Here is a 72,089-nt window from a genome sequence, read left to right as displayed (position 1 = left end):
AAAAAAGAAGTACAAAAATAATTACAAAATAATATCAAATATCGAACAATTATAAATTTGAAGGAGACATAAAATATTGAAATATTTGTATACAAAATAATTATAAATTATTTATTATAATATGTACCATAAAAAATAAAATAACCTTTAATGTTAACTTAAATAGTGAAAATTAAAGTAAATTAGAAGCTAAAACTCCTAGTTTAAGAAGTAACTTTGAGAGAATTTGATAAAAATGAGAGAGAACTTGAGAGAATTGGAAGGAATTTGAGAGTACAAGATAGGATTCCATTGAGGTGTGAAAAGTGAAAATAGAAGGATGGATATGTATAAGTGGTAAACAATAATAAAAAAAAAAAAAAAAAAAAAAAAACGAAATAGAAATCATACAACCAACAAGATTTCTTCCATAATCACAAATCTATTGACATGTTGTTTGATATTTTTGACATTTCGTTCAACATTTTTCAAAATATTGAAATCTCGAAGTTTTCATCGAAATAGAGGGAAAAATGAAATTCTCCAGGTTTGGTATGTCAACCTTGTTGACATCAAAATATCAAGTGATATTTCAAGATATTGCTCAAAATTTAACAATATGGTTGTATCCCAAGTTCAAACTATCAATTTCTATGGAAATATCAAGGTCTCGATTTTTTGTAAATATCATTGTCGATTGAAATTTCAGGAAATTCTATGAAAATTGATAGAAATTGTTATAATTAATTACTAAAATTTTGATTATGGCTAATTAGACTATACTTGAGCGTTTTTAATAATTATTTCTATAAAACAAGACAACATTTAGATGTATATTGTAAATATGTGTAAATGTCAATGCAAGAACAAAAATATAAAAAAGAAATGAAAAAGTAATTACAAAATAATATAAAGTTTATGAATAGTTTAAGGTAAAATGATGTGAAAATGAAAGTTTTGGATGGTAAACGAAACAAAAACTCACATCAATTAAATTTTGAGGTGAAATGATGTTAAAATTTAATGGAAAAAGTTTGAATAAGATTAAAAATAAATATAGACTCTTTTTCGTGGGTTTTTTTTTTTCAAATTCAATTTCATTAAAAATGAAAGTTTTGGATTGAAAATAAAGTTGAAATCAAGAAAAATTGGAAAATCGAAAAAGTAGCGCTTTTCGCACGAGGTTTCTAGAGAAACTTGTTTCGTGGAGTTGAACTTGTGTTTGTGTTGATTTGATGCGATGTGGTTCGATCTCTAACACTTGATTCCCTAATTCTCTCTTGGTTGAATGCCTACACTTGGAATTTGAATTCATCTTGACCTCTATAAATAGGGCTCACCACATACATCTTTTTTATTCTCTTCCCCTCCTACTCTATTCTCCTCATTTTCTTTCTTATTTTTCTTTCTTCTTTCTTCTCTCTTTTTTTTTTTCTTTTCTTTTTTTTTTTTTTACGTTTTTTCCTTTTTCCTTTTTTTCTTGTTCCACATTTTTCCCTTTTTCTTTTTTTTTCTTTTAATAATCTTTTTTTTCTCATATTTTTTTTTTTTAAGAATCATACTTTTTTGTATATCCCTTGTGGATATATCCTTGAATATTTGACTTGCTTGTCTCCTTGCAATGAGATCGCCATCAAAGTTGCTCATAACCGATTAAACTCTAGATACAACCTTATGTGGATGATTATGTGACTAGTTTCGCCAACAACAATTTGACTCTTTCTAAATACAATCCCTATGTGGGTGACTGTGTAGCCTGTGTAGGGGTAGTGGTCAGCTTTGCCAACAACAATCTGATTCCTGATAGATGCAGGCCCTATGCAGGTGATTATGTAGCCTATTGGGGTGATCACTAATTTCACCAACAACAATCTGATTCCTGCTTACAGGGGTGGTCACTAATTTCACCAACAACGATCTGACTTCTGCTAAACACAATCCCTATGTGAGTGACTATGTAGCCTGCAGGGGAGGTCGCCAACTCCGCCAACAATGATCTAACTCTTATTAGACACAGGCCCTATGTGGGTGATTGTGTAGCCTGTAAGGGTGATCGCCAATTTCGCCAAAAATGATTTAGTTCTTGCTAGACACAACCTCTATATGGGTGACTGTGTAGCTTGCAAAGGTAGTCGCCAGCTTTGTCAACAACGATCCGACTCCTGTTAGACACAGGCTCTATGTGGGTGACTGTGTAGCCTGCAGAGGTGGTCACTAGCTATACCACATTTATTATATATTTATTCACTTAGGCAATTTATTACTTTCCTACTTTTTTTTTTTCTTTAACATGGAAAGTGACCCTCTCCTTTTTTGTTTTTTGTTTTTTTTTTTTGGGGGGGGGGGGGGAGAGTGGGGAAAGAATAGAACGGTTGGTAGTTCGGGGCTTTGATTTTAGCATTCCTCTTGTAAGCATGATCTTAATCTGCTACTTGAGGATTTTGTCGGCTTTGGCTTGAGCGTTCCGTCGGTTTCAAGCTCAGTGCTCCACCGGCTTTGATCTCAACGTTCCATTGGCTTCGATTTTAGTGCGCGACCTAAGGATTCTGTTGGATTTGACTTGATTCCTTGACTTGAATGTTTTTCGGTTTCAAGTTTAGTGTTCTACTAGTTTCGATTTCAACATTTCGTTGGTTTTGATTTTAGTGCACGACCTGAGGATTCCATCAGATTTGGCTTAAGTTCTTGTCTTGAGCGATCTATCAGTTTCAAGCTCAATGCTCTACTGGCTTTGATTTTCGTGATGCATTTACTTCGATCTTATGGATGTGATGAAGCAAAGCAAACTAGACATGATCTTGCATATAAGGAAAAACTTGGCAGACCGGATGTAGAGTTAGGTAAATTAGACTTGATCGCGCAGTTGAAGCGAAGCAAGGCAAACTGGACTTGATTGTGCAGTTAAGGCAAAGTCAGGCAGACAAGACTTGATCTCATGGATGAGGTAGCATCTTGCAGATCAAACTTCACACTACTACAGAAATTGGATTACTTGACATTTTTCCAATGTCAAGTAAAGGGTATACTTAACACTTATAAAAGCGTCAAGTATTCGAATGTCAAGTGTAGTGTGATAACTTGACTCCGAAAAAATGTCAAGAAAAATTTTTCTTGATACAATTTTCGTATCAAGAAAGATAATACACTTGACATTGATGGTATGTCAAGTTTATTGATTCTTGACATTGATTACATATCATATATGATAACTCTTTGACGTTTTTTATGTGTCAAGTATATGTCTTTTTAAAAAAAAAATTAAATGCCCCAATCAATATTGTCATTTTATGCCTTGTATTCCAACAATACAATTACATCAACTAAATAAACATTATACATTTAAGATCTATCAACTCAATATATTCACTAAAAATCCATATGTTCAACTATGACCTTTCATATAAACACTTCTCACAAATTATAACAATATTTCTCTTTCTCATGTACATGCATAAAATAAAATCTCAACTATTGCTTTTGTATACAAAACTCAACTTTCAACAAACACAAAAGTGACAAATTTTTTAATAAGTAATCTCTCAACAAAGTACATTATTTAATCTATACATAACCTCCTTTACCAAGGCCCTTCTCCTCAAGCCAACCTTTGTAAACCTTGCCAAAACCTCCTTCACCAAGCATTGCTTCAGCTCTGAAGTTTTTGGTTGTAGCTTTGAGCTCTGCCAGGCTATACTCCCTCAATTTTGAAGATGGCAAAATCTGTTCATGTGGAAAAACTTCATCTCCACTTGCTACAGAGAATTGACTGTTCTTGGAGATGTTGCTGATAGTTGATGATGTTGTCTAACTGGTTGTCTGAGATACCATTGTCATAGCCACAAATTTTAGTCATATAAATAAGGGAAAATTTTCCAAATCATAAAAAATATAATCATTATCTACATTTAGCCCTTAGTCTCAGATAAAAATTTAATGGAAAAAACCAACCACACATACTTAAAAAGCTAGGAAACTCCAAACATGATGCAAACAATTACCCATATGGGAAGAATGGTAAAGAGTTTCGAAAAGTAATTCCTCCTCAAAGATTGACAAACAATACATATCATATATAACTTAAAATTCATGGAAAAACCAACCAAACACATTTAGAAAGATAGGAAACTCCAAACATGAAAAAAATAATTACCTATATGAGAATAAAGGAAAAGAGTTCCAGAAAGTAATTCCTCTTCAAAGATTGACAAACAATATACAACATAAATAACTCAGAATACAAATTAAAAGAAACCCATCAAAGAACTCCAAACTCTAAAGGGGAAAAATTATTTGGGCAAAACTTGCAGATGGTAAGCACAAATTTGAAATAGAATTGGATTCAAGTAAAACCTATTGAAATTACCTGAACTGAGATGTCTAGTGGTATTAGAGGTATGATTATCAACAGGAGAACCCCAACAAATCCCCATTTATCTTCTCTATCTCTCTCTTTTCCTGTTGGGAGCACAAAAAGGAAGACGAAGAAGATAGTTACGGAGAGCCCATGTAGATCCGGTGGAGGACTGACCAGATCTAGAATAGGGGCAGCGCGGCTATACGACTGACCAGATCAATTACTCGACAACTAAAATCACGTGAACGCGATATGCGATGCATGTTCTTAATGTATGCGTTGATTATCATGTATCGTGGTCATGCGTTGGAATGACTATGCATTAACAAATGTATGCGATGACCATGCATTCCTGTCACAAGTTTTCTCGCGCTCACGCTAAGTATAACGCGAACGCAAGTTTCTCGGGTGATCCGAGGTCGAACTCAGGGACTTGTAGCTAGATGAATGTGGTAATGTGCATGCGGCGGTTGAATAAAAGAATGATGGAGGGGTTTCTATGCTAACACTACTCCTACTCTTAACTAACAAACAACGCAATGAGAATATGAATGAGAGGTAGAGACACGGAAACTATTGACAGGGATTAAATGGATGGAAAAAATAGATAAAATGTGGGGATTTCTTCATTACAACCCATAAGAGTGACTGCAAGGGCAACCTTAGTCAACGCAAGTCATGCGATCATGCTACACACACTAAAAGCCTAAATCTAGGACGTATGCGGTGTGTATGCATAAGTGTCAAGATGACTGCATACAGCCACCATATCTTACTTCCTAGACGTAGCCATTGTCCTCTCCGTAGGTTGCATGCACTGTATAATAACAAACGAAGCTTATTCCTAAGTCTCCATTCTTGCTTATGCAAACCTAATCTAGCCCTCTCGAGCATCGATTCTAACCTAGCTCTTTCGAGTCTTAGGTTCTTTCTTTAGACTCTCTCTCGAGTAGATCTAAAGGTGTGATGGGCGTATACATAAGACAAGGTAACCACACAAACTTGGTTGACATAAGATTATTCCTATCTCTAGTGAACAATAGCTTACATTGCTTAATGCGACCAACCACTTACCCTTCCGGGCAGTTAGTTGTTTCTGACTTTACTCATAGACAAGCGTTGCGTCCGCCTATAGACAGGCGTTGCTACAGCTTCACACTAAGTAAATAAGGTTTTCTCACACACTCACGCAACGCACACCTCTCGGTGGTTTGCTACATGATTTATATCTCTAATCCACATGAGTAAGTATACGATACTCTAGCAATCTCACTAAGTGATGCAATGAAAGTTAAGGATGCTAAGTAAAGAAGATGGAGATGGAATCGAAGGAAACACAGAAATGCATTGAACACATAATGTATTAATTCCTTAATCACAAAATGTAATACAATGCATTATAAGAAAAGAAGAGAAAATGAAAGGACCAGCTGGAAGCAATGACTTGCTCCCAGTGGATGTGCATCAAAGTTGCCGGTGGTGCCATGGATGGACGGTGGAGCTAACTCTCTCGAGATCTAGTTCCGATCGAAGGCTCCGGTCGTCACTCAGAATGGATGAGGGGGATGAAGAATTCTAAAGCTTTCTTCTCACGCATTAGTCCAGATCGCAGGGAAAAACCCTGTATGAGTTGAAATTCTGCTCATCAGCTTCTTTATATAGAGCTTGGATCGTCGACAACTTTAATGGACTGCTCTGATTCTGACATTCGTGGCACGTTTAGTCCTTTCTGAATCTCTACTGCTAACGGCGTGGTAGGTGAGATGTCACATCAGTTTTTTATTTTTTCGAGATGTACGTTGATGCGTTCATTCCATCAACCTTGCGTTGATCCCACTATTATGCGTTATCGTGTAGCCGCAATCATACAGTGACCGCATTCGCTTAATACCGCAACTTCTACACGATGACCGCAATCGCTTGACGAGCGAAACTCCACGCGTTCGCCTTTGTGATGAAGAGCTTCTCCATATGCGGTCGTCTATACGGTAGTCCGGCTTCCATGTTTGCGTCCACTTCCTGCGTTAGCTACAAAAATAGACAATTGAACGCATAATAACGCATAATAAGGGTTAGCTGAGATTTTTAATGTTGAACGCTGCAAGCTAATTTTCTCATGAATTTCTAACATAATTGCTGCATAATCTGCTTAACAACCCTCATAATTCTAAATAAAAGAGATGGCATGCATTTCTGCATGTCATCACTAGGCGACTCCAAACAGGGGCGTCGCTATGGCTAGGGCACGAGCGACAACGTCTGGTCAGCGCGAACAACGGACGGTGAACGCTCCTTCTGGTTTGAGCAAAGAAGACGAGCGGCAACGTCTGGTCATGCAAATGGCTGGGCTCGACGGCGATGGACAGCTTCGGCTGGATGCTAGAGGGTGGTGGCTGAGGGAGGAGCTGGTCGGCTGTCGGCGATGGGAAGAGGGAGAGTCGGCTGGGGCTGATGGGTGTTGTGAATAGAGGGTTTTGGGAGGGAGGGGGTGTGAGAAAGAAAACAAGGAAGGGGGGAAGGTTTTTTTTTTTTTTTTACTAGGGCACATTTAACCCTTTTACTTGTTTAAAATAATAAGTTAATTATTTTTTATAGTTTATTTGATAATTTTGGTAGGAGGGAAACCAAATTTGAAAGGGAAATGAAAATGGGAGAGGGAGGGAAACAAAAAATAAAGATTAAAAAAATATTATTTTTTATATTCTGCTTGACACGAAAAATATGTCAAGGAAGAGCTTCTTATACTTGACACGAAAACGGTGTCAAGTAATAGTTTGCGTGAAAATATCCAAAATATTCCGTCAAACTCCGCTTTTTTAACCCTTTTACTTGATATTTTCTTTCTTAAAAGGTCATTACTTGACATTTTTTTTCCAAAGAAACGTCAAATTAAAAACTACAAGTGTTAAGTAATGTATATTTTGTAGTAGTGTGATCTCGCATAAAAGGTGGAGCCAGTTAGATCAAAATCAATCGTGTAGATGAGGCAAAGCCAGGAAGACAAGACCTGATCTCACATATGAGGCGGAGCTAGAAGGACCAGACTTAATCTCGCATTTGAGGCGAAGCTAGGACGACCGGACTTGATCTCCCATATGAGGCGTAACTAGGTGGACCAGACATGATCTTGCAGATGAGGTGAAGCTAGGCTGACCAGATTTAATTTGCATATGAGGCAAAGCTAGGAAAACCAGACTTGATCTCGCATATGAGATGAAGCCAGGCGGACCAAACTTGATCTCATATATAAGATAAAGTCAGACAAACCAAACATGATCTTGCATATAAGGTGGAGCCAGGTAAACCAAACGTGATCTTACAAATGGGGTGGAGCCAGGCAGATCGAAATTGATCTCATATATACGATAGAGCTAGGTAGACCGAACTTGATCTCACTTATGAGGCGTAACTAGGTGAATCAGAGTTGGTCTCATATGTAAGACAGAGCCAGGTAGACCAGACACGATCTTGTAGATCACACGGAGCCGGCTGATCGAAATTGATCTCACATAGTGACGAAGCCAGATGGACAGGAGTCAATCTTGCATATGAGGCGGAGTGAAGTAGACCAGAGTCAATCTGGCATATGAGGTGGAGCCAGGCGAACCTGAGTTGATCTCACATATGAGGTAGAGCCAGGCGAACCAAACTTGGTCTTTGGAGATTAGATAAAGTTACACCAACATTTTTGTAGAGGAGGCGGAGCTGCAACAATGCTTTTAAAGAGGAGGCTGACTTGTACCAACATTTTTTTTTGGAGAGGGAGTGAAACTTCACCAATATTTTTGAAGAAAGAACGAGGTTGTACCAACATTTTGGAGAGGGAGCGAAACTACACCAACATTTTAGAGAGGGAGCGAAACTACACCAACATTTTAGAGAGGGAGCGAAACTACACCAAACTTGAGCTTTGAAAAGGAGGCAACGAAGCCTCTAAACTTGACTTTGAAGAGGAAGCAAAACGCCATTCCAAGTGTGTGCTTTATTTTACTATGCTACCTCTTTATGAGGGATGAACAACTTCATTTTGTTATGTTGCTCCCAGTAGGGATGAACATCTTTAGATTTATGTTTTTTTTTCCTCAACAGAGATGACCATCTTCAATTTGAAGTTTCATTCTATAATGGGGATGAATAACATAAATCTTGTAGTGTCACACTTAGGTGGTTTTGGTACCCTTTCTGATGGACTGAACTAAATTTCTTTAAGTTACCTACACACCCTTGAAGAAAAGGATCAAGTCATGACATAGTTCAAGAGATTTTTTTATTGGATTGAAGTAAGCTACCTACGTAGCTTTTATAATAAATAGGGATCAAGTCATAACGTAGTTTGCTAGATTTTTTTTTTGGGTTGTTCACCTTTTAAGCTCATGCGAATCAAGAGCAACATGCAGTTTAGACTCTCGCGATAAAGAGCTTCTACATTTAAACTTCAGAAGCTCTTATTTCCTCATGACTTTGATAATCCTCTTCATTTGTAGAATTTGTCAATATAATGGGTTTTGGCTTCACTATTAAGGAACTTTCTGTATTTATATCAACAGACAACTTCCTCTTTATGCGTGAAGAGACACAACTATGAATCTTCTCGTCATTGTTTTCTTCATGAAATGATTTTGCCTTCAATATTTTCATCATTCCTTTATGTTGATTGCTTGTTATGTTGAGATGATAATAAACAGATATTGAAGGTCGATGTTTCTTTGATATGGAGATACATAGCCTTTTAAAGGCCGAAGTTCAAGTGGAAGTAGACGTTGGAGATTTGTTTTCTTCTTCCATCGTGGTCATACTAAATCTTTGGAAGACTAAAGATCGAGTAGTTGAAGGCTTGATACGATCGAAGACAAAATCTCTTTGTTTAGTTTCTTTTGAATCATCGACTTCTTCAACAGTTATATGATTATTGTTGACTTGCACTATGCCAACAACATAACATGCAATTGTTGGGATTGATGCCCTAAATCTCGTAGGGTTCTATAGTTTGTAAACCTTGTATGAACAAACTTGTATGTGATTAATAATATTTGATGTTTTATTCACTTTTTCTATGAAATATGTGATATTTTAGTTGCATTAACCACAATCCAATAAACTAAGATCCAAGTTATCATTGTAACTTAAACATGTATGTGGAGACATACAAGTGGATCATGTGTAAGTGATAACCTAAATGGTCTGTAGTATATGGATAAAGCTGGGTACCTTATCCTGGTGACACTATGAGTATGCCTCACTTTATAGGGTTACAAATGTTGTAAATTGCTACAAATGATCTGTCCTAATCATTCATGTATTTGACATGCGAGCGGGGATATTTTATACAAAGGGGTTTGTATAAGCCCGGACCACAAAATGCTTAGTCTCATTATATAACGCCGTTCATAATAGAAACTTTCATTTCACTAGGATGACCATAGGTAACATGACCTTAATCCTGAATGAGTTGTGAACTTCTTCCTATGAGGGCGGTCCTTTGATTTGTATAGGCGAGAGTGGCCAGATCGTCGATTCAACAAGCCTACCATTTTGGGGATTCGTCTGATTGGGGAGCTGGGAACTCAGCTACACAAGATGGAATTCACTTCTTCCCCGAAGCAGGGGTAAGTAGATAAATTGCTCCCTTGAGTGCTAATTCCAGGTCTTGAACAATGTGGCACCACACCCTCTCCTGGCCTGAGATGGTTTTGGTCATAGTAAGACTATGATCTATTGTTCCTTAGAGGGATCAGTGGTACTTAAGGAGTTAGATGTAATTATAGGGGCAAAATGGTAATTTGGCTAAGTTATACTTACGAGGAATTTGTGAAGGGTCATCCTACTGTTGATTGGTTATATCCAATGGACATAGAAATATATCTGTAGTATGAAGAGTGCAGCTGTCGGTCTTTAGTGGAGTGCCCGACAGTTAACGGATGATGGATAATGTAATGAAAGAGTTTAATTAATTATTCACATATCGTTGGAGCTTCAAGCTACAAGTCGATAAGGTTCCCTTGGTAGCTCAAAAGGATTTAGTTGAGAATCAATTTTTGGGTTAATTTAAATTGTTCAAATTAATAAGAGAGAATTTAATGATATATGATATAATTATATTGATTCAATTATATATATGATATAATTGACATAATGTATTTGATACATTATAGTTTAATTAGAGGAATAAATATTTGAATGTGATTCAAATATATTTTCTATGAATGAGATTCATAGTTGTTAAATTTAATATAAATATGATTTATATTAAATGCCATAAAATAGAGAAAAAGAACTATAGTTTATATTGTATATGATGTAATATTAAAACTATAGGTTATAAATATAATATGATAAGTTGTTATCATATTTATTTATATTATTTATTATTTTTAATAATAATCCTATTTTCTCTTTAAACCACTTTAGTGGGTGGTTAGTTGATTTTTTTTTTTTTTTTTTTTTGACAAAAGGAATAAAAAGAAAACAGTTTTCTTCTTCTTCCTCATTAATCTACACGAGAAATAGAGAGTCTATACGATAGACTAAACGATTGAAGCATAAACTATACGATAATGCTTCTTCCTCAATAGTCTTCCTCCTCCAAACTCATAAACTCCCTCCTAACCAAAATAGTCAGAGCCCACCACTCCTGGGTTCTCACCCTGAGAATACCGAGGATTCCAAATGGTAGTATCTTCAACCTTTTGGTTCGATTTTTCTTGAAGAGGGTCTTCAAGTTTGTTATTTGTTCGATGTTCGTGATAGTTCTAGGGATTTACTCGGAGAAGTGTTCTTCAAAGGTATAATCTCTGAACTTTTTTTCTTGTTTAAAAGCATATTGTAATTTTTTTAAGAATGCATAAACTTATGTTTACTTTAAATTTGTGTTTTTCATTCTAAATGAAATTTGAACAATTCGCTTTCGCTTATGGATCTCCTGTAAACGAGTTTCTTCAATTGGTATCAAAGTCAGGTTGTAGTTCTGATTCCAAATTCCATTTCAGTATTGAAATCGTTTATAGTTTTGGTGGGTTTTAAGTTCTGCATTGCGTGTAATTGTTAAATGTATGTGGGTGGTTGTTGATGGATGTTTATGGGAGAGTAATATCTGTTTTTGGCTTTCCTTTTAAATTACAAAAGTAAATTTGTAAGGGCCCCTACATTTTTGGGCATTAAACTTGCAATCGAGACTGTATTCGTTTTGGTTATTAGTCGTTTGTGAAGCTTCAAAAGTGAAGGTTTCAGTGTGCTTCGATGGAGAAGACGAAACGGTGGTCGCATCGTGTAGCTAAAGCTAAACAATCATTTATATTTTACTATGCGTTCGTGTAGAGTTTTCCTTTTTGAGAATAACAACTCTACTTAATTTAGGAAAACATTTTTCCTTTTATCTCACGGTTACCATAAAACCACAAATAACCTCCCCCTCATTTGGTTATTAGAGAAAAAGAGATAATTATCCAATAATTAATATTATAAATATATATGATAACTAACTTTCCATATTATATTTATAACCTATAATTTTAATATTTCATCTCATGAAACATATAAACCATAGTTCTTTTTCTATTTTAGGGTACTTAATGTAAACCTCATTTACATTAATTCTCCACTTCATGTATCTCATACATCACACTGATTATATCACATATAACCAAATTTTCTCTTGTCAATTTGAACATTTCAAATCAACACCAAGATTTGATTCTCAACTTGAATCCATTGAGCTACCAAGAGGACCTTATGGACTTGTAACTTGAAGCTCCAACAGTATGTGAATAACTGACTAAACTCTTTATTTATGGGACCATCCGTTAACTGCCAGGCACTCCACTAAAGACCCACAACTACACTCTCCTTATTACAGATGTATTTTATGTTCATATCAACCAATCAACAGTGTGATAACCCTTCGCAGATCGCTTGTAAGTACAACTGGGCCAATATACCGTTATGTCCTTGTAGTTACATCTAATTCCTTAAGTACCATTGATCTCTCTAATGAACATAAGTGAAAGAACTCTTATTCAAGAGTACCTACGAGCGGAAGCGAATCTTTCCAATTCATTGTGATAGAATATCCACATATACATTCAAACATACTAAAATGCATTCATAATGCTAAATTACAGTCATGCTTAAATGAACAATAAATAAGAGATCGAAAGATCATACCAGTTGAAGACTTATTCTTCACAGCAAATCTTGCTTTTGCTGAGACAGTAAGCTATTGCTTAGCAAAACCCAATCGTCTACATTGAATAGTTTCAACACGAATAGAAGAAAACGAGGATGACACCTCCACTCAGAGCCCTCAGTATTCTTGGAGTGAGAATCCAAAGGGTGGGCTTTGTTCAGATTTGGTAGAGGGAAGGAGGAAGGGAGATCCTATAAAACGATCAAGTAAGTGGGAGATAGGTTGTCTATCGTATATACAAAATGCTTGATCGTTTAGGTGAAGTATACGATCGTGTAGGAAAAAGGTAAGCGATTGTCTAAACGATCGTGTAAGAAAAACTAAGCGATCGTCTATAAGATTGTTTAGTAACTATCGAACATTAAACGATCGCTTAGGAAAAGGTAAACGATCGTTCTTAGGAAAAAGTAAACAATCGTTTAGTAAATAGCACGTGTGGGTGTAATCATTAAGCAATTGCTTAGCACTATCGTATAGGTAAGCGATCGTACAAGCACTATCGTATAGGCACAGTTTTTCTAAGGGATGACACTCTTCAACACAATGTTCGCGCTTCCATGCTTAACACACTGTGAGCCATTTACGTGGCTCAAAGTGATATTTCAACTTACTCATCCATTATGAAAACAGAAGAGACATCATCTTATTACCCATTTAACCGTGCAATTAATAGACAATGAATATGATCACATCATATTCATAATTTATGAATTAATATCATATATTAATCATAGTATTTTTCCTCCACTAGATATAAATCATATTTATATCCAATTTCTTTTAAATTAATGTATCTCATACATAAAGTTAATTATATCATATATAATTAACTAGTTCAATTATATTATATATAATCAAACTCCCTATTGTCAATTTAAATATTTCAAACTGACCCAAAAATTAACTCTCAACTTGTATCAAATCTACCAAGAGGACCTTATGGACCTATGGCTCGAATCTCTAACGGTACATGAATAGCTGCCTAAACTCTTTAGTCATGATATCTATCATCCGTTAATTGTCAGGTATTCCATTAAAGACCGACAGTTGAACTCTTCTTATCATAGATATATTTCTATGTTCATTGGATATAACCAATCATCAGTACGACGACCCTTCACAGATGCTCGTAATTACAATAGGTCAATTTACCGTTTTGCCCCTGTAGTTACATTTTACTCCTTAAGTATCACTGATCCCTCTAATAAACAATATAACATAGTCCTACTATGTGTGAACACCTCTCGGGCCACGAGAAGGTGTGTGGCGCCACATCGTTCAAGCCCCGAGATCAGGCCTTAAGAGAGCAATCTATCTACTTATCCCTGCTTCAGAGAAGGAGTGAACCCCATCTTATGAAACCGAGTTCTCAGCTTCTAAATCAGACGAATCCTCAAAGTGGTAAGTTTGAGTCGGCGCTCTGGCCACTCGCACCCATGCAAATCAAAGGACCGCCCTCAATGGCAGGAGTTCCCAACTCACTCAGGATTGAGGTCATATTACCTATGGTTATACTAGTGAAGTGAAGTCTCAGTCATGAATGGAGTTATTTGACAAGACGTTAACACTTTGAGGTCAAGTCTTATACAAACTCTTTCTATAGGATGCCCTTGCTCACATGTCCTCTACACGAATGATTAGGATCAAACCATCTGTGACAAGTCACAACACTTATAACAATTCCACAAAGCGGGCCACGTTCTTAGTGTTACCAGGATAAGGTTTCCCTCCTATATCCATATACTACAGACCATTTTGGTTGTCACTTAAAACATGATCCACTTGTATGTCACTATATACATGCTTAAGTTACATAAAGACAACTAGGGATATTAAGTTTATTGGTTTGTAGTAAAATAAAAAACATCTAAATGTGCAAAGTCAATAAGTGAAGTAAATATCATATATATTATACATCACAAGCTTTCTTACAAAGTTGTTTACAAACTACAGGACACGAGGGCACAAACCCCAACAATCTCCCACTAGTCCTAAAGCGAAGTGGGGAGTACAAACAAACAAGTACAAAACAATAAACTAGGGCATAAAAACCCAGTGCAACAAAATCTTCCACTTGCCCTAGTCTAGCTGCGAGCGGTCCCGTAGACCCATGCTCTGAAGGTGACCCTTAGACACTGTAGCCGTGAGAGCCTTCATAAACAGATCAACAACATTTTGCTTTGAGGCGATCTTCGTGTCGATCACATCTCCTCGATGCACTATCTCGTGGATTAGATGATACTTCCGCTCTATATGTTTGTCGCGCTTGTGACTCCTGGGATCTTTGGAGTTCGCCACTGCACCACTATTGTCACAATAGAGTGTGATGGGCCTAGACATATTTGGAACAACTTTCAGCTCTGTCAATAACTTTCTAAGCCAGACGATCTCTTTAACAACTTCACAAGCCGCTACATACTCGACCTCCATCGTGGAGTCGGCGATGCATTCCTGCTTAGTGCTCTGCCACACTACAACTGCTCCGTTAAGAGTAAATACTGACCCTGAAGTGGACTTTCAAGAGTCTTTATCAGTCTAAAAGTTAGAATCCGTGTATTCAGTAAGGATCAAATCCCTGGACCCATACACAAGCATGTAGTCCATCGTTCTCCGAAGATACTTGAGGATATTCTTAACTACGATCCAGTGACCCTGGCCTGGGTTAGACTGATACCTACTGACTATTCCTACAGCATAGTAGATGTCTAGCCTAGTGTAGAGCATCACATACATTAAACTACCAATGACAGATGCATATGGGACCCGTCTCATGTCCTCAACCTCTTAAGGCGTCTTAGGACATATGTCCTTAGACAAAGTGACTCCGTGCTTGAATGGAAGTAGGTCCCTTTTGGAGTTCTGCATCGAGTATTTGAGCAGGATTTTGTCAATATACGATGCTTGAGACAATGCTAGCACTTTGTTCTTATGATCCCGAAAGATCTGTTTACCCAGAACAAACTGAACTTCTCCTAAATCTTTCATTTGGAATTGGGTCGCTAGCCAGTTTTTAATTACAATCAGTAAACCTACATTATTCCCAATGAGTAGTATGTTGTCTACATACAACACTAAGAAAGTTACTGAGCTGTTGACTATCTTCTTGTAAACACAAGGTTCATCAACGTTTTGGTCAAAGTCATACGATTTGATCGCAACATCAAATTGAATATTCCAAGATCGAGACGCCTTCTTCAGCCCATAAATGGACCGATTCAGTTTGCAAACTTTTTTCTCTTTACCTTGGGCAATGAATCCTTCATGTTGCACTATGTAAATGGTCTCCTCAAGATTGCCATTCAGAAAAGCCATCTTGACGTACATTTTGCAGATCTCATATTTATAATAAGCGGCAATGGATAGGAGGATACAAATTGACTTTAACATGGAAACAGATGAGAAAATCTCCTCATAGTCGACTCCCTCCACCTGGGTATAACCCTTTGCCACAAGTCGAGCCTTGAAGGTTTGCATCTTTCCATCAGCACCCCATTTGAGCTTGTAGATCCATTTACAACCTATAGGTCTTACCCCATCAGGCTGATCTACAAGATCCCATACCGAGTTGAAGTACATCGACTTCATCTCGAGATTCATGGCTTTGACTCATTCATCCCGGTCAACATCCCCTATTGCCTTTTGATAGGACAACGGATCCTCAACGTCGCCACCTGCCACCATAGCTAGGATTTTCGTGAAACCTACATAGCAATCATGCGAGTTCGTAACCCTCCCACTGCGTCGAGGTTCCCTTAACTCTTGAGGTGAAACCGACCTACCAGATGAACTATCATCAACAACATTGGTTAATGATGCAGGTTCTTCAACAACTCTTGTTGAAGTTTCAGTAGTTTCTTTGGAAAGCTCACTTAACACGACTTTACTATGTGGACTGTACTCCCTGATATGATCCTCCTCCAGGAAAGTAGCGTTCGTGAAAAAAAAACACCTTATTTTTGGACGGATCATAAAAGTCACCCCCTCGTGTACATTTGGGGTAGCCTACAAAGAGGCACAACCTCGATCGTGATTCTAACTTCTTGGGATTTGCCTCAAGCACATGTGTTGGGCAACCCCATCTGCAGAAGTGACGTAAACTAGCTTTATGCCCGTTCCACAACTCCAGAGGTGTTCTCGCAACACTCTTAGAAGGAACACAGTTGAGAATGTATACCACAGTCTCCACTATGAAACCCTAAAATGAGTCCGGTTAAAATGAGTCCGGTAAGGAAGCATAACTCATCATCGAACGAATCATGTCCAACAAAGTTCTGTTTCTCCTTTCTGCTACACCATTTTGCTGAGGTGTACCCGGTGTCGAGAGTTGGGAAACGATTCCATGTTCTAATAAATAGTCCTAGAACTCATAATCAAAAAACTCTCCACCTCGATCTGATCGAAGTGTTTTAATTTATCTATCCAAAGCATTCTCAACTTCAGCCTTAAATAATTTGAACTTTTCAAAAGATTCAGACTTACGTTGCATAAGATAGACATACCCGTATCTCGAGTAATCATCAGTAAAACTGATAAAGTACTCATAGCCTCCTCGAGCTCGTATATTCATAGAACCGTAAAGGTCAGAATGTACTAATTCTAGAATCTCTTTGGCTCGCTAACCTTTTCCAGTAAAAGGTCTTTTATTCATCTTACCCTCAAGGTAAGATTCGCACATTGGTAAAGAATTTTCTTCTAACTCGCTTAGAAGGCCATTCTTCACTAATCTCTCAATCCTATTGAGATTGATGTGCTCTAATCGAAGGTGCCAAAGTTAGGCATTTTCTTCTGGTGAAACTCGTTGGCTTTTAGATTGAGTTACGATAGATTTAAACATCTCTATGTTATGAAGGGAACTTAAGGCTACCGGTCTTAGCACATACAAGTTATTTTCCAGTTTAGTTGTACAAATTTCAACATTATTCTTATGAATAAACATTTTATTCAATTTAAAAGAAAGGGTGTAATTGCATTGTAACAGACACTTTACAGAAATAAGGTTTCTTTTTAGTTCAGGAACTACAAAGACATCTTTAATACAAGAAACTTATTCTGTAAAGTTAACTGGATGCCTCCCACTGCCACAGCTGAGACGACGTGTTCGGTGCCTACTTGCAATGTCATCTCACTAGTCTCTAGTTGTCGCCAGGATCTAATCTCCTGAAAAGAAGAACAAACATATTTAGTGGTGCCTAAATCAATTATCCAAGCTGAATCATCATTCTCCACTAAACAAGTTTCTAACACAAGTAAATCACATTTACCTTTGTTTGCCTTGGCTGCCTTTTTTTCCTTTAGATAACGAGGACAATTCCTCTTCCAGTGTCCGTCCTGGTTATAATGAAAATATTTTCCTTTTTTAACTGGCAGTGGATGCTTTTTCTAGGCAATAGGTGGCAGGTTAGCAGGCGTATTCCCTTTCCCTTTACCACCATTCTTCTTCTTCCCCTTTCCAGGGTTAGAAGTTGAAGGTGCAGACTTTGTTCTTGAGGTTGAACCTCGATGGAACCTTTTAGAAGACGAGACAACATTTGCCTCACTGCCTTTTTTCTCCTTACTTTTCAGCACGGATTGGTAAGTCTGCAACTCGTTGAGGAGAGTAGTAAGGCGATAGTCCACTTTGTTAAGAATCGTATTGCTAACAAAGTGGAGAAAACTCTTTGGAAATGAATGCAAGATAATGCTAACCTGATTGCCCTCATCGATTTCAGACCCATTCATCCCCGCCATGTTAAAGTGGACCATCATATTCAGCAACGTGTTCAGGAACAGAGGTGCCTTCCTCCATTTTAGAGCTGAAGATGTGTTTCAGAGGCTCATGCTTGAGCTGTCCAGAAGACTGTCTGAAAATTCCCCGTAGAGACTCCATGATATAGGCTTGGGCCTTCTCGTTTGTCCGTGTCCAACGCTTATACCCGTCTGAACATTTCGAGTAGCGTCCTAAGGTGGAATAGGAGGACATTCCTCCGTAAGGACAAACTTCAAATCCTTGATGATGAGTATTGTCATGAGCATATGTTTGCAACTCGAATAGTTTTGGCCATTCAATTTTTCGGCACTAAGTAAACTGATAGTGGCTGTAGCCATTTAAAACCGTTGCTGAAAAAACGAATAAATTTTTATAAGACTTTGCAAAAACCATGTTTTTAACTAATTAGTTTTAGCAAAACAGATTCCAAGTACCCTAAGTGATAAGACTTCTATTTTGCAATGATGCACCAGCGAGGCAGGACAAACGTCACTGGTGGGGTGATCAGATGTCCCTTCAATGAGATGAGACATTCGCAACTATTAGGCAGAACCAACTCTTGGAACTGAACCTAACATCCACCATTTAATCAGTTCAGAACTTTTAATCCTTAACAATTCCGCGTAAGTGTAACCCCTCGTTTTCGACCCCAAAGTCCCGCCCTAATGCGCCCACCATAGGGAAAAGGTAGATTAGGACAAAAGACTAAGTAACCTTATCCTCTTATAGGAGATCAAATAAAGAAACACGCAAAACAACTATACTATAGGGGGACAAACCCAGGGTGCCTCGAGATGATGCACAAAAACTTTATTTAATCCAATAAAAGAGACCATGGCATATGTTGTCGCAGTTCTCACTCCCATTTACTATTAACATTCTCTCCATCCACCTTGATATTGACCTACCCAAACACCATCCTTTAGAGGGACACTCCCAGGGTATCACGAGGCCGAGGATAGATCTCACAATGTGGACAATGAGGGAGAAACGCGAGAGGTATAAATGAAGCATCAAATTCCCCAAGTACCTCCCACTGAATGTTCCACCTAGGGATTTATTAACCTAGACAATCTGGCTACTGATTATAATCTAAGTCATTTATTAAGTTTGCTCAAAAACAAATTTTGTCTTTGAAATAAAATAAGTCCAAGTGACTACATTAAACTCTTTAATGGACTATTCTTAACTTGCAAGCATGCATCAAATCTATCTAATTCTCCTTTCTAGGTAGGTTCCCAGGTAGGGGTATTCCTGTTGGATCGATATGGCAACCCTAGAGAGGGGGGGGAGGGGCGGTGAATAAGGTTTAATTAAACTTTTTTTCTTTCTAAATTAACCCAAATAAACTAATTAATACACTTTTTCTAAATGATAAGAAAAATTCAATTTATGCAACAAATAAGATGACAAAAATGTGATAATTTAATTCTATCAAATTTTAGCAAATAAATAAGAATAAACTAAAACATACAATAAATTTCTTAAATTAATTGCAAAAATAAAAAGAGAAGAGTTAGAGAAGAAGACCCTGTAATTTTTATAGTGGTTCGGTCAAACTTGACCTACTCCACTCCCCAAGTGTCTCTTGGAAATTTGAATAAAATCTTTCCGACTCTTTCCACGGATTAGAGCCCAACCGTTACACCACCGCTCCTTTTACGGGTTCAAGAGCAAACCCTATCATTTCCACGGTTTAGGATCAAACCGTTACAAATGTTGGAATTTTTGAAGAACACAATACAACTCTCACTAGAGTGGATTTATAAGTTTAAGCACTCAACAAATTTATCCTCACAATACAATAACACTCTCTCAAGAATAAGATGAAAAAAAATTGAAAACTTAGAGAGAGCAACAATGGAACTTTTGAGTTTTGGAGGAATATGAAATGTAAAATTTGTTGGTTAAAATTTGGAGAGGAAGATGGTTTATATAGAGATGGAAAATTTTTTTAGAAACCACAATTAATTTGGACCATTGGATTTTGTAAAAGAAAAATCAATGGTGGAGATTTTAAACTAAATTAATCGTTAGATACAAACAAAATATAATATTAAATTCATTTTCTTTTGAAATTCATTTTCTTTTTAAAATTAATCCAAAAAATAAAAAAAAAACATACCATGTGTCAAAAAATAGCCGTTAGATACAAACATAAAATAATATTAAATTCATTTTTCTTTTAATTAATTTTCTTTTTAAATTCATTCTCTTTAAAGTCAATCCAAAAATAAAAGACATACAATGTGTAAAAAACTAGCCGTTAGACACAAACATAAAATAATATTAAATTTATTTTCCTTTTAAATTTCTTTTAAATTTCAATTTTTTTTATTTTAAACAATCCAAAAATCAAAAGTCCATCATATGTTAATCTCTTAATGATTCACCATTCAACCAATATGTTGCCACATGTCTACATACAAATGGTCTGATTATGCCACGTCATCCACCACGGTATTTTCTCTATAGACTTGTTTCGGTCATATCGTATTCGTTTTAGCTCCGATTTGAGTGATTCAAGAGGTATTGGAATCGTTGTTCCGAGCTCTATGCTATGGACATATTCAAACACTAAGATTTTCAGTAATTAAAAATTGAGTTTGTTATCATCAAAATATTGATTAATTAATTTATTAAAATTAATTAATTTGAGATTAAGGGCCAAAAAGCCAACAATCTCCCCATTTTTTATGATGACATACCATTCAAGAAAAATATCTTGAAATATATGTAAACCATAGGTAGCACATAATAAAATTCAACATATCACCATAAAGATCATTCTTGAAATTCACTAAAAAAAAAAAAAAATTCTCCCCCTAATTAATACAATCAAAATCATACCAAATTTATAGTATATTTTTCTTAAACTTCTCCCCGTTTGGAATTATAAAAAAGAAAAATTAAGAAAAATTTAGAACTACATAAATGTTTTCCTTAAAAACATGAACATAAATTTAGCACAACTCTCCCTAAGAATATTAACATGTGCTTTCCATATCTTCCCCTATCAAAATGTCTTCTAAAAGATTTAACAAGTAAAATTATAAAATCAAGAGGCATCATAACAAATAATACCGAGCTCAAGCCTATTTTTGCAAAGAATTTCTTCATTCAAAGGCTTGGTAAAAATATCCGCTAATTGATTATTAGAGCCTACAAATTCAAGAGTAATATTATCATTTTGCACATGCTCTCTAATAAAGTGATGCCTAATATCAATATGCTTAGTCCTAGAATGATGTATAGGATTTTTAGTCAAATTAATAGAACTAGTATTATCACAAAATATAGGCACATTATCAAACTTGAATCCAAAATCACAAAGAATTTGTTTCATCCAAAGAATTTGAGTACAACAATTAGCAACTGCAATATATTCCGCTGCGGTAGTGGATAAGGCAACTGAATTTTGCTTTTTACTAAACCAAGAAACTAAGGAACTACCAAGAAATTGACAAGTCCCACTAGTACTCTTACGGTCAAGTAAACTACCCGCAAAATCCGCATCAGAATATCCTACCAAATTAAATTCAACATTTCTAGGATACCATAAGCCTAAATCAATAGTACCAAGCAAATATTTAAAAATTCTTTTAACGGCATGTAAATGTGATTCCTTAGGACAAGATTGAAATCTAGTAAACATAATATCGGGTCTACTAGCGGTTAAATAAAGTAAAGATCCAATCATACCTCTATAAGTTTTTATATCCACACACTTACCTTTTTCATCCTTGTCAAGCTTAGTGGATGTGCTCATAGGAGTTTTTGCAATTTTACCTTCATTGAATTTGAACTTTTTGAGCAAATCCCTTGTGTATTTTTCTTGACTTATGAAAATACCATCCTTGAGTTGTTTGATTTGGAGTCCAAGGAAGAAGCTAGGTTCTTCCATCATACTCATATCAAATTCACTATGTATACACTTAGAAAATTCTTCACACAAAAATGGATTAGTAGAACCAAAAATAATATCATCCACATATATTTGTACTAAAAGCATATCATTTTCTTTAGTCTTAATAAAAAGAGTAGTATCAACTTTACCCATTTTAAATCAATTCTCAAGCAAGAAATTACTAAGTCTATCATACCAAGCTCTTGGCGCTTGTTTTAAGCCATAAAGAGCCTTTTTCAACTTATAGACATAATTAGGAAAATCAAAACTTTCAAACTCTGGAGGTTATTCTACATAAACTTCCTCCATGATATAATTATTTAAAAATGCACTTTTTACATCCATTTGATACAAAATGATATTCTTATAAGAAGCAAAAGCAAGCAACATTCTAATAGCTTCTAATCTAGCAACGGGTGCAAAAGTTTCTTCATAATCTATTCCTTCCTCTTGACAATAACGTTGAGCTACAAGTCTAGATTTATTTCTAATGATATTTCCATTTTCATCCATTTTATTTCTAAAGACCCATTTAGTTCCAATTATAGAAGCATGAGAAGGCCTAGGGACTAACTCCCAAACTTTATTTCTTTTAAATTGATTTAATTCTTCTTGCATAGCTAAAATCCAAAATTCATCATTTTCGGCATCTTTAAAACTTTTTGGTTCAATTTGAGAAACAAAAGCAAGATTATTAAACATATTAGGAGAGGAACGAGTTTTCACACCTTGTTTGGGATCACCAAGAATTAATTCTTTGGGTTGGGAAGGAGCATACCTCCACTCTTTAGGCATGGATGAAGAACCAACTTCGTTCTTTTCGATTAAGCTCACCTCTTGCTTACTTGAAACAATTTCCTTGCCTTTGTCACTAACAAGTAAATCTTCAAAATTTCCTTCTAAAACATCACTATAAATAGGCTCAATAGAAATAACATTACAAGATTCATCAAATACTACATGCATAGATTCCTCAATTACTAAAGTTCTTTCATTAAAAACTCTATAAGCTTTACTAGTAGAGGAATAACCAAGGAAAATACCAACATCCGTCTTAGAATCAAATTTTCCAAGTTTTTCTTTGTTATTCAAAATAAAACATTTGCAACCAAAAACTTTGAAATACCCAATATTTGGAATTTTGTTATGCCAAAGTTCATAAGGAGTTTTATCCAAAGAATGTCTAATTAAAACTTTATTTAAAACATAACAAGCAGTGTTAATGGCTTCCGCCCAAAAGTATGTAGGTAAACCATACTCATGCAACATTGATCTAGCAAATTCTTGCAAAGTACGATTTTTCCTTTCAACTACACCATTTTTTTAAGGAGTTCTTGGAGTGAGAAATTATGAGAAAAACCATTTTCTTCACAAAAAGTTTCAAAAGCATTGCTATCAAATTCTCCTCCATGATCACTCCTAATTTTAGAAATAAAAAAACCTTTTTCATTTTGAACTCTTTTTGCAAAACTAGAAAAGCTTTTCAAAGCATCATCCTTATGTTTTAGCATCAAAACCCAAGTAAATCTTGAAAAATCATCAACTATCACAAAGGCATAATAGTTCCCTAAAAAACTAGTAATTCTAGAAGGGCCAAATAAGTCCATGTGTAATAGTTGAAGGGGTCTAGTTGTAGAGATTACATTTTTAGATTTGAAAGAGGACTTAGTTTGCTTACCCATTTGACAAGCATCACAAACTTTGTCTTTTTCAAATTTAAATTTGGGAAGACCTCTAACCAAAGAATTCTTGGAAATATTTGAAATTAAGTGCATGCTAGCATGTCCTAGTCTTCTATGCCATAACTAAGAATCATTATGCAAAGCCGATAAACATTTATCATTAATAGGACAATCATTCAAATCAATAGTATAAACACTTTCATCTCTATTTCCAACAAATATAACTTTTCTATCACTAGCATTTTCAATGATGCAATTCTTTTTATCAAACACAACTCTAAAGCCTTTATCACACAATTGACTAATACTAAGTAAATCATGCTTCAAACCATCAACCAAAAGTACATTTTCAATTAAAATAGAAGATTTATTACCTATACTACCTTTATCAATTATTTTACCTTTCTTGTTGTCACCAAAGGTTACAAGACCTCCATCCTTTTTGGAGAGAGAGACAAACTTGGATGGGTCTCCCGTCATGTGCCTCAGCAACTACTATCCAAGTACCACTTGTTTTTCTTAGAGGCTTTCAAACAAACCTACAAACACAAATGTTCAAGTTTGATTCTTTGGTACCCACACTTGTTTGGGTCCTAGATGGTTAGCATCGACAAACTTGGGAATCCATTTCATTTTTCCATAGACATTTAAGTCATTGGATTTAGACAAGTAACAAGAATAAGTTGTATGTCCAAACTTGCCACATGAGAAATAAACAACATTATGTAAAGATTTATCTCTTACAACAAATTTATGTACTCTACTTTTCTTGGACAAATTATTCCTTGGAGCATTGTGAAACCCTTTGAGAATTTTTTTTTCTTGGAGAAGTAGTATGAACATATTTCAATTTAAAACACTTAGGTCTAATATGGCCTTCAACACCACAATAATGACATATAGACACAAAGTTAGATTTAACATGCTTAGACACAACCTTAGGCATATTAAGCTTAGGCATATTATGAGATGCTTTAACAAAGATAGTTTTAGAACTTGAAGGAGTAGAACATTCATCAATATAGCCTAAACTTCTTTTATCACCAAACGGCTTTCCTACTTCAATTATCTTGTCTAATCTTGGAGCACCTATTGTCAACTTTTTAATAGATTCTTTAGCCTTATCAAGTTCTTGCAAAGCACTAAATTCCTTTTCTTTGAGTAATTTAATCAAATTATCTTTTTCACAGTTATCATGCTCAAGAAATCTAACGTTGTCAAGCAAGGCATTTTTCTCATCACAATCAAAAGCATGCTTGTCACAAGAGATATTCATTTCATCAATATGCAGAGCATCATGCTCATTCTCTTTTAAGCAAGCAATTTCTTCAAGTAAAGACTTATTTTTACTAGATAAAACATTGTATTTCTTTTTAAGCACAACATACTTAGAACTAAGTTCTTCTAATTCATTTTGCATATTTTCAAAAGCTTCAAACAATTCATTATACGAAAGAAGGTTCTAGAGTTACCTCATCATTTTGTTCATGCTCTTTGTCACTATGAGCCATGAAGCAAAAATTGGCCACTTCTTCATTATCACTCCCACTTTCGCTTTCATCGCTATCATCCCAAGTAGCTTTCATTGCTTTCTTCTTGGATTTCTTGGATGATTTGAGAAAAGGACAATCGGTTCTAATATGACTCGGCTTCTTGCATTCATAGCATATTACCTCATTCTTTTTGCTCTTTTCACCTTTTGACTCTTTTTGGTTGGAGAGATGCTTCTTGAATTGCTTTTTTCTCTTGATGAAGTTCTTATACTTACGTGAAAGATAGGCAACATCATCTTTATCAAGGTCAACTTCATCTTCGGAGTCAACTTCTAAAGAGATGGTCTTTAAAGCTATACTCTTTTCTTTCTTTTTCTTCTCATCCTCCATGTTTTTCTTGATCTTTATCTCATGCGTCAACAACGAGCCCATGAGTTCATCAATGGAGAGAGATTTGAAATCCTTTTCCTCTTGAATTGCGGTGACTTTAGGCTCCCATTGTTTAGGCAAAGACCACAATAGCTTCTTTATCTTCTTAAGATTTGAGTATTTTTTCTCAAGTCCTTCTAAAGCATTGACAATGTTAGTAAATCTAAAAAACATATCAGAAATAGCTTCATTTTCATCAATTTTAAACATTTTATATTGATGAACTAACATGTCAATCTTTGTTTCTTTTACTTGACTAGTTCCTTCATGAGTAATTTCTAATTTATCCCATATCTCTTTAGCGGTTTTGCAAATAGACACTCCATTATACTCAACTTCATTCAAAGCACAAAATAAGCAATTAATAGCTTTGGTATTTAAAGAGCATGCTTTCTTTTCATTTATTGACCATTCTTCATTAGGGTTTATAGTGCTAACACCATCAACATCTTTTGTTGGAATTTTAAAACCTTCCTCAACAACATCCCATAAATCATAATCAATAGAAAGCAAGAAAAATCTCATTCTATTTTTCCAATAACTATAATTAGTACCATTAAAGAAAGAAGGCTTTGTAGTAGATTGACTATCGGTAAAAGGGATAAAAGCTAAAGTTGCCATAGCTCAAAAACTATTAAGTTTATCAAGAAATAAATATTTCAAGAAGAGTAACCCGCTCTGATACCAATTGTTAGATCGATATAGCAACCCTAGAGGGGGGTGAATAGGGTTTAATTAAACTTTTTTTTTCTAAATTAACCCAATTAAACTAATTAATACACTTTTTATAAATGATAAGAAAAATTCAATTTATGCAACAAATAAGATGACAAAAATGTGATAATTTAATTCTATCAAATTTTAGCAAATAAATAAGAACAAACTAAAACATACAATAAATTGATTAAATTAATTACAAAAATAAAAAGGAAAGAGTTAGAGAAGAAGACCCTGTAATTTTTATAGTGGTTCGGTCAAACTCGACCTACTCCACTTCCAAGTGCCTATTGGAAATTTGAATAAAATCTTTCCGACTCTTTCCACGGATTAGAGCCCAACCGTTACACCACCGCTCCTTTTACGGGTTCAAAAGCAAACCCTATCCTTTCCACAGTTTAGAATCAAACCGTTACAAATGTTGGAATTTTTGAAGAACATAATACAACTCTCACTAGAGTGGATTTACAAGTTTAAGCACTCAATAAATTTATCCTCACAATACAATAACACTCTCTCAAGAATAAGATGAAAAAAAATTGGAAACTTAGAGAGAGCAACAATGGAACTTTTGAGTTTTGGAGGATTATGAAATGTAAAATTTGTTGGTTAAAATTTGAAGAGGAAGATGGTTTATATAGAGATGAAAAATTTTTTTAGAAACCACAATTAATTTGGACCATTGGATTTTGTAAAAGAAAAATCAATGGTGGAGATTTTAAATTAAATTAATCGTTAGATACAAACAAAATATAATATTAAATTCCTTTTCTTTTGAAATTCATTTTCTTTTTAAAATTAATCCAAAAAATAAAAAAAAGCATACCATGTGTCAAAAAATAGCCGTTAGATACAAACATAAAATAATATTAAATTCATTTTCCTTTTAATTCATTTTCTTTTTAAATTCATTCTCTTTAAAGTCAATCCAAAAATAAAATACATTCAATGTGTAAAAAACTAGCCGTTAGACACAAACATAAAATAATATTAAATTTATTTTCCTTTTAAATTTCTTTTAAATTTCAATTTTTTAATTTTAAACAATCTAAAAATCAAAAGTCCATCATATGTTAATCTCTTAATGATTCACCATTCAACCAATATATTGCCACATGTCTACATGCAAATGGTCTGGTTATGCCACGTCATCCACCACGGTATTTTCTCTATAGATTTGTTTCGGTCATATCGTATTCATTTTAGCTCCGATTTGAGTGATTCAAGAGGTATTGAAATCGTTGTTCTGAGCTCTACGCTATGGACATATTAAAACACTAAGATTTTTAGTAATTAAAAATTGAGTTTGTTATCGTCAAAATATTGATTAATTAATTTATTAAAATTAATTAATTTGAGATTAAGGGCCAAAAAGCCAACAGTTTCGTTGCCGTCACCTTAATACCCCAGCCTAGATAGAACCCTCCTTAGACAAATGGTCCCTTATAGATAGATTTGCTACATTTTAACCTTTTACTAATTATTTTAGTTCTAATTTCATTTTATAACCATTTATATAATAAACAACTAAAACACACATGTCACATAACGAAGTATTTATAACGCTTATAAATATTAGGAACTCTTATTCAAGAGTACCTACGAGCAAGAGCGAATCTTTCTAATTCATTGTGATAGAATTTTCACATATACATTCAAACATACTAAAATGCATTCATAATGCTAAATTATAGACATGCTTAAAAGAACAATAAATAAGAGATCAAAAGATCATACCAGTTGAAGACTTATTCTTCATAGAAAATCTCGCTTTTGCTGAGATAGTAAGTTATTGCTCAGTAAAACCCAATCGTCTACCTCGAACAGTCTCCACAAGAATAGAAGAAAATGTGGAATACACCACCACTCAGAGCCTTCAGTATTCTTAAAGTGAGAATCCAAAGGGTGGGCTTTGTTTAGATTTGGTAGAGGGAAGGATGAAGGGAGATTGTATACAAAGATCAAGCAAGTGGGAGATAGGCTCGTCTATCATATAGACAAAATGCTTGATCGTTTAGGTGAAGTATACGACCGTGTAGGAAAAAGGTAAGTGATTGTCTAAATGATCGTGTAGGAAAAACTAAGTGATCGTCTATACGATCGTTTAATAAATATCGAGCACTAAAGATCGCTTAGGAAAAGGTAAACGATTGTTTAGTAAATATTGAGCGCTAAACGAAAGCTTAGGAAAAGGTAAACAATCGTTTAGTAAATAGAGTGTGTGGGTGTAGTCGTTAAGCGATCGCTTAGCACTATCATATGGGTAAGCGATCGTTTAAGCACTATCGTATGGGTAAGCGATCGTTCAAGCACTATCGTATAGGCACAGGTTTTCTAAGCGATGAAACTATTCAACACAATGTCCGCGCATCCCATGCTTAACACACCATGAGCTATTTAAGTGTCTCAAAGTGATCTTTCAATTTACTCATCCGTTATGAAAACATAAGAGACGTCGTCCGATTACCCATTTAACCGTCTAATTAATAGACAATGAATATGATCACATCATATTCATAACTTATGATTTAATATCATATATTAATCATAGTATTTTTTCTCCACTACATATAAATCATATTTAACTTGGGCGGATATTATTAACCGTGCAAATCTTGGTATGGAAGTTCCAATTTCTTCCAAATTAATATATCTCATACATAAAGTTAATTATATCATATATAATTAACTAGTTCAATTATATCATATATAATCGAACTCTCTCTTGTCAATTTGAACATTTCAAATTCACCCAAAAACTGACTCTCAACTTGTATCCAAGCTACCAAGGGGACCTTATGAACCTATGGCTCGAAGCTCCAACGGTACGTGAATAGCTGATTAAACTCTATAGTCACGAAATCCACCATCCGTTAACTGTCAGAAATTCCACTAAAGACCGACAGTTTAACTCTTCTTACCATAGATATATTTCTATGTCCATTAGATATAACCAATCATCAATATGATGACCCTTTACAGATGCTCGTAATTACAGTAGGTCAATTTACTATTTTGCCCCTGTAGTTACATCTTACTCATTATGTACCACTGATCCCTCTAATGAACAATAGAACATAGTCCTATTATGTGCGAACACCTCTCGGGCCATGAGAAGGTGTGTGGCACTACATTGTTCAAGCCCCGGGATCAGCCCTTAAGAGAGCAATCTATTTACTTACCCCTGCTTTGGGGAAGAAGTGAACTCCATCTTGTGAAGCTGAATTCCCAGCTCCCAAATCAGATGAATCCCCAAAGTGGTAGGTTTGAGTCGGCGCTCTGGCCACTTGTACCCATGCAAATCAAAGGACGACCCTTAATGGCAGGAGTTCCCAACTCACTCAGGATTGAGGTCATATTACATATGGTCATCCTAGTGAAGTGAAGTCTCAGTCATGAACGGAGTTATATGACGAGACGTTAACACTTCGAGGTCAAGTCTTGTACAAACTCTTTGTATAGGACGCCCTCGCTCACATGTCCTCTACACGAATGATCAGGATTAGACCATCTGTGACAAGTCACATCACTTGTAATAATTCGATAAAGCGGGCCGCGTCCGTAGTGTTACCAGGATAAGGTTTCCCTCCTATACTCATATACTATAGACCATTTTGGTTGTCACTTAAGACATGATCCACTTGTATGTCACTACATACATGCTTAAGTTTCATAAAGACAACTAAGGATATTAAGTTTATTGGTTTGTGGTAAATTAAAAAACATCTAAATGTGCAAAGTCAAGAAGTGTAGTAAATATCAGATATATTATACATCATAAGCATTCTTACAAAGTTGTTTACAAACTACAGGACAGAGACTTCCGGGCACAAACCCCAACAATAAGTCATAGTCCTACTATGACTGAGTCCTCTCTTCCATAGAAAAGCTGTGACCACAATGTTCAAGACCCAGAATCAGCCCTTAAGGGAGAAATCTATCTACTTGCTTCTACTTCGGGGAATGAGTGAATTCCATCTTGTGTAACTGAGTTCTCAGCTCCCAAATCAGAGAAATCCTAAAAAAGGTAGGCATGTTGAGTTGGCATTCTAGCCACTCTCACCCATACTATTAAAATGACCGCCCTTAAAAGCAGGAGTTCTTAAAATACTTAGGATTGAGGTCATGTCACCTATGGTCGTTTAGGTGAGATGTAAGTCTCAAGTATCAATGACGTTATATAAAGAGACTATTCATTTCATGGTCTGGTCTTATACAAACTCTTTGTATAGAACACCCTTGCTTGTATGTCTCCACATGAATGGTCAGGATCTACCATCTGTAGTAGTTCACAACACTTGCAAACCTCTACAAAGCGGGCTGTATCCGTATCCACATTAATGGTTAGGTTATCATTTAAGGCATGATTCACTTGTATATCTCATATACATTTTTAAGTTTACATACAATAACCATGGAGCTTTGTTTATTAGATGAGTAAATGCTATATAAAATAACTCTTATTTTATTCATAACAATGTGTACAGTTTACAAACTACGAGACTCCAAGAGAATTTGGACACCAATCCCAACAGTTGTAGTCTTGAAAATTGAAGTCCTTTAGAGATACAAGAAATTGAAGTCCTTTCGAGATACAAGCATGCTTGTATCTCAAAAGGACTTCAATCTTCAAGTGTGGTTGGCTTCAGAAGTCAATGAGTCTTCTGATTGTAGAGAATTCCTTTGGTCCATGGACTTGGCCCTTGGGCCCAACTAATTGTATTTGGGTCCTATTTGACATTTGGGTCAAATTAAACCTATTTTTAAGCTAAATTGAATTTTTAGCCCAAATAATAACATCAAATTGAACCGAATTAATTTTATTCAATCCAATGGTGATAAAGGAAACATGTGGCATCATCAAAATTCATCAATTTATGTCTTCAACTTCAATTTGGGACATATGTAAACTTCTAATTAGTCTCAAATTCAATTATTTGGAATTTTATCATTAATTTCGTAAATGACATGACAATTTGTGATTAGTCCAAAATTTCTCATTCAACAAGCACATTGAAAAGGCTTCATCTTTTGTTGGATATGACATTGGTAATATATTGACATGTGAAGCTATACAAATGTATGTAATCAGGACTATAAAACTGAAAAATTGCAGCTGAGCTAACATAGATTATTCCTAAAAAAGTCTTGAACGAAATTGGGTTAAAACGAAATTTTCCCTTACCGAAATTTCAAGACCATCGAAATCTTGAAATTTCGTTTGAAAATTTCTGCCATGCTTGTTATCGTACATTTCTTACATTATTTTTTCATAGTATGTACTTATTGTTAGAAAAACATACTACTTTTACTGTAGGAATAACCATAAAATAACTAAGAAAGTAAAAAAAAAAAAAAAAAAGCAATAAAAACTGGAAATACAAGAAAAAAAATTGTGTTTTCATTATGGTCTTACAGAACGACAATTACTTAAATATGTTCGGAAATTAATTCTAACTCCTACATGATAAAAAATAGTAAGAGGTCCAATAGAATTCTGTCTGTTCTTGTTCTAATATAATAATAAAGAAAAAGATTACTTCTGAATTGATCTCATCCTTTAAAAAAAAAAAAATTCTTTGTTGAGTAATAACTTAATTCTAGATCTCTTTCCTTTTTTTACAATTCCATAATATCGTAATCTTTTTTTTTTCCTATTTCTCTTACTCCCTATATAGTATATACCTTCCTTCGAATAGATCATATACTAATTCTCTTTCTCTAAAAATATAGAAGAAGGGAGTCTGTGCCCCACATGGAAAACTCCTAACTCGGAGAAAAACCACGGGCCACAAGAAAAAATCCATTGTGTGAAATGTTATATCACACTGAACAATTCTCTCTCATGATCCTAATTACAAAAGCACTCTTTAAAGCTTTTGTACTGCTCATACCCTTTTTGCACTCTCAAACTAGAAAATACATAAAGAAAATTTAACTAGAGTTAGCACACACAAGCTTAAAGTATTTCTAACCGGGATGACTGAAAACCAAACACATGGACTCCTTTTATAGGCTTGGAGCGCATGACTTTCCTAAACCTTTTCAATGTAGGACAAGCCTATGAATTTCATAAACTTTTTCAATGTAGGATAAGCCTACGACTTTCTTAAATCTTTTTTATGTAGGACAACTGCAGTTCTAATATTTTGTCAAAAACCCAAAAATTCTACATTGGCAAGGTATTTGAAGAATCCATAGCTTCTGCAACATCCATTGTCTTCAATAACAATCATAATTCCCATCTCATCGAATTATAACCTACGTCACTAGAAAAAGTAGACCATATGGAATACAACTTCCTAAAATTTTCCTTTTTTGTCACATGCTGATATACCTTACTGATTTTTATGGTGCAACTTCTATGTACTTGGCTCACTTGAAAATCATTCAGCCATTAGCACAACTTCCACCACACACCTTTCATAATCGCCAAGTCAATACCCGTGTGTGAACTTGTGGAACCGCTAAAATCACATCATTTATCATGGTAAAGCGGACATACCACGAGGATGATTTCCATCTTCTTCAGAGGAAGTCACCATCTTCTCTTACGTGACGGACATCGTCAACATCCAATCCAGAGCCATTTGACGACCCTGCTCTGTTTTTTATGGGCCCAGCCTGTCCGCATCTCTAGCAACCTATCTTCTACTAGAAGACTCTCTGCTTACCTTGCACTTGTGTAACCCAAATTGTATTAACACATGTTTGACTTGTATTTTCCATAAACCGAAGCTAATCCTTCCATCAAATTTCTCCATATCAAACTTTATTAGACTTAAAGCTTGATTCACATGTGCTTTAGTCCTAACAAATAAGCAAATAGTGGATAACTCACATTATTCACAAAACAACACAACCCGTTTAAAAAGTTCTTTTTCGATGTGGAAGCAAGAAACTATGCACCTAACTCTGATACCACTTGTCGAGAAAAACAACCCTCCAACTATCTCTACAATGTTATGGTATTGTCCACTTTGGGCACCCTCATGGCTTTGCTTTTGGTTTCACACCAAAAGGCCTCATGACAATGGAAATAGTTGTCCTCACTTATATACCATGATTTTCCTCTTATCTAACCAATGTGGGACTTTGGACGCATTCCCAACAATCCTCACCTCTAACAAAGGACCAGTGAGCCTTTCCTCAAATAGTCATCCATCCGTCTAACTCTTATCTAGGCTAGCTCATCTTCACCCGAGCACACTATCTATCCAATAGAGTTCAACTACAAATCACACCATGACTACTTCCAAAGCTCCACTATATATCTTTGTTCAGTACTTGAAGATTCTATCGACATGACTAAGATAGAGGCATGACTCTGATATCAGTTTGTTAGGAAAAACCTCCCACTTCTACTACAAAATAACAAAAGAATAACTAAGAAATTAAAAAAAGCAATAGAAACTGAAAACACAAGAATTTACATGAAAAACTTTCAATAATAATGTTACTAATAATAAAGACTACTCATAATAATTATTCTAAATTTTAAATCACACGAATCTATATTTTACATGATAGACCATCACGTAGTCCAAAAGTGTGATATCGATACTTAAGTAATGATGTTACTAATAATAAAGACTTTTTTCTGGTTTGTTCAGCATGGAGTCATGGAGTGGAATATTTGTAAGTCATAGACCTTTTAATTGATGGTATACATTTTACGTCCATTGAGTATGCTCACTTTAACACAACAATAAAGATTCATTTCAACAAAAATAGAAAATTTTGAGAAATAATTGAAAATTTTATAATTCGAAGACTAAATTAATAGATATAACCATTTAAAGTTTAATATTTAAACATACATTCAAACGGAGACTTTGGGAGTACCGAAACATAATCGAGTAAATTAATGGTGCGGTGATCGGATCCCAGTTCCATCTCTGTTTTGTTGATAAAGACAAGTATTTTATTTTATTTTATTTTTTATAGAATAAAGAATAATCCTTCTTTTATTTTTTCTTCTAATGTTGTTTCTTTGTTATAATCCTAAAAGGAAAATGTTTAAACATATAATTCAATTAAAAAATAAAGTAAGCATAGTTGAAAATTTGGATCGAAATCTCGAAATTTTAGTTGGGGAGAATTTGGATTTTCTACTAATTTCTTGAAAGGTTCAAATTTCGATATTTTCATCCAATTTTCAAAAGTTCCATATTTTTAAAAGTAATTATCTACATTAGCTCAAGAAAAGTATTAAGTAATTTTCTCTCTTTTACCATAAAAAATCTGTATTTTCATAAAATTATGGGTAAAAATGTCAAACTATTTATAGAGATAGCAAAAAAACACAGATAAACTTCTATCAACATCTATCGGTGAGTGATTTCTATTAGTTTCTATCAATAATAGATAAAAAATAACTTCTATCAACCGATATCAAATAACATTAAAATTTTGTATTTTATGTAAATAATTTTCTTTATTTTTCTATTTTTGAAAATCTCTTTATTTTCATTCAAATATTTTTTATTAAATTTTCAATTATTTCACCTCAAACTTGAATTAATGTGAGTTCTCTAATAGTTCTCTCATTTTCTCTCATGCTCCATCTACTTGTAGAGTTTTCTTTTTCTTTTTTTCTTTTCTATTATGTTGTGTTATGTTTTTATATCCATCTTATGTTTAGATTTTTCTATTCTTATTATGCTATGTTAGTTTAATTTTGTATGCAAATATTTTATGTCTTTTAATTTTGTAATTAATTTTTAATATTTGATATTATTTTGTAATTACTTTTTCATTTTATTTAAATTTTTGCTCTCGGCATTGATATGTACACAAATATTTTACTATATACATCTAAATATTGTATTACTTTATAAAAATAATGATAAAAATAGTCAATTATAATCTAATTCAATCACAAACAAAACTCTATTAATTAATTATAACTATGTTCATCAGTTTCATCAATTTTCATAAAATTTTCAATATTTTTATAAAATTGGAATTTCTATATTTCTATCTAACATTGATATTTCAAAGCTTGAATAATAGGATGTTTAATGATTTCTTATAAAATGTTAATGACAAACCGACAATACAGTTAATTTCCCCACAACCACATGGACAAACTTCAAGGACAACGACAAAGCATTAAAGAATGTCGTTCAAAAGAAAAGAAAAAAAAGAAAAGAAAAGAAAAGAAAAAAAACAAACAAACAAAGCATCAAAAGATCGGTGGCTTGATTGCATATCAATATGGATGATTTGATGGAATCATGTAAAAATACAAATTTAGTCTTTATACTTTTTTAAAAAAAATTAAAATTGAGTTGTTTAATTATTATTTTAAAAATAGTCTTCTAAAAGAATTTATCTTTATAATCCGATAAAATCTAAATAACTAAATTTATTATTTAACATAATAAAAAAAGTCAATTAGATAGACAACATACAAAATCACTTGGAAGAATATTTAAATGCAGATTTAAATGTATATTATCATATTTATATTATACTCAAGATCATGGGAAATTGACATTTTTGACCCCTCCAAGTTTTTTTTTTTTGAAAATGGACCCTTTTTTCAAAATTAGTTTTTTTACCTCTCACTTTTACGGAATTCAAATTACGATTCTGCCCTTCTAACAAAAAGGAAAATCAAACGTCACTTTCTCCCTCAATTCTTCCCTCTTTTCTCTCTTCGCCACAGTTAGAAACCCTAGTTTTTGATCGATAAATCATCTCAAAATCCGTTTTTCCTCATGTTTTTGCACATTTTAAGGGTAGTTTTTTGGGCAAAAATCAAAATCATTCTGATTCATTGATTTATATTTTATATGCTAGGGATAATGTATAGTTTTAGTCTCGTCTAAGGTTGTTTAACTGAAATGATATGAAAAAATATGTGGTTAAATGTGGAAAGATAGAAAGATAAAATAACGCACAATTGTAGATGTTAAGATAGATGTTAAGACAGATGTTGTTGATAGAGTAAAGATGCGTAAAGTAATGCACAATCATTAAACAGAAGCTAACTAAAAAAAGCATGTTAAAATATAAGTTATTCACAAAGAGGGTTTCAACATGTATACTTTTTTAAAGATTTTCATTTAATCCTTTGTAATCTCCACGAATTAGATCTCCAAATCTTCAATAGACCACCAAAAGAATATTCTCTACCATTCTCAACCTTGGATTGAGCGGTGAAAACTCAGAATTGAGAGCAATTGGAGATGGGATTGGAGAGCTTTTGGGAAAAAACAGTTTTTCAGAAATTTCTCAAATTTCATATTGCATGCCTCTTCAATCTTAGAAATTGAAGCTTTTATCAAGTTCAAACATGCAAGCACTCCTATGATCAGCTTATTGACACTTTAATTAATACCAAGAAAGTGGGATAGGTGTTAAGGTATGGATTAATCCACTAAACCATTTAAAATTTGGGATAAACCCACTTTCAAATTTAAAAAAAAAATTAAATTTCAATAATTTAATTTAATTTAATTTTGTATTAAAATCAAATTTAAATAAAACTAAATTTCAATTCCGAAATTGAAATTTATAAATTAAAAATGATTTATTTAAATAATTTAATTAATTAAACATATTTCATTAACTAAATAATAATTTGATATCAAATATTAAATTAATAAAATACCTAATTCACACATGAATCCTTATTCATGTAATCAATATTTAAATCATTATTTAAATCTTTTGAACTCTCCAATTGCGTTTACTTTTCACCAAAATTAAACGTTAATTATATCAAATATAACTATCCAAACCCTAACTTGAAATTTGAACATTTCAAATTCCAAACACTAATTTCGAATTGGAACGTTTCAAATTCGTCAATATTCTAATCCAAAGTTTAATCTTTTACGAGCTAGTAAAAGGACCTTATGGACCTACAAATTATGAACTCCAACGATTTGAGATTTATCAGTTAAACTTTTTAATCCGAATTAGTCAATATTCGTTAACCATCGAGACACACCACTATAGCTCGATGGTTGCACTCTTCTCACTGTAGATATATTTTTGTCCACTTGAATTAATCACAATCAGTAAGTCGATCCTTCACAGGTCGTCCGTATTTACAGCTAGGTCAAAATTATCGTTTTACCCCTGTAAATACATCTTGTTCCTTAAGTCACCACTGATTCTCTATTGAACAATTGGTTTATAGTCCAACTAATAAACCATGTCCCTCTTGGTCATGAGAGGGCAGGGCCAAGACCAGGAATCAGTATTTAAGGGAACAACCTATCTGCTAACCCTAAAATGGCTAGGAGTGAATTCCATCTTACACGACTATGTCCCAAGCTATCCATCCAGTCTAATCTCCAACATAGAAGACTTATTGAGCATTGCTGTTGAACTACTCTCACCTATGCAGATCGAAGGATGATCCTGAATAGACAGAAGTTCATAGTTAGCTCAGGATTAAGATCTAGTTACTCTAGGTCATCAATTGAAATAGTCAGTTTTAATAGTAAAAGGTCGGTATATAGAAAAGTGACTATTTCATGGTCCAGTCTTATGCAAACATCTTTTGCATAGGATGCCCCCACTCGCATGTCTCCACATGAACGATTTTGAGATCACATCGTTTGTATCAATATATAAAATGGGTCGCATCCATAGTATCCCCAGGACGAGGTACCTAATCTCATCTATATACTTATAGACTTTTTAGGCTATATACTATAACTTGATCCTCTTTTATGTCTCTACATAAAGTTAAAGTATTCATACTAAAGCCCTGGGTTAGTTTATTGGATTTTATAACATAATGCAATTTCAACAGTACTTTTATTGATAAATAGAATATGTTTCCATGATTACGAATTGCGAGTTTTACGCCATTCCCAACAGTTGTAACACTTTGTAATTCCACCTATATCTGGGAAGCAGTGTACCTAAGAAAGATAAATTCATTAATTTAAAGTAAAGCAAGTACAACATTGTACTTATTTGTTGAAACAAGTAGCTAGTAACAGTGACACACGTCTTGCTCAACTTCTTCAAAGAACACTTAGGTTTCCCTTAAATGTGATACTCCCTTTCAGTATACTTTAGAATCCTCCTAAGTATGATTACATTAGTAGATGAACACTTAAGCTCCCCTAAGTTCAACACTCCTAATATCGGGAGGTGAAGCAAGCTTTTATATGGATTTATTCAGGGTATGTCCATTAATGTCGAGAGAGTTTTCAAAGCTTCGATTAGACGATGTGAACGTTGCTCTACTAAGGGTAGTCTGGACACCCTAGTCTAATCGCTTTGTTGTGTTAGAGGTCCAGGGTAGAGATACCGAGAGATGAAGTGCATATGAGGCGTAAAGCTCTATTATCTAGAACATCTATCTCAGCCTTCCAAGGTCGTAGTGTTGAAGAACACCACAATGACGGAGAAAAAGAAGAACATGGAGAAGAGTAAGAGGAATTCCCTTAAGAGGAACCGCTTAGAGTAGAACTTCCACATCAACACGAAGAGCGAACCGAGGATAGAGATACATTAGGTGAGCAAGCTCCTAGGACGACTACTTAAGCCTTAAGGGTGAGTCGCAAAACTGCTCGCCGTGTTAGGTGTTTGTAGAGGATTGTCGACTTCATGTGTGAATGAGATCGCCTCTACTACGCGAGCATAGGTTTTCAGTATGATATCCGGAGAGAGTCTAACTCACCAGACTCGAACTAATTGCCGGTGATGTATATTTTCCCAGTATCCTTCTTTGTCTTTTCCTTCCATTTTCATTTTCATTTTCATTTTTTTTTCTTTTTCTATTTTTTAAATTTTCTTTCTAGGAGTATAATTTTTAGACTAACTTCTTTGTGTATAACTTTTCTTTTCTTTTGTTTTTCTAGGAACAACCAAAGTGGAAGAAAAACATCACTTTAAAGCAAGGAGATCACTCTACCACCACCTACTATGCAAAACCAGGGGACTTTTCTATTCCCCTTTCCTTTTTACCTTCGAGCTTATATGCATATCTTAAACATTGTGGACAATGTTAAATTTTTAAGTTGAGAGTAGAAAAACATTATATGTTTGCATGTTTCTTTCACTTACAAGTTAAGGGTTGTAAAATGAGTCATTTAAAAAAAAAAAAATCTATTTGATAATATTTATGTATGTTTGGAACTCTTGAGCATTTGAGCTCGGGTTATTTAGAATATGTGATTTTGATTTGATATATCTTCATATCTTGATGGCTCTAATACATTTTGATGGCATGACTATGATTCTCTGAGATTATAAATCTCTTATTTCTTCATCACTTTTGATTTCTTGATATTCCATGATTTCTTGATTTTTATTAATGACTCTTTATTCATTTTGTTTTATATTCTCAATAGATTTTTACACATTCACTTGATTTTTATCAATGAAGTTTTTATGATACATTCTTTTTAGTAAAGATATAAGCAAAGTTTTAGACATTTTAAAATTTTCAAACAAAATTTTGAAACCATTTTTCAAAAGAAAATTTATTTTCTTTTCAATTTCATAAAAAAATCGAATGCTTTGTTTTTATGCTTATTTAGAATCGTAAACTTTTCGAAATGTAATTCTACTTGATTTTCTTTGTCACCCTAATAGGACAACTTTTGGTCTTGAGAACAACCAACTTGTTTTAGAAGCAAGTCTAGACAAAGAGGATAAAATAGGGGCCTAAAAAAAAAAAAAAAAAGAGAAAAGAAAAAGTTGCTAGCATATATATATATATATATATAAAGCAAGCTTGCAAAATAACATGACTTCTTAACATAACTTTCACTAACATGTGTGTGTGTGCATGGATAGAGGTGAAAAGAGCTATCTCCATCGTATCTAGTTAGGGCCCACAAGAAAAAAATGATAGGTTTTTGACGATCAAAGTGTGAAAACTATACCTCTAGGTAAAAGAAATATTGATAAAGATTTGTGTGCGTGAGTTTATAAAGGCACCTTTATCTTAGACTTGCTTCTCTTTTTTGCAAGTTAGGTATATCTTAGACAGATACTCAGACCAATGTAGGGCAAAGAGGAATTGAGAGTTAGATATCACCTTTCCACTAGTTTTTGACTCTTAAATAAACTAAAGCTTTGCAATCCTTTCTTTTTAAAAAATAAGTTTCAATTCTTTGTTGATAAAATTTAAAAATTTCTAAATGCTTCATTGTATTATTACTTCTTAGATTGTTGGGAAAGAAGATAAAAATCAAATTTTTGGGTAGGTCAAGTGGATGTATGAACAAATGAATGAATAAACAAATAAGTGATTCATATTTTGCTTGACAGAATGTATATTTCTAGTTTTAACTTGCTCGGGACAATCAAGAGCTAAGTTGAGGGTATTTTGATAGGTCTTGAAAAGAGCTATATTCTTGATGTTAAATCCCTCAATTTTATGTTATTTGTTTGCTTTAAATGTCAATTTTATAGGTAAAATAGTCCCGAGAGCATTTTGAAGTCATTGCAAGAAATTTGGAGTAAAAAGGATAAAAAAGGACTAAGAAATCATCTTAATTGAAAGAAGTCAAATTAATTACGAAAATGCCACTAGAAGTAGCCTCAAGACCCTCCAACTAGTGTTGATTAGTTGAAAGATAGAAGCATGCTTAATTCGGCCCAATAAGGTAGTGCCATATCACTACCTAACAACGTCGCAATGCTACGAACTTTGACGGAAATGTCTACGCACGCCTTGCGCAACCGAGTGTCACACTAGCGTCGTACCGTTCGCTCAATGCTTCTTGGATTTTTTTTGTGTAATAGCATCTCAATGCTCTCCTCAGAGTTGCGATGCTACCCCTATGAGTATAAATAGATTTCTTTCATCTTTTAGTAAGAGAGAGGCAAAATTTCATATGGAGTCCGGAGTTTCTCTCCAAATTTCTTCATCTCCTCTGTAATTCTATGTTAATTAAGTTAGATTTTTCATTTTATTTTTGAATTGTAAGCAAATGATTGGATCTTCTTCATGGATTTATCTATGGATTTTTGAAGTAAACCTTCAATGTTGTTTCTAGTTCGAGAATCCTTTGCATATTTCTTGAGATTTCTACTCTTCTTTGACTAATTGCAATCTGAATCTATGCTTCTTTGAATCAATTGCACTTCTAAAAGCATGTTTATGGACCTTTATCTCATGAGTATGTAATGTTAAGACTCTTACTTTTGTTACAATCTTGCATGAGTATGTTGATTTAAATGTATTCTTGCAAAAGAATGTCTAGCTAAGATCTACTAAGTGACAATAGTTAATTGTGTATTTGATGGCGATTCCTATAATACATTAATTGTTAGATTGAAAGATAATTTTGACTAATTGAATATGGCTATCTTGACAATTAATCGATACAATTGAATCCTTGAGTATAATGCATATGTTTTTAATTCGATATAGACGCTATCGATCCTAATAGGATTAGAAGCATATAGGTTGATTAGGGTTAGGTCTTTTCAACTTTATCCAATGCTTAGGACGCTTTTTTTTATTATATTTTTTGCTAGTTGTTTGCCATTGTAGAGGCTAGCTTAATCAAGTCAAGTGAGTAGCTGTGTGCATAATTCGATTGCAAAATTAATTTGTGGGAATCAAGTCAAGTGGATTGTGTGCATAATTCGATTGAATCAAGTTAATCGAGTCAAGTGAGTAGTTGTGTGCATAATTCGATTGCAAAATTAATTTTTGGGAATCAATGATAGAATTCTCATTGAATGGTTAACTTGTTCTAAAAACTAGATTAGCCAATTTTTTTTTACATTTATCTCCTATATTTCAATTTCAAGCACGTATCTTCATTTTTTAAAACACAACACTCCCCTCCTCCCCCCCCCCCCCCCCCCCCCCCCCCCCTTTTTTTTACTTTTATAGTTGAATTAAGCTTAAGAAAAGATTAGACATTAGTCTCCCTATGGATCGACCCCATACTTACCACTTATGCTACTTGTTAGTATAAGATGTAGATTTTGGTGATTTATAAATATATTTTTTCGGTTTGGAGTCGAATTAATGACATTGATTCAGAGACGAACAAAATGGCGCCATTGCCGAGGATTGCTAAGCCATTTAATCTTTTTTTAAGTTAAATTTAACTTGTAAACTTTAAAAAACACCAAAAAGAATTTTCTTTCTTTGAGTCACTTGTTTTAATATGGTGGATATGAATATCTTTAATGCACTTCTTTTGAGATAAACAATTCAACGTAAGGAAGAAAAAAACAAAAATAAATGAACTTAAAAGTCAAGTTTCATAACTAACCTCTCTTGTTCAGGATTTGGCTATTAGGCAATCACAGATTTCGCATGGTCCTATACGTGAACATTACCCTCCTTGGGAGATTCCTAGCCAAACATCATTGTCGACACATTCCTCTTCCTCCAATTTAGGTATTTCTTTAGAAAAATTAATTAAGGAGCTTTCTAACAATTCTTGTGAGATTGTACAGAAATCCTTCTTGAAAAAAACAAGAAACCTCTAGTTTCCAACAAGATAGCCTCAAATTTGTATCTGAAGTTAAAACTGAATTTAGTAATTCAAGTAACCTCGTTGCTCAAATTAATGAATCAGTTGGGAGACTAGAAGAGTCCTGGGGCCAACAACCTTCTAGTCATACTGAGCTGTACTATGAAATGACTTGTATCGATCATTATGCTGAGCAGTTAGTTCCTCAGAGTACAGGTCAAGGTAAGACTTTGGGTTTTGGTGCGAGGAAATGTACTTCTGATTTTAATGTTGATATGCATCGAATGGTCATGCATTGATCAAGAGTTGATGTGAAAAATATGCATAGGGGTATATGTGATGATCACACGAGAATCTAAAAGATATGTGGTATGCACTAATCGTGTATGCGATGACCATGCATTCTTGCCACAAGTTTTCTTGCCCTCTCGCCAAGTGTAACGAGAATGAAAGTTTCTCGAGATGATCTGAGGTCGAACACAGGGACTTGTAACTAAAGGATGTTTGTAAAGTGATGTGTTTGAGGCGGTGAATAGAAGTAAAAAGAAAGAAGTTAATTAGCCATATGCTACTTCTAATCCTAGCTAAATAGACTGAGCAATTAAAGTTTGACTATAAGAATTGGTAGAGATGCGACAATTGTTAACGCGTAATGAGATGCATGGAGGAGTAGGGTTGGGGGATAAAATTTCACAAGTTGTTAAGTTGATCGCAAGGGTAATCCCAGCTTGCCGCGCATCGCACACCTCTCTGTGGTCAGCCACGTGCTTATATCTCTATAACGCATGGTTGCGTTGAGCATAAGATTATTCATATCTCTAGGAATGTTGCTTACTTTGCTTAACAAGTTCCACTACTTACCCTATCGAGCAGTTGGTTATAGCCACTTAACTAATAGACAAGCATTTCGATAGCCTTGCATTAAGCAAAAAGGATTGACTCACTATACTCGCGCAATGCACACCTCTCGGTGGTTTGCTACATGTGTCCTATCTCTAGGCCGCATGATGAGTATGTGATAACCTTCGTAATCTACACTTAACTCATTGCAATGAAAGTGAAAGATGATAAAGTAGAAGAAGATGATGAACATGGTGTTGAAGGAACTAAAGAAATGCATTGATTACAAAATGTATTAATGTCTTAAGCCAAAATGTAATACAATACAGAGGTAAGAAGATAGATGGAGAGCTAGATATAGGCAATCTCTTGCTTTCATCAGATGTATGTCAAGGCTGCCGGTGGAGCCATGGATGGGTGGTGGAATAGTCTCTCTCTCGAGCTCTATCTCCAGCGAAGCTCCGGTTGTCACTTAGAAAGGGTTGTGGGAATGAAGAATTCTCAAAGACTGTCTGCTCATGCTCTCATCTATGATCACAAGAATCTGCCTAAGGCAGAGACTCAGATGATTTGAATTTGGGCTCTAAGGCTCTAGTTATAGAGCTCAAATGCCGACAAAATTGGTAATCCCATGTTGAATCTCTGTTATCCTTATTTCGGTAGGTGAAATGTCATTATGACCTTATCTCTTAGGCATTCCCGAGGTATGCATCATGATTGCATCTTCTAAAGTATGAACACATCCCACCCACTTTGCGAACACCCTTCTATCATGGTTATTGCTTTGCAGCTGCAACATTCCATGCGACGAATTTGTCTTCATGAAAATCAACGCATGCGATCAACTTTGTGATGGCCTGGGATCAATACATGCGATCGATTCCTGCGATAACTAAAAAAATAGACTATTCGACGTAAGATAATGCATGATATAGGATTAGCGGGGATTTTTAATGCTGATCGATGCAAGCTCATTTTTCCACATGAATTCTTATCAATATCAATGCATATTCTGCTTATCAACCTTTATAATTCTAAGTAAGACTACAATACCTTGTATTTCTACAAGCTATCAAGCATGTATGAACTTACTAATGCTTCTTTTCAGTATGTGCATGAATCTATTGAATCTCACTTGGAGACTCAAGCCCCCATGCTTGTTGAGATAGAGCTTGTTCCTCGACTTGCACATCCCCCGCTTGCACTGGAAAGCTGTTTAGTGCATTCCATCGTCCGTGATATCAAGACCGAGGTATTTAAGGAACTTTGGACTGATGGAGAATATGTTTATTTCCCACTTTACCAAAAACAAGTCAGTATGGTAGAGAATGAGTCACAACTTCATCTCGAGTCTTAGGCAATAGAGATTGAGGTTACCAAACCTCACCCTCTTCTTCCCTCTGGCATCTCTTACATTTTTTATTACTGCTCATATTTTCCTTACGAGTCAGAGTCAGAGTAAGTTGTTGAGTCTTCTTTTTGTTTCAACTCTTTTGGGTTGCTTGAGTCTTTTAATTCTTTCTTTTTTCATTTTTTGTCAAAAATTAGAAAAACTAAATTTGACCTATCTGGTTCTCATCAAAAGATGAGTACTCTTATAGCCCTACCAGGTTATATAGATTAATCTAAAAGAGGACCAAAGAAGCATAAGAATTGAAGGAACTCTTATTAAAGAGCACCTATGAGCGGAAGCAAGATCATTCCAAATTCATTGTGACAGAAATAAAAGCATTCACAAACAAACATACCAAGTTATGCATTTACTATCAAATTACGACATGCTTTTAATAACAAATACATTAGAACGAGAGACATATCTCTTGAAGAACTCTTCTTCTCTTTATCTCTCGCTCTTGCCAACATCAGCAACTCTCACTGTTGCTGTGATTGCCAAGTCAATCGTCCACCAAATCTCGCTGTCGCTCACTACCGAACGGTCTTCTACATGAACAAGCAGCAAGGAGGACACCACCACTCAGTAACCTCGGTATTCTCGGAGTGAAAATCTTGGTGGTGTGTGCTCTGTTGCATTAGGTAGAGGGAAGGAGGAAAGAACGATCGCACACAACAACCAAGCAAGTGGGAGAGGTTTGAGTCTATCGTGTAGATTGTGCTTGATCGTTTAGCAAAAGATATATGATCGTTTAGGTAATCGGGTTGATCATTTAGACGATTGTTAGGTAATCTCGCTCTCGCGCACGATCGTTTAGTAAAATCTATACGATCGTTAATGTCGACTACACGTGTATAGGATCGTTTAGGAAAACTTGAGCTATTGTGTAGGCTCTCGTTAACTATATGATGGGCAGTGTAAAAAAATGAAGTAATTATCCGATCTCTTTGCAAAAATGAAAACTATTCTCATTTTATCCTTCAGTTATGAAAACTGAATGTAACCTCCCACTTTCACGTACGATTATGGAGAAAACCACCAACAATTATCTCATAATTGTTAAATTATAAATAAATATAATCTTATTATATTTATAACCAATAGATTTAATATCACATCATATGCAACATATAAACCATAGTTCTTTTCTCCTCCAATAGATATAAACATATTTATATCCTTTTCCTCAAATTAATGTATCTCATACATCATGTCAACTATATCATATACAATTGACTAGTTTCATCATATCATATATAATCAAACTGACCCAAAAACTGATTCTCAACTTGAATCCATTGAGCTACCAAGAGGACCTTATGGACCTATGGCCTGAAGCTCCAATGGTAGGTGAATAGTTGACTAAACTCTTTAGCCACAAGATCCACCATCTGTTAACTTCCAGGCACTCCATTAAAGACTGACAGCTGCACTCTTCTCACCACAAATATATTTCTGTGTCCATCGAATATAACCAATCAATAGATAACCCTTCACAAATGCTCGTAAGTACAGCTGAACCAATTTACTGTTTTTCCCCTGTAGTTACATCTAACTCCTTAAGTACCACTGATCCCTCTAATGAACAATACAACATAGTCCTACTATGTGTGGACACCTCTTGGGCCATGAGAAGATATGTGGCACCACATCGTTGAAATCCCGAAATCAGCCCTTAAGGGAGTAATCTATCTACTTACCCAAGCTTCGGGGAAGGAGTGAATTACATCCTGTATAGCTAAGTTACCAGCTCCCAAATTAGACGAATCACCAAGGTGATAGGTTTGAGTCGGCGATCTGGCCATTTACACCCATGCAAATCAAAGGACCGCCCTCAAAGACAGGAGTTCCCAACTCACTCAGTATTAAAGTCATGTTATCTATGGTCATCCTAGAGAAATGAAGTCTCTGTAATGAACGATGTTATATAACGAGACTATAACACTTTGTGGTCCGGTCTTATACAAACTCCTTTGAATAGGATGCCCCCCTCACATGTCTCTACATGAATGATCAGGATCAGACCATTTGTAGTAAGTCACAACACTTATAACTCTTCTACAAAGCGGGTCGGTTTTCCTCCTATATCCATATACTACAAACCATTTTGGTTATCACTTAAGACATGATCCACCTATATGTCTCCACATACATGCTTAAGTTACAATGACAACCAGGGAACTAGTTTATTGGTTTGTGGTAAAGTAATTAAAACATCCCTTGTTTCATAGACAACAGTGAAGAAAATATCATATTTTATTACATCACAAGTGTTTGTTCAATATAGTGTGTACAAACTACAGGACCAAACGAGAGTTTAGGGCATCAACCTTAACAATCTCCCACCTGTCCTAAAGCGAGTAGGGTGTACAAAACAATAAACTAGGGCACTAAGGCCCAGTACAAAAATCTCCCACTTGCCATAGTCCAGTTGCGGGCGTCCCGTAGACCCATGCTCTGAAGGTGAGTCTAAAAAGCTATAGCCATGAGAGCCTTCGTAAACGGGTCAGCAACGTTGTGCTTCGAAGAGATCTTCATGACTATCACGTCCCCTCGATGCACTATCTCGCAGATGAGATGATACTTATGCTCTATATGTTTGCCGCGCTTATGTCTTCTGGGCTCCCTGTAGTTCGCCACAACACCACTATTGTCACAATAGACGGTGATGGGCCTAGACATGTATGAAACAACTTCCAGATCAATCAGTAAATTCATGAGCCAAATGGCCTTCTTAGCAGCTTCATAAGCCACTACATTCTCGACCTCCATCATGGAGTCGACAATGCACTCCTGCTTAGTACTTCGTCACACTACAGCTTCTTCGTTAAGAGTGAAAACTGACCCTAAAGTAGATTTTCGAGAATTCTTATCAGTCTAAAAGTCAGAGTCCGTGTATCCAGTAAGGATCAAATCCTTAGTTCCATAAACAAGCATGTAGTTTCTCGTTCTCCAAAGATACTTGAGGATGTTCTTGACTGCGGTCCAATAACCCTATCCTGGATTAGACTGATACCTACTGACTATCCCCACAGCGTAGCATATGTCTGGTCTAGTATAGAGCATTGCATACATTAAACTACCAAAGGAAGATGTATAGGGGACCCTTCTCATCTCCTCAACCTCTTAAGGTGTCTTAGGGCACATTTCCTTAGACAATGTAACTCTATGCCTGAAAGGTAGTAGGCCTCTTTTGGAGTTTTGCATCGAGTACTACAACAACATTTTTTCAATGTACGATGCTTGAGACCTCGCTAGCACTTTGTTCTTTTGATCCCAAAAGATCTGAATACCAAGACCAAATTGAGCCTCTCCCAAATCTTTCATTTGGAATTGGGTCGCTAGCCACTTCTTAATTGCAGTCAGTAGTCCTACATCATTCCCAATGAGTAGAATATTGTCTACATACAATACTAGGAAAACTATTGAACGATTGATGATTTTCTTGTAGACACAAGGCTCATCAACGTTTTGGTCAAAGCTGTACGATTTGATCGCAGTATCAAATCGAATATTCCAAGATCAAGACACCTGTTTCAGCCCATAAATGGACCGATTCAGTTTGCAAACCTTTTGCTCTTGACCTTGGGCTATAAATCCTTCGGGCTGCACCATATAAATGGTCTCCTCAAGATTACTATTCAGAAAGGCAGTCTTGATGTCCATTTGCCATATCTCATAGTCATAAAATGTGGTAATTGACAGGAGGATGCGGATAGACTTTAACATGGAAATAGACGAGAAAGTCTCCTCATAGTCGACTCCCTCCACCTAGGTATAACCCTTTACTATAAGTCTAGCCTTGAAGGTTTGCAACTTCCCATCGGCACCCCGTTTCCTCTTATAGATCTATTTGCATACTATAGGTTTTACCCCATTAGGTTGATCTATAAGATCCCATACTGAGTTGAAGTACATCGACTCCATCTCGAGATCCATGGCTTTGACCCATTCATCCCAGTCACATCCTTCATTACCTTTTGATAAGACAAGGATTCTAAACCTCGCCATCGGCTACCATAGCCAGGATTTTCGTGAAATCCATATAACGAATAGGTGAATTCGCAATCCTCCTACTTTGAGGTGGAATTGACCTACCAGATGAACTACCATCAACAACTTTTGCTGATGAAGCAAACCTTTCAACAACTCTTGTTAAAGTTTCAGTAGTTTTGTTGGAAAGCTTACGTAACACGATCTTACTACATAAACTGTGCTCCCTAATATGATCCTCCTCTAGAAAGGTAGCATTCGTAGACACAAACACTCAGTTTTCCATAGGATCATAAAAGTAACCCCCTCGTGTACCTTTGGGGTAGCCTACGAAGAGGCACAACCTCGACTGTGGTTTCAATTTCTTTGAATTAGCCTTAAGCACATATGTTGGGCAACCCCATATGCGAAAGTGATGCAAACTAGTTTTACGGCCATTTCAAAATGCCAAAGGTATTCTCGTAACATTCTTGAAAGGAACATGGTTGAGGATATACACTGTAGTCTCCACTACAAAACCCCAAAGCGAGTTCGGTAAGGTAGTGTAACTCATCATCGACCGAACCGGTCTAACAATGTTCTATTTCTCCTCTTCGCTACACCATTATACTGAGGTGTACCTGGCGCGGAGAGTTGTAAAATGAGTCCATGTTCTATCATATAGTTCTGGAACCCCAAATCCAAAAACTCTCCACTCCGATCCGATCGAAGTGGTTTAATCCGTCTATCCAATGCGTTTTCAACTTCAGCCTTGAACTCTCTGAACTTTTCAAAGGATTCAGACTTCTGTTGAATCAAATAAACATACCCATACAAAGAGTAATCATCAGTAAAAGTGATGGAGTACTCATAGCCTCCCCTGGCTCGCACATTCATCGGACCACAAAGGTCTGAATGTACTAACTATAGAGGCTCTTTGACTCGATAACCTTTTCCAATCAAAGGTCTTTTAGTCATCTTGCCCTCAAGGCAAGATTCGTACACCAGTAAAGAATTTTCCTCTAACTCGCTTAGAAGTTCATTCTTCATCAACCTCTCAATCCTATTGAGATTGATGTGCCCTAATCGAAGGTGCAAAGTTGGCCATTTTTCTTTGGAGAAACCTTTTGTCATTTATTTTGGTTACTATAGTTTTAAACATCTTTATGTTATGGAGGGAACTTGTTGCTAATGGCCTTAGCACATACAAGTTGTTTTCTAGATTTGCTGAAGAAATTTCAACTTCATCTTTATGAATAAACACTTTATTCAAATTGAAATTGAGAGTATAATTACACTATATCAGACACTTTACATAAATCAAGTTCCTCTTTAATTAGGGAACTACATAAACATTATGTAAAATGATAAACTTCTTCTGTAAAGTCAACTGGACCCCTCAAACTGCCACAGTTGAGACGACATGCCCGATGCCAACTCGCATCGTCATCTCTCTAGTCTCAAGCTACCGTTAGGATCTAATCCCCTAAAAAGAAGAACAAATATGATTAGTGGCCCCAGAATCAATAATCTAGGTAGAATCATCATTCTCCACTAAACAGATTTCCAAAACTAGTAAATCATATTTACCTTGTTTTGCCTTGGCCTTAGCCCTATTCTTCTCCTTGATCCAGCGAGGACAATTCCTCTTTTAGTGCCCATCCTTGTTGCAATGGAAATATTTTCCTTTGTCAATGGGTGTTGGTCGCCTTTCCCGCTGGGCGACAGGCTGTGGGTTAGCAGGCGTCTTCCCCTTCCCCTTACCACCCTTCTTCTTCTTCCACTTGGTAGTGTTAGAAGTAGAAGGTGGAGACTTAGTCCCTGAGGTTGAACTCGATGGAACGTCTTTGAAGATGAAGTAAGATTTGCCTCACCTACCTTCTCCTCTTTACTTTTCAGCAAGGATTAGAATGTCTGCAACTCGTTGAGGAGAGTTGTAAGGATATAGTCCACTTTGTTCAGTATGACATTACTAACAAAGTGCTGGAAGCTATTCGGAACGAATGCAGGATTCTGCTAACCTAGCTGCCCTCATCGATCCGTGACCCATTCATCTCTGCCACGTTGAAGTGGACCATCATATTAAGCACATGATCATGAACAAAGGTGTCTTCCTCCATTTTGGAGCTGAAGATGCATTTGAGAGTTTAGTGTTTGAGCTGTTCAGACGGTTGTCCAAACATCCCCCATAGAAACTCCATGATCTCACGCGCTGAGACCATAGGCTCATACTTTTTGGCCAAAACATTGTTAACACTGGCTAAGATGTAAGCTTGGGCCTTCTCGTTCGTCCGTGTCTAGTGGTCATAAACCTTCTGAACATTTCGAGTGGCATTCTGAGGTGGAATAAAAGGACACTCATCCATAAGGGCGAACCTCGAGTCAACAATGATTAAAACTGTTGTGATCGTGTGCTTCTTGTTGGGGATGATACCCTAAACTCTCGTGTCCTGTAGTTTGTAAACATAATTTTGAACAAACGCTTGTGATGTATAATATATGATATTTTCTTCACTTATTGTCTATGAACATTAGATGTTTTATTTGCTTTACCACAAACCAATAAACTAAGATCCATGGTTGTCATTTGTAACTTAAGCATGTATGTGGAGACATACAAGTGGATCATGTCTTAAAGGATAACCAAAATCGTCTGTAGTATATGGATATTAGAGGGAAACCTTATCCTGGTAATGCTACGGATGCGGCCTGCTTTGTAGAATAGTTACAAGTGTTGTGATTTACTACAAATGGTCTGATCCTTATCATTCATGTAGGGACATGCGAGGAGAAATGTCCTATACAAAGGAGTTTGTGTAAGACTGGACCACGAAGTGTTATAGTCTCGTTATATAACGTCGTTCATAATAGAGACTTCACTTTACTATAATGACCATAGGTAATATGACCTCAATCCTGAGTGAGTTGGGAACTCCTGCCTTTGAGGGCGGTCCTTTGATTTGCATGGGTGCGAGTGGTCAGATCGCCGACTCAAACCTACCACTTTGGGGATTTGTCTAATTTGGGAGTTGAGAACTTAGCTACCCAAGATGGAATTCAATCCTTTCCCGAAGCAGGGGTAAGTAGATAGATTGCTCTCTTAAGGGCTGATCCCGAGGCTTGAACGATGTGGCACCACACATCTTCTCATGGACCAAGAGGTGTCAACACATACTAGGACTATGTTGTATTGTTCATTAGAAGGATTAGTGGTACTTAAGAAGTTAGATGTAATTACCGGAGCAAAACGGTAAACTGGCCCAACTGTACTTACGAGCATCTATGAAGGGTTATCGTACTGTTGATTGGTTATATTCGATGGACACAGAAATATATCTGTGGTAAGAAGATTGCAGCTGTCGCTCTTTAATGGAATGTCTGAAAGTTAACGGATGGTGGATCTCGTGGCTAAAGAGTTTAGTTAGCTATTCACGTACCGTTTGAGCTTCGAGCCATAGGTCTCCCTTGGTAGCTCAATGAATTCAAGTTGAGAATGAGTTTTTGAGTCAGTTTGAAGTGTTCAAATTGACAAGAGGGAGTTTGATTATATATGATATGACTGGTTAATTATGTATGATATGATTGATATTATATATGAGATACATTATTTGGAGGAAAATGAAATAAATATGATTTATATCTAGTGGAGGAGAAAAGACTATGGTTAATGTATTACATATGATGTGACATTAAACTACAGGTTAATGAATGTAATATGATTATATTTATTATTTTCAATTGGACGATTATAAGATAATTGTGCCGGTGTTTTCTCTGTAACCGTGTGAAAGTGAGAGGTTTCATTCAGTTTTCGTAACTGAAGAACAAAATGAAAATCGTTTTCATTTTGCAAAGAGATCATATAGAATTCGCTCACAAGTTGTATACTGCCTATCGCATAGCAAACCAAGAGCCTACACGAACTTAACGTTTCTACACGATTGTATACCGATAACTTGTAGAAATACAAGTTATTTATACCATCTTATTTAGAATATGTGGCAAAAAGAAGGAAAAAGTTGCGTCGAACATATAGAAATTGACTTAGGAACGTAAAAGTTGTAAAATGTCGGAAGCACACCCGCTAACCCCATTGCGATGGCAAAAAGGGATGTCCAAGTCTTTGTTTTGTAGGTAATAGGTATCACCACATGCGACGATCGCTAGAGGACAAAAAGAGCAACGCATGCGACGATCGATAGCGGCCTGAAAAGAGCAATGCATTCGCACCATATGCGACGATCGACTGTGTATAAAAAGAGCAACGCATTTGCATCGCATGCAACGACCGATCGATGGGGATTTCTGAAATTGTACAGTTTTTCTGTTGTACGATTTGATAAATTGAATGTGGAGCAGAGCAGACGTTTCTACCAAGCCTTGGTAGAAAAAGTAACTTTTCAGAGCAAGACCACTGACGAAGGAGGTGCTAAGGTCTATAAATAGCTACATAAATTCCAAAGAGAGGAGGCTGGTGTGAAGAGACATTGATAGAGAATCTGAGGGAGGCGAGTCTGAAAAGACATTAATAGAGAATCCGAGAGAGGTTGGTCTGAAGAGATAGTTAAAGAAAATTCGGGAGAAAGACGAGACAAGTCCAAAAGGGAAGTCTCGGGAGCCAGAAATTCATTCACAATCCCGAAGAGAAGCTCTGTGCAAGGATCATTTCCACCTGGGAAACTATCTTAAGAAGGAAGTTTTCTACCTCACTCCTCCTACATGCCGGCAAGCAAATCAACTCCGTTCGGGATCCGTGTCAAAAGATTGACACGCTGTCCTTATTTGTTCTCACTTTCTGTTCATCAATTGTGATTCATTTCTAATCTTTCATTCATCCATCTGTAACAAACGCTTTATTGTTATCTTTTAATATCATTATCATATTCATCTTCATCTCTCTATTCACCACCATACATTCATCTTCCATTTCTTTCACCATGTGTAACTAATCCTCCAAGGTAAGGGGGAAGGATTAAGCAAGTAAGTTAATTCTTGTTGAAGAAATCAACTTGGAATTATCTGCTGTTTAAGTTCTTGTTATATTTTCTTGTTCTCTTGTTGTTTAAGTTTGAGAGCATGCCTGTAATTAGTTGTTAAATGTTATGTTAGAATGTAAATGTGGTAATTCTGTCACAATGAGTTTGGAATTATCTGCTTTCGCTCAGAGGTACTCTTGTATGAGAGTTCCTACAATTGGTATCAAAGACAGGTTCTGATATTCCAAATTCATTGATGCAAAGAATAGTATTTACTTTCTTGGTGGGTAAAAGAATGTCTGCTCTCTGTTTAAGCGTTAAATAGTTTGTAGATGTGGGATTAATGGAGTTTCTGGGATGAAGCCTCTGAATTGTTTAAATTCTTTTACATTTTGAAGTTAATTGTAAGGGCCTCTATGTTTTTTGGGCATATTAGCTACTGTCGAGTCTGTAATTTCATAGTTGTTTGAGTCTGTGAGTTGTTCGTGAAGAAGTTTTAAGGCAAGGGTTACTGTTGTTCGAGGATGAAGATGACCCAGGATTTGTTGGGCCGTGTAAACGATGAGGTAATCGATCGTTGGATATCGGATACTCGGGAGCAGGTTGACGTGCGCACACTAGACGATCGTGTAGCTCAGCAAGATTCATCGCTTAGTTCCTGACTACACGATTGCGGAGTAAATCGTTTACTTAATCGCTAGTTAAGTGATCGTCTAGACAATCGGGCTTCGCAGCTAGTTGTTGTCTAAATGATCATTTAGAACTCGCGTGTTTTGTCTTGTGCACTAAATGGTCGGGTACCTCATGCTTCATTGCATAGTTATTGGTACTCGATCGTAGCTAAACGACTGTATACCTGGCCGCATTTACTAAACGATGGGAGCTTCACCTGGCGGTTCAAGTCCCGGTTCGCTTATGAACCAGTTTGCTCGATGGAAAATGTAATAGATAGAGTTTTTACTTTTGGGTTTTGAGGCGGTTCATCTCAGTCCATTAATCTTTGTGAATGTACATAGGGTGTATGTTTTTTTATATGTCTTATGGTATGCCATATGGAAGAAATCCCACCTTAGGTTATGCATTGGTCATGCATCATCGCTTTATTATATGTGTTATGATTTAGAGAAGCATGATTTAAATTACGTAACAGCATGTTTGTGTATCATATAATATAAGAGTTATATTTATGCATGCATAAAGCATTGACATGCATCATCTTTATATTATAAGTGTTATAGTATAAGGGTGTATGGAGCATGTTTGCTTGTTTCGTTACTTGTATATAAAAGTTATGTATAGTAATGAATGGACATTGCATGAAGAATGACACATAGGTTAAATTTATAAGTGTTATAAATACCTAGTTGTGTGGCAATGTGGTTTTAGTTGTTTCTTTTATAATGGTTGTAAGGAAATTAGAACTAAAATCTATAAGAAAGACATGCATGCCAACTTAGGTTTAAATCATGGTTTTAAAAGCGTTTTAAAACTTGGTTGACATAGACCTAAAATTATGGTTCTAATATGATTAGAAACCTTAGGCTTTGATCTTTTAATCAGATTAATAGGATTATATTGACTAATAAAAGGTCAAAGAGTAGCAAATCTATCTATAATGGAGCTTTTGTCTAAGACGGGTTCTGTCTAGGCTGGGGTATTTAGTGTGACGGAATGGAACACCTCTACCTGGAACCTACTTAGAAAGGTGAATTAGATAGATTTGATGCATGCATGCAAGATTGAGGACTGTCCATTAAAGAGTTTAGTGTGACTACTTGAACTTGTTTAATTTCAAAGACAAAAGTTGTTTTTGAGCGAATTAAACTCACTTACATTAAAATCAGTAGCTGGATTGTCTAAGTTAATGAACCCCTAGGTAGAACATTTAGTAGGAGGTACTTGAGGCATCTGATGCTTTATTTAAACCTCTCGCATTTCTCCCTTTATTGTCCATATCATGAGATCTATCCTTGGCCTCGTGGCACCCTGGGAGTGTCCCCCTAAAGGATGGTGTTTGGGTAGGTCAATATCAAGGTGGATGGAGAGAATGTTCATAGTAAGTGGGAGCGGGACATGCAATAGCATATCCCACGGTCTCTCTTATTAGGTTGAATAAAGTTTCTTTGCATCGCCTCGAGGCACCCTGGGAGTGTGCCCCTATAGGATGGCAGTTTTTCATATTTCTTTATTTGATGTCCTGTATAGGATAAAGTTACTTAGTCTCTTGTCCTAATCTACTTTTTCCTTACGGTGGACGCGTTAGGGTGGGACTCTGGGGAAGAAAACGAGGGGTTACACTTACATGAAATTGTTAAGGGTTAACAGTTCTTGACCAAATAAATGGTGACTGTTAGGTTCAGTTCCAAGAGTTGGTTCTGCCTAATGGTTAAGAGTGTCTCATCCTAGTGAAGGGGTATCTGATCACCCCACCGGTGACGTTTATCCTGCCTCGCTGGAGCATCATTGTGAAATAGAAGTATTTTTCACTTAGGGTACTTGGTAACTATTTTGCTAAAACTAAAATTGGTGTTAAAATATGGTTTAGAATAGACTTATAAAAGTTTGTTCGCTTTTTGGCAATGATTTAAAAATGACTACAACAACAATTTCTTTGCTTAGCACCAATAAGCTAACTGGCGAGAACTGCGCTAGATGAAAACATATGATCACGACAATACTAATCATCGAGGATATTATGTTCTTCCTTACGGAGGAGCGTCCTCCTATTCCACCTCCTAATGCCGCTTGAAATGTTCGGGAGTGTACGAGCATTTGACACGGGCGAACGAGAAGGTCCGAGCCTATATCTTGGCCAGTCTTAACGGCGTGTTGGCCAAGAAGCATGAGCACATGGTCTCAACGCATGAGATCATGGAGTCCCTGCGGGGGATGTTCAGACAACCGTCTGGACAGCTCAAGCATGAGGCTCTTAAATAAATCTTCAACTCCAAAATGGAGGAAGGCACTTCTGTACATGAACACGTGCTTAACATGATGGTCCACTTCAATGTGACGAAGATGAATGTGTCTAGGATCAATAAGGGCAGTCAGGTTAGCATAATCCTGCATTCGTTGCCAGAAAGCTTCCTGCTCTTTGTCAGCAATGTGATTTTGAACAAAGTGAACTATACCCTTACAACTCTCCTCAACGAGTTGCAGACATATCAATCCTTACTAAAAAGTAAGGAGAAGAGGGGAGCTGAGGCAAATGTTGCCTCGTCTTCAAAGAAGTTCCATCGAGGTTCGACCTCTGGGACTAAGTTTTCACTTTCTACTCCTTTCATTGGAAAGTAGAAGAAGAAGAAGGGTAGTAAGGGGAAAGGGAAGGCACCTACTAACCAACCACCTGTCGCCCAGCGGTATAGACGTCTAGTGCTCGTTGACGAGAGAAAGTGTTTCCACTGCAGCTAAGAGGACACTGGAAGAGGAATTGTCCTTGCTGGTTGAAGGAGAAGAAGAAGGCCAAGGCTAAGGCCCAGAAAAACAAAGGTAAATATGATTTACTGGTGTTAGAAACTTGTTTAGTGGAAAATGGTGATTTTGCCCGAATTATTGATTCGGACGCCATTAATCATGTTTGTACTTCTTTTCAGGGGATTAGATCTTGGCGACAGCTGGAAGCTGGTGAGATGCCGATGCGGGTAGGCACCGGGCACGTCGTCTAAGCTGTGGCAGTAGGATGAATTCAGTTGACTTTACATAACAAATTTCTTATTTTACAAGATGTATTTGTAGTTCATGAGTTGAAAAGAAACTTAATTTCTGTAAAGTGCTTGTTACGAGATTGAGACATCAAACTAGATGGGTAAGGAGTAATAATAGTCTTATTCATCTTAGGGCCAAATACTTGAAGGAGAATGAGGGTATGAAGGGACATGAATTAGATGCCTTATTTATGTAAATAGAGTTTGAGAATGATAAAGATGCAATAAAAATAGCTTTGTTATATCTTATTGAGCTTACATTGATGGCTAGGGAGGAAAACAACAAATGAACTTTAAGTTCCTTGAGTACATTAATGACTATGAGGCATTTTGAATGAAGACTGTGATAGATATGTATTTGAAATGACAATGAAATGCCTAAAGAAGGTTTTAAAGATAAAAGCAAAATGGTATAAGGAGAGTTCAGATGGAAAACATAAAATGTATAATTTGTATGGTTTCCTTCATGCTTTTCAGGTTAGTTACTATAATTGGTTTCAATTATTGTCACCCTCATTTCATTGTTAGTCATCCAACAATTTATATTTTATGTAGGTATGGGCTTATGAAACTGTATCGTCCTTAACTAGACATGTTGCTAATTGGTTAAATGGTGATGCCATACCACATATTCTTTTCTGGTCTAGCACACACTCTCCTTCATACGCCGTGATTAGAGATGAAGTGTTTAGTTCTGAAGCGGTATGCTCCTTTCTAGTTTTTACAATGATTACAATATTTTTTTTTATTTATGGTTATTACTTATTGTAGGAAATGATCACGATGAAACTTGTGGCCACTGAGATTGCGTTTTTGGATCGCACTGTGGAGCCATATACTTATGTAATGTAATGAAAAATCACAACTTCGTAGTGATAGAGTAAACATACATGAAGCAGAAGAGATCAGAATCAATAAGCACTCTAATTACACTTAATTTGAGTTTAAAAGCATGCATGTAAAACTATTTTCAAAAGAGGGTTTCAAGATGAACAATACCTTTGAAGTAACTCTTCAATTCCAACTCCTCTTCACGAATTTAGCCTTCAAATGCACAGTAGACCACCAACAAGATCTTCTCTACTATCCTCTAACTCATATTGTGTGGTGGAAACACTGAATTCAGATCAATTGGACTGAGAAGGAATAGGGTTTAAGAGAGAGTCAGCAGAATTTCAGAAATTCACAATCCCTTCTCACCTTCAATGTTGAAATTCAACATATTTCTGAAGAATATGCATGCAACCACTATTTGGCAATGTTGATTGACACTTTAATCAACACCAAGTTAGTGGGATTGGTGTTGATCTATGGATTAATCCAACAACTAACTATTTATTTTTCAATTTTCATTTTTAATTTAATTTAATTTTCACCAAAATTAGTTTTAATTCAAAATTCAAATATGATATTGAATTGAAATTGAAAAATGTTTTATTTATTTAAATAATTAATTAAAATTTTTAATTAATTAATTAAATAATTATTTAATATCAAATATTAAATTAATAAAACACCTAATCAAACACCAACACGTGTGCTAAGCAACCCTAAATTTTGTAGTAGCGTAAACTACCTTTACGCCCTCCCCATAATTCATAAGGTGTGTTAGAAACACTTTTTGAAGGAACCATGTTCAAAATGTATACCGCGATCTGTATTGATTATTCCCAAAATGAATTAGGCAACCGAGCATAACTCATAATTGAACGAACTATGTCTAGTAGGGTTCTATTTCTTCTATCTGATACACAATTCTGTTGAGGTGTACCGGGTGCTATGAGCTGGGACTGGATTCCATGTTCTATAAAATAGTCTTTAAAATTCAGGTCCATATACTCACCACCTCGATCCGATCGAAGTGTTTTAATTATTTTACCTAATAAGTTCTCAATCTCAACCTTATATTCTTTGAAATTTTCAAGAGTTTTAGACTTGCAATACATTAGGTAAACATAGTCATACCTTGAATAATCATCAATAAAACTGATGAAATATTCATACTCTCATCGTGCTTTGATATTCATCGGACCACAAAGGTCTGATGCACGAGTTCTAGGGGTTGTTTGGCTTTAAGACCTTTTCCTGTAAAAGATCTTTTGGTCATTTTACCCTCAAGATTGTGGGGATTGAATCCCGCAGCAGAAGTGTCTCACTTGAGATTACCTTGTATCCCGCGATTCGATTTTACATTAAACAAAATCGTTATACTAAATAGAATAAATAAACACGTAAATTAGTATGCTTCTAGGAAAAAAAAAAGGGGTTATAATGGTTCTTACCTTTGGAGATTCCCTAGCGCCATGAATAAGCCTCTCCAAGGTTCCAACGAATGGATCTCCAAACGGTCTCGATCACGAACAACTCCTTGAGCGATCTTGAACACTACCACGAGAGAAACCTCGTTATTCTTTAGGATTCCAATAAAGAGATAGGCGGTATCCAACTATTGGGGGAGGGAGGGAAAATAGGATTTTTGGAGAAATGAGAAGATTTATGGCTTAGAGAAAATTCTAATAACACTATATAATTATGTATTGTCATAGTTTCTTTACAACCAAAGTTGTGCAGGAATGTGTATCTGCAAAAGGCCTTGGGGAGGACTTTATATAGGGAATGGTCAAGGATCTTTCCCAATATATTTTTCTTTTCCTAATATATATTTTCCTTTTCTATAAATATATATTTTCCTTTTCTATAATTAATTAAATAACACTTATTTAATTAATTAGTCTCTTTAAATAAATAATAATAATTTAATTAATTAGAATTATATAACACTTATTTAATTTTAATTACACAATAATTAAATAACTATTTATATATTAATCCCAATTTAATGTATATATTTAATTATCATATACATCGCATGTATATGTGCAATACTTTTCTATTAGTTAATTCTTTATGAATCTAATTCACTTGAGTTAATTAATTTGAATCTTATTCAAATATTACTTTCCAATTTAATTATAGATCATATCCATAATTAATTATATATTAATCACATTGATATATAGTTTCCTCAAATTAATTCGAACGATTCAAATTATCCATTTTAAGTATCCTCTAGTGACTAACGAGGGGACCTGGTAGACTTGTAGAACATAAGCTCCAACGATATGAGATTAATTGGTCAAACTCTTTAACGAAGTTAATCAATATTCGTTAACTATGAGTACACTCCACTAAAGACCTATAGCTGAACTTTTCTCACTACAGATATATTTTTTGCGTCTACAGATATAGACCGATAACAGTAAGTTAATCCTTCACCAATGTTTACAATTCCAACTGAGTCAAATTATCGTTTTACCTTTGGGTTACCTTTGGCTCCTTAAGTACCAGTACTTCTCTAATGAACAACCTGTTTATGGTCCAATCAATAAATAGAAACTTCTCCCGGGCCAATGAGATGATAGGGCTCTTTGTTCAAGTCCTGGGGACACCACTTAAGGGAACCGTCATCTACTTACCCTTAGGGAGGGAATAAGTGAATTCCATTTTGTATAATTATGTTTCCAACTCCCCACTTGGTCTCATCTCGAAAATGGTAGACTTATTAGGTCGGCGATCTGGCCACCCTGACCCCTACAAATCATAGTAAAATCCCTCGCGAACAAGAGTTCATAATATACTCAGGATTGAGACTAAGTCGCCTAAGTCATCCTATTGAAATAAGAACCAAACTAGTTAACGGTGTTATATCTAGATGTTACTATTTCAGGGCCTAGTCTTATACAAACTCTTTACATAGGATACCCATCACTCATGTGTCACCTACACAAACACATTGGATCATTAAATTAGTATCGAATACAAAGTGGGTCATATCCATAGTGTTACCAGGATAAGGTACCCAACCTTATCCCTATACTATAGACCATTTAGGCTAAATCTTGAACATTTTGGCTTTTTGGCCCTTAATCTTAAATTAATTAATTAATTAATGTTTTGATGATAATAAATCTAATTTTATTCACTAATAATTTATTATTTTAAATAATTCATAGCATAGAGCTCAGAACAACGATTCTGATGCCTTTTGAATAACCCAAATCAGAGTTCAGATGAAAAAGATATGGGCAAAAGAAGTGTAACGGAAAAATACTCGAGATGGTGTCGTGGCCGAATTAATCATCAAATTGGACCAATTAGAGAGTGTCACTTAGAACTATAGGGTGAGTGACACATGGGGCTTAAAATTGCAATTGGTGGATTTTAGTTTTATTAAAAGAAAAGAGATTTAAAAGAAATTGTTTTGGTTGAAAAATTAAAAAAAAATCAAATATATATAGTTGTATTAAAAGAAAAAAATCGTACATATATATATATAAAGAATTGTTTTTTTTAAAGAATATTTATTTTATATTTTTACTTTTTCACTTTCAATCTCCACCTTCCATTTTACTTTGTGATCAATCAAATGGTCTAAATCAAAATCTGATGTTTACCCCATTTTCCTCTCTTTTTATACTTCATCTTCTCCAGAATTATTTCAACTTTTCACATTTTATAATCCTCAAAATTAGAAAAAAAAAAAACCACCATTGTTACTCTCTATACAAACTTCCAATTTTCTTTCTTTTCACCTTATTTTTCAGAGAAAATTTTATTGTATTGTGAGGATTAATGTGTCTGAGCTCAAATTTGTATACCCACTCTTTTTAGAGAGTTTTATTATGTGATTTAAGGCTTCAAAATATTCTAATGATTGGATTCTAACCTGTAAAAAGGATCGGGTTTGCTCTTGAACCTGTAAAAGGAGCAAGGTAGCGGTTTGACTCTCATCCATGGAAAGAGTTAAAGAAGATTTTTTTAATTGAAGTTCCAAGAGGCATTTAGGAAAGTGGATGTAGATCGTGTTTGGTTGAACCACTATAAAAATCACGGTGTCTTCCTCTCTATCTCTTTTCTAGTTATTTTTGCATTTAATTTTAATTGCTTGATTTTGTTGGTTGAGATTGATTGAGTATATTGTTACATAATTTTTATCAAATTTTTTATTTAGCATAAATTAGAGTTTTTATTAATTAAATTTAAAAATATCTAATTAGATCAAATTGAGCATACTTTAAGAAAAAATTTAATTAAACCCTATTCACCTCATCCCCTCTAGGGTTGCCATACTAGTCCAACAATTGGTATAGGTTACTCTGTTAAAATTTAATTTTCCTGATAAACTTTATTGTTAGAGCATTATGGAAAATCTAGTAACAAATGGAATTATTGAAGGGCAATCTACTTCTAGACCTCCTTATTTTGATGGTTCAAACTATGCCTATTGGAAAGCTAGAAAGAAAATTTATTTGCAATCTATTGACTATAATTTGTGGTTAATTGTTGCTAAAGGTCTTTATGTATCCATGAAAAAGGTTGATAGTGTTAATAAGCGTAAATTAGAAGAAGAGTACGATGAAAATGAAACGAAAACGTGTTCTTTTAATGCTAAAGCTATTAATTGTTTGTATTGTGCTTTGAGCAAAGATGAATTTAATAGAATATCCATGTGTTCTTCCGCTCAAGAAATTTGGAATACTCTTGAAATTACTCATGAAGGAACAAATCAAGTTAAAAGAGTTTAAAATTAGCATGCTTGTTCATAATTATGAATTATTTAAAATGGATGCTAATGAGTTTATAATGGATATATTTACTAGATTTACTAACATTATCAATGTTTTAAAGGGATTTGGTAAAGTCTATACAACATCCGAAAATGTTAGGAAAATTCTTAGGTCTCTACCTAAGACTTGGGAAGCAAAGGTGATGGCAATCGAAGAAGCAAAGGATCTCACTAAACTTCCATTGGAGGAACTCATTGGTTCACTCATGACCTATGAGATCACTATGAAGGACTCAAAGGATGAGTCCAAAAAGAAGAAGATTATTGCATTAAAGACCATCTCCTTGGAAGTTGACTCCAAAAATGAGGATTTCCTTGATGAAGATGACATTGCCTATTTTTCACGTAAGTACAAAAATTTCATCAAGAGGAAGAAGCAATTCAAGAAACATCTATCAATCCAAAGGGAGTCAAAAGGTGAGAAGAAGACAAAGGATGAGGTGATTTGTTATGAATGCAAAAAGTCGGATCACATAAGAATGGATTGTCTACTCCTCAAATCATCTAAGAAATCCAAGAAGAAGGCAATGAAGGGTACTTGGGATGATAGTAATGAAAGTGGAAGTGGAAGTGATGGTGAAGAAGTAGCACACTTTGGTCTTATGGCTCATAGTGAAAAAGATGATGAACTTGATGATGAGGTAACTCTAGAACCCCCTTCTTATAATGAATTATTTGAAGCTTTTGAAAGTATGCAAAATGACTTATAAAAACTTAGCTCAAAATATAGTGTACTTAAGAAGAAATACAATACTTTGACTAGTGAAAATAAGTCTTTACTTGATGAATTGCTTGCTTTAAAGAGAGTGAGCATGTTGTGCAAATTGATGTAATAAATGTCTCTTGTGATAAACATGTTTGTGATTGTGATGAGAAAAATGCATTACTTGATAAAATTAGATTTCTTGAGCGTGATGGTTGTGAAAAAGATAATTTGATTAAATCACTTAAAGTAAAAGAATTAAATGTTTTGCAAGAACTTGATAGAGCTAAAGATTCTATTAAAAGGTGACAATAGGTGCTCAAAGATTGGACAAAATAATTGAAGTAGGCAAGCCTTTTGGTGATAAGAGAGGTTTAGGCTATATTGAGGAATATTCTACTCCTTCAAGTTCTAAAACTATATTTATTAAAGAATCTTTTATTGTGCCCAATATGCCTAACGTTATGTTTAATAATGCTAAATCTAGTCTCGTGCCTATATGTCATAATTGTGATGTTGAAGGTCATATTAGACCTAAGTACTTTAAATTGAAGTATGGTTATACTACTTCTTCAAGAAGAAACTTTTCTCAAAGAGCAAAGTCTTACATGCTCCGAGAAAGAATTTCTCCAAGAAGTGTAAAGTGCATGAATTTATTGTTAGAGATAAATCCTTGCATAATGTTGTTTATTTTTCTTGTGGCAAATATGGTCATAAAGCTTATTCTTGTTACTTATCTAGATCCAATGCTTGTAATGCTAATGTAAAAATGAAATAGATCCCTAAATTTGTAAATGCGAACACTATTTGACCCGAACAAGTGTGGGTACCAAAGAATCAAACTTGATTATTTTGTTTTAGGTTTGTTTGAAAGCCTCCAAGAAAAATAAGTGGTACTTGGATAGTAGTTGCTCAAGACACATGATAGGAGACCGAGCTAAATTTATTTCTTTCTCCAAAAAGGATGGAGGTATGGTAACTTTTGATGACAACAAGAAAGGTAAAATTATTGGCAAGAGCAATATAGGTAATGAATCTTCTATTTGGATTGAAAATATGCTTTTAGTTAATATTTTAAAGCATGATTTACTTAGTATTAGTCAATTGTGTGACAAGGGGTTTAGAATTGTATTTGATAAAAATAATTGCATCATTGAAAATGCTTGTGATAGAAAAGTCATGTTTGTTGGAAATAGGGATGAAAATGTGTATACCATTGACTTGAATGATTGTCCTATTATTGATAAATGTCTTTCCGTGTTGCATAATGACTCTTGGCTATGGCATAAAAGACTAAGACATACTAGCATGCACTTAATTTCAAATATTTTAAAAAATGCTTTGGTTAGAGGTCTTCTTAAATTTAAATTTTAAAAAGATAAAGTTTGTGATGCTTGTCAAATGGAAAAGCAAATCAAGTCTTCTTTCAAATATAAAAATGTGATCTGTACTACTAGACCCCTACAACTATTACACATGGGCTTATTTGGCCCCTCTAGAATTGCTAGCTATGGAGGAAATTATTATGCATTTGTGATAGTTGATGATTTTTCTAGATTTACTTGGGTTTTGATGATAAAACATAAGGATGATACTTTAAAAAAGTTTTATTAGTTTTGCTAAAAGAATTCAAAAAGAAAAAGAATTTTTTATTTCTAAAATTAGGAGTGATCATGGAGGAGAATTTGATAATGATGCTTTTAAAGCTTTTTGTGAAGAAAATAGTTTTTCTCATAATTTTTCGTCCCCAAGAATTCCTCAACAAAATGGTGTGGTTGAAAGAAAAAATCGTACTTTACAAGAATTTGCTAAGTCAATGTTGAATGAGTATGGTCTACCGAAATATTTTTGGGCGGAAGCCTTTAATACCACTTGCTATGTTTTAAATAGAGTTTTAATTAGACCATCTTTAGATAAAACTCCTTATGAGCTTTGACATGGAAAAATTCCAAATATTAGGTATTTCAAAGTTCTTGGTTGCATCTATTTTATTTTGAATAACAAAGAAATGCTTGAAAATTTGATTCTATTTGATTCTAAGATATTCTAAGATATTGGTATTTTCCTAGGATATTCCTCTACTAGTAAAGGTTATAGAGTTTTCAATAAGAGAACTTTAGTTATTAAGGAATCTATGCATGTTGTGTTTGATGAATCATGTAATAATGTTTCTAATGAGTCTATTTGTAGTGATGATTTAGAAAAAGATTTTGGAGATTTACTTATTAGTGACAAAGGCAAAGAAAGTATCTTAACTATGCAAGAAGTGAGCATCAATGAAAAGAATGAAGTGATTCTTCATCCATGCCTAAAGAGTAGAGATATGCTACATCCCATCCCAAGGATTTTATTCTTGGTGATCCCAAACAAGGTGTGAAAACTCGCTCTTCTCTTAATTTATTTAGTTATCTTGCTTTTGTTTCTCAAATTGAACTTAAAAGTTTTAAAGATGCCAAATGTGATGAGTTTTAGATTTTAGCTATACAAGAAGAATTAAATTAATTTGAAAGGAACAAAGTTGAAGAATTAGTCTCTGGGCCTTCTAATGTATCTATAATTGGAACTAAATGGGTATTTAGAAATAAAATGGATGAAAATGGAAATATCTTAGAAATAAAGCTATACTTGTAGCTCAAGGTTATTGTCAAGAAGAAGGTATAGATTATGAAGAAACTTTTGCACCGGTTGCTAGATTAGAAGCTATTAGAATGTTGCTTGCTTTTGTCTCTTATAAGAATTTTACTTTGTATCAAATGGATGTGAAGAGTGCCTTTTTAAATGGTTATATTATGGAGGAAATTTATGTAGAACAACCTTCAGGTTTTGAAAGTTTTGATTTGCCTAATCATGTTTATAAGTTGAAAAAGACTCTTTATGGCTTAAAACAAGCCCCAAGAGCTTGGTATGATAGGCTTAGCAACTTTTTACTTGAGAATGGCTTTAAAATGGGAAAATTTGATACTACTTTCTTTATTAAGGTTAAGGATAATGATATGTTTATAGTGCAAATATATGTTGATGATATTATATTTGGTTCAACTAATCAATCTTTGTGTGAAGAATTTTCTAAGTGTATGCATAGTGAGTTTGAGATGAGTATGATGGGAGAACTTAGTTTCTTCCTTGGACTTCAAATCAAACAACTCAAGGACGGTACCTTCATAAGCCAAGAAAAATACACAAGGGATTTTCTCAAGAGGTTTAAATTCTATGAAGGTAAAATTACAAAAACTCATATGAGCACTACCACTAAGCTTTGACAAATACGAAAAAGGTAACTGCGTAGACATAAAGACTTATCGAGGTATGATCGGATACTTACTTTATTTAACCGCTAGTTGATCCGATATCATGTTTAATGTATGTCTATGTGCTAGATTTCAATCTTATCCTAAGGAATCACATTTTCATGTCGTTAAAAGAATATTTACTATTTGCTTGGAACTCATGATATAGGCTTGAGGTATCCTAGAAATGTTGTATTTATATTGGTTGGATATCCTGATGTGGATTTTGTTGGTTGTTTACTTGACCGTAAGAGTACTAGTGGGACTTGCAAATTTTTTGGTAGTTCCTTAGTATCTTGGTATAGTAAAAAGCAAAATTTGGTTGCTTTACCCACTACCAAGGCAGAATATATTGCGGTTGCTAGTTGTTGTGTACAAATTCTTTGAATGAAACAAACTCTTTGTGATTTTGGATTAAAGTTTGATAATGTGCCCATATTTTGTGATAATACCAATGCTATTAATTTGACTAAGAATCCTATCTATCATTCTAGGGCTAAGCATATTGATGTTAGACATCATTTTATTAGAGAGCATGTGCAAAATGATAATATTACTCTTGAATTTGTAAGCTCTAATAGTCAATTGGCGGATATTTTTACCAATCCTTTGAATGAAGAAAGTTTTTGCAAAAATAGGCTTGAGCTTGGTATTATTCTTTGTGATGCATTTTTGATTTCCTATCTTACTTGATACTATTATAGAATGCATATCGATAGGGGGAGAATTGGAATCTTTGTATATGTCATATTTTTAGGGGGAGCACTTATATGTTTATTGTTCTTTTTAATGATTCTAAAGGGAAGAAGTATACGAAAAATGTATTGTGACTGTGTTGAATGATTGTTTCTATTGAATGTATTATTTAAAGGAAGAAGTTAATTCTTTTGAATGAATTTCAAGTCTGATCTTTGTGGTGATACGTATATTTGAATCAAAATTATTTATTGATCACATGTGTTGCTATAATTATATGTATTATTTTGAATAATTCATAACATAGAGTTCAGAACAGCCTAATACCTTTTAAATCCAAATCGAAGTTTGGATGAAAAAGATATGGCCCAAAGAAGTGTAACGGAAAAATATTAGAGAGTACCACTTGGAACTATAGGATGAGTGACACATGGGGTTTAAAATTGTAATTGATGAATTTTAGTTTTATTAAAAGAAAATGGATTTAAAAGAAATTGTTTTGGTTGAAAATTAAAAAAAAAAATCAAAAGATAGACAAAAATAAATAAATAAATAAAAATATATATATATATATATATATATATATATATATATATATATATATAAAGTGACTGGTAATAACTTTAAGTATTTTTTTTAAATATTTATTTTATATTTTTACTTTTTCACTTTTTATGTAACGACCTGACCCCCTAGGACTCAAGTTAGACCGTTACTAAAGGCATGCATACATAGAAGTTAAAATGATACCCTTTTTTATAGTGAAATAAATGCTAAATAAATAAGGTAACTTAAAAGATCTTCACTAAATTCAAATATTAAAATCAAATGATAGGGTACCCATAAGTCATAAATGGAAATAAATAAGTCTGAAAACAAATCTTAATAGAAAGTTTCAAAAATCAAAATTGAAAGTTGAAAAGCATGAAAAGAAATCTAAATATCATGAGCAGAAGCATAAAACTAGTCCTAGTGGCTCGATCATGAATTCCGCTTGTCAATCGTCGGTGCATCTCTACCTTAACAACATGAGAAAGGATGAGTATAAAATACTCAGTAAGTAACCCCACTATAGGATCAGACTCATTTATGTCCTCTAGATGCCTACATCTGGTGAAACATATAAACTGCTCTAGTCTTCATGGGATACATACATATATGAAAACTGATTTCTATCCTACTGTAGTTAAGTATGCCCAATACTTCTAGTAAGTCCCGTAGGACCCACAACCTCTGGTGAATCCCGAAGGAAACACAACCCCTGGTGAATTCCGAAGGAAACACAATCCCTGGTGAATCTTGAAGGAAACACAACCTCTAGTGAATCCCGAAGGAAACACAACCCCTGGTGAATCCCGAAGGAAACACAACCCCTAGTGAATTCCGAAGGAAACACAACATCTAGTAGGCATCTAACTAATCAGTAAGGACATTATCACAGTCTCAACATCATAAGTATCACAACATGGTTCTATAACATATATATACACCTCAACATCATGGCTCTACAACATACATATATGCCTCAATATCCTCATATCAAATACAACCTCATGGAATCATGTATCATTTCATGCTAGCATGCAAGTATCTACGTGCATAAATAAATCTTTCAGATCCTCATACAAGAACATACATCGGTCATACTATACTATCCGTCTATCATGCTATCATTCTATCATAATATTCATCTATCATGCTAGCATATATCTAGTGTCTGGCCTATGGGCAGTTCCAATAGTAAGATTACTTACCTCGATACTAGATTTAGATATCGATCCAAGCGGCAGTCTTCAATAATCAATCTTTAATTCAATTCCCCCAACGAAGCCAGAGCAACAACCACCCCTCAAGATTCCAATCTCCAAAATCTTCCTTCAATCAGACCCTGCTTCTAACTTTTAATCCTTTTATCCTATAAAATTTTCAATTTACAAAGAATTTAACTCACCCCCTTTCATAATGAAATTAATTCTTGACATTAATTTCAAACTAAATTTGTGCGATATAACCCCTTCCAAAATGAAATTAATCCTTGACATTAATTTCAAATTAAATTTGTGTAACATAACCCCCTTCCAAAATGAAATTAATTCTTGACATTAATTTAAATTAAATTTGTGTGACATAACTCTCTTCCAAAATGAAATTAATTCTTGACATTAATTTCAAATTAAATTTGTGTGACATTAAAAGTACAATTTCCATAACTTCCTTCCGATTAAACCATTAAATTGAAACACCCGTTTCTTAGCAATTAAATCACAATAATTACATTTTGAATTTCCAAAATTCCAAAAATTCCCTTTAATACTAGAAAAAATTGGAATTACATTAAGAACAAAATTTGGGGTGTTACATTTTATCTCCACCTTCCATTTTACTTTTTTTATCAATACAATAGTCCAAATCAAAATCTTATTTTTACCCCATTTTTCTCTCTTTTTATACTTCATCTTCTCCAAAATTATTTCAACTTTTTACATTTTACAATCATCAAAATAGTAATGTTACTCTCTCTACCAACTTCCAATTTTCTTCTTCTCATCTTATTCTTGAAAGAAATTTTTATTCTATTGTGAGGATTAAAGTGTGTGAACTCAAACTTGTATACCTACTCTTTTTAGAGAGTTTTATTGTGCAATTTAAGGCTTCAAAACATTGTAATGGTTGGATCCTAACCCGTAAAAAGGATCGAGTTTTCTCTTGAACCTGTAAAAAGAGCAAGGTAGTGGTTCGACTCTCATCCGTGGAAAGAGTCGAAGAAGATTTTTTTAATCGAAGTCCTAAGAGGCATTTGGAAAAGTGGATGTAGGTCGTGTTTGACCAAATCACTATATAAATCACAGTGTCTTCTTCTTTATCTCTTTTCTAGTTATTTTTGCATTTAATTTTAATTACTTGATTTTGTTGGTTGGAGATTGATTGAGTATATTGTTACACAGTTTTTATTAATCTTTTTATTTAACATAAATTATAGTTTTTATTAATTTAATTTAAAAATATCTAATTAAATCAAATTGAGCATACTTTAAGAAAAAGTTCAATTAAACCCTATTCACCCTCCCCCAAGGGTTGCCATATTGGTCCAACAGAATATTAATCTCCGTATGTCTTCACATACAATTCAAGACTCATAAGGCAGCCTTGAATGCTAGTTTATTGGATTTAGGATTATTAAGACAAATTAGACAGCAATACAAATAATAACATTTATTGATTGAACATTTATAACTCTTTATTAATGACGATCAATTAATAACATTGACTATCTACGAGTTTTAAGACGTAAAACCCAACAAAGATAGGATTCACATGGAGGTAAAGAGTTGTCTTCTAACTCATTTAGGAGTCCACTCTTCAACAATCTTCCAATCCTATTAAGAATAATGTGTCCAAGTCTCAAGTGCCAAAGATAGGCATTAGGAGAAACTTTTCGTCTTTTACTTTGAGTTTCTGTTGTTTTAAACATCTTAGTATTCAAAATAGTTTTAGCCTTAGTTGGTTTTAACACATATAAGTTGTTTTCAAGTTTTTTAGAACATATTTGAAGAACTCTTGAGCTAATGAATACTCCATTAATATCAAAAGATACTTTATATAATTGTTCTAACAAACAAGAGTTAGATATTAAATTCATTATCATATTAGGAACATAAAATACATTTTCAAGTAAAATGAATCTCTCTCCAAAAAATAACTTCAAGTCTCCCACTGCTTCAGCTGAGACGACTTCTCCTGTTCCAAGCTTGAAAGTCGTCTTGCCCTCTACAAGCTGTCTCCAGGAACTAGTTTCTTGAATAAAATTATAAATATGGTTAGTGGCTTCTGAATCAAGTATTCAAGTAGATATATCATTTTCCACTAAACATGTTTCAACAACGAGTAAATCATATTTGCTAAAATATAGGCTCGGACCTTTTCATTTGCCCTTACCCATTTTTCATAGGCATCCCAAACATTTCAGTTTGCTGACGAG

The sequence above is a fragment of the Benincasa hispida genome, chromosome 10, assembly GCF_027475165.1.
Source record: "Benincasa hispida cultivar pf3 chromosome 10, pf3_genome.v1.1, whole genome shotgun sequence".
NCBI lineage: Eukaryota > Viridiplantae > Streptophyta > Magnoliopsida > Cucurbitales > Cucurbitaceae > Benincasa > Benincasa hispida.
This window is presented reverse-complemented; position numbering follows the sequence as displayed.